Genomic DNA, 72089 nt, shown 5'->3' with positions numbered 1-72089 from the left:
TGTGGTCTCTTTAGAATGGCCGTACCCCTGCTTAAGAGAGGCTTTGCTATAGCCAGACCCCACTTGAAATCAGCGGCTAAAAACATTGTTAATGACATGTTCACCAATCTTATGAACCGGGCAACTAGCCATGAGCATCAGGAGGGTTCAGGTCTTATGGTAATGGCGAGGAGTGGGGGTAAAAGAAGAAACAGCAGGTGTCCACGACGAAGATTCATGGCTAATAAAAAACGAAGAATCGCTCATTCTCCAACATATCGTGGAAACATTCGGAGAAGTGCAGCACAAGAAAAAACCTGCAAAAAGAAAGTCTCAAAGAAAGGCAAATAGAGTCTCGGGATACATCTTTTAAACATGTCTTTTGTCCACAGTCTATCGCAAGAATGCGTCAAATCAGAACTGGATCTGTTTACAGTTCCATACACTCAAACGAGTATAGATAAGAGCATATATGTAGAGATTCCACCTCTTTCAGCAATTTCAGACACGGCCCCTCTGGAGTTTTTCATAGCAGGCAATGGCGAGGATTATATTGATTTGAATAACACATTTATTTTAATGAACTGTAAAGTGGCTGATGAGGATGGCGATGCAATCAAGAAGACGACCAACGTTGGGGTCATCAATTACCCGGTGGCCACCATGTTTTCACAGGTGGATGTGACCCTGGGAGATCGGCTCATTAGTCAAAGCAGCAAATACTTACCCCCTATAGAGCCATGATGGAGTGTATCCTTAATTATAGTGAGGAGACCCTAAGCAAACAGTTCAGCCCCGGACTTTTCTTCAAAGACATCCCGGGAGCTATGGACGACAAAGAACCAGAGGGACTCAATCAGGGTTTGCAAAAAAGAGCAGCCTTTTCAACAGAAGGGCGGACCTTTGAGCTAATGGGGCATATTCATGCAGACATATTTTTCCAAGAAAACCTCATGCTCAACGGGGTAGACATTAAAATTAAAATGATCTGTAGTAAAAATGCTTTTTGTCTGATGACCCCTGATACTGAAAAATATAAACTGACCATATTATCGGCCTCGCTGTTTGTGAAAAAAAGTGTCCGTCTCCCCGGTGGTTAAACTAGGACATGCGCAGGCGTTAATGATGGCAAAGGCCAAGTACCCGATCGAAAGAGTCTATATGAAAGTCCACAGTATCCCCACAGGGACGCGGGTGATGAACCAGGAAAATCTGTTTCTAGGACAGCTCCCAAAACAGGTTATTATTGGGCTCGTGGATAATGATGCATTTACCGGGGTTTACAACAAGAATCCCTTTAACTTTAAACATTATAACACGCAATTTATAGCGTTGTACGTCGATGGGGTGCAGGTTCCATCCAGACCTTTTCAACCTGACTTTGAAAACGGCAATTCTGTTCGTGAATATTACAGTCTAGTATTGACTACGAGTCGCCATCTCAAGGATCAACCTCTGCTGATCGACCGCCGGGAATACTGCAGCGGTTACACACTGTACGGCTTCAACCTGACCCCTGACGAAGAGTGTGGACAACATTTTTCGCTGGTGAAGAAGGGCAATATGCGTTTGGAGATGCGTTTCAAGCAGCCTCTACCACGCACTGTAAATATGGTCGTGTACGCTGTGTTTGACAACATTATTGAGGTGAACCAGAGGAGAAACATTCTGTATGATTATTATTAAAATGAACACCAGAGAGCTCAACCACATCATGAATGCTATGGCCTGCTCACGGAAAATGTTTCAAGGAGTCTACGCCTGCGACCAGCTGCCTAAATTTAAGATCAAGAATTTACCTGCAATGTACATAATCAACACACACCCTAAAAATATGCCCGGAGAACATTGGCTGGCTATTTATCTAAGGGAGGACCACCGTGGTGAATTTTTTGATTCCTATGGAAACCCCCCGGATTTCAGACCTTTCCCTCGGAAGATCAATAACTTTCTGCTCAACAACTGTCAAGAAACCATTTACAGCAGTCGTCAAGTACAAAGTCTACAGACCTTCACTTGTGGTCAACACTGTGTGTTTTTCTTATATCATAGATCTAAAGGAAGGTCATACCCCAATAGTATGGCCTTGTACAGTGAGGATTTAGGACAAAATGATAAAAAAGTGACAGAGTTTGTCAGGACACTGTGGACCCCCCCTTATAACACATTGACTTACGGCCCTAGCCAACCATGTATACAGATGGGGTGTTCTTGCGAGGATTTTAAAAGATGTCATGCGTGTTAAGGTGAAAAAAATATGAAAACAGCCTTTGAATCATTAGTTTTGTTTTTATTTAACACAATTCTTATACAAAGCATGAGTTATGTTATAAATAAATGTACAACATTTGAAAAAAGAAAAAAAAATTGTTTGTCGGGTCATTATTTACAGGGGGGGACAAATAAAAACATGAGATTAATTAAGCTTCCCAACGGTGGCTAGATCCTGAGGATAGTCGCTCAGCACGGTCAGAGTAATGAGATGTCGGAGTCACATCAGTGTCCCCCTCTTTACACAGACGGATTTTTTGTTGCATTTCCTGGTTAGGAACTGTTGATTGGGGCATGTTCAGACAGGCCATCGCATGTAGGAAAGCATTCCAGCCTACAGGTCGGCGACTAGCGGGTACCTTATTAGTGCTAGTGACGCTCTTCAACAAATCAAACGTGTGAACCTTTGATCAGTTGTCCTTTAAAAACAAATTCACCCTGTTCATTCCAAGCCGTTACCCACGGTTTCTGAACCATTTTGTGCAGGATATATTCTGCATGTCTTTTGCTTCTGGCAGGCATGTTTCTCAAAACATCAGTTACAACATCTCCCTCTGAACTCTCAACAGGGTCGGTCACCGCAACATCTTTATCAACCGTAGCCCCCGCATCAGCCCCAGAACCATTTTCTTGAGAGGCCATGGTTAAAGTTAAAGTGTTTTGATCTTTTTCACCCTGTCTAACCAGACGGAGGTAGCGCTGTAACGTGTTGCTATACAACTGTGCTTTGGAATACTGATTTAAATCGGCCCTGGCCAATATAGCTTTCATTTCAGAGTCCAGGTTGTTTTCGGCCGTTTGTCTAATGGGCTCTGGCCCGACAACATTTTTTCTCAGTTTCTCAAGCTGTTCCTGAGGGATCAAAAACATTTTCTGAGCATATTCCATTATTAACCCACTCTGGAAGCTAGAAGACTGGTTAGGAAAGGCACGGCTATGCTCAACAGTGGGCCAATAAAACCCCCGGTTTGATTAATCTTCTTTCTTTTTCATTTAATAGAATACTTCTTATTAGCGATGATCTTGATAACAACTTTTTTCAGATATAGCTGCCACAGCATTTATTTTAGCCTTTGACTGCTTGTTTTCTACCTCTGAAGCCCATTGCACACCCAAATTGAGAATATCTTGGTGTGTTTTACTAAAGTACGGTGGCCCTGAAGTGCAAAACACAAGAAAAATATTTTGAGAACACAAGGAATTATTTGAGAACAATACCACAACACACACAACAATTCTCACAAGGGAAATTACATCACTCATGAGAAGGCAGTCTGAAGCAGGAGGAAGCTGAAGAGAAACGGTTGGAAATCGGTAAGGAGTGTTTGTTTTTATTCTTTATTGTGTTTATTATTGTATTGTATATGTTAATTGACACATGCTGTACAGCAGGTAGCGACTTAGTGTTAGAAAAAATGCATTACAGCTTTAAGGAGTTGCTTTCGAACAGCAGTGTAACGATGCTTGATTAGTAGGACACGTGTATTAATTTACATTATGTGTATAAATAGTGTTTTAGTAATGCACCATCATCCTTTTATTTGGAAACAAGGACATAGAATAAATTAAGTCATGTTGTAATGACTGGGGGATGTCCCTTGACCATTTAATTGTCATAATTAATAGCACGTGAAAATGAGAATGATACTAATTAGATGATGTATAAATGTTGAGGCTCCAGTCTCTTAGGGGCGGCGTGAGAACAGACAGCGAGAATCTGAGGCGATCAAACAAGTCGGGAGTTCGCAAAACTAAGCAGAGATACAGGAAGCGCCAAATTATAAATAAATCTTCTGCCGTGACAGTAACTGTTGGAGACGCATAAGCATCCCCATCCTCCCCTTTAAAAGCAGTGCTCTCCACCTTTCTCAGCCGGCTAATTGGTTTTAGATTTCCGTTTATTATTTTGTGTTTTACTGATCGCAATAGGTATCAGTGTAATTGCACAAGCCTGTACAGGCGAATTTTAAACCGGGATACTTTTGTATTCATTAATTATATGTATGTGTGCACAGTTTTAGTTATTTATATTGCATAGATGGTGTTAAAATTTAAGTTTGAATTGTATTGGTTGTTTGTAATATTATGCCCCCAAGTGAAACATACCTGTGCAAGCACTGTGCATTTATATTGAACCTGCTGCTATTCTGTTTACGGAGTGTACACTTAACTTTTTATGATCTTATGTAAAGTATTCGTTTTATTGTATTGATCTTGGTCGACTCGTTATTTTGTACTTCCATGGTATTTAGTAACCAGACCATACTGGTGGTGGTGGCAGCAATACGCTATCTGGACCCAACGATTTAAAGAACCTTGTTTTGGTAGGGAAAAACGGGTTGACGTTATAACATTTCTCAACGCAGGTCATGTTTTGTCCAGGTCGGCTCAGCCTCCACTAAGGCATGAGAAATCGTTTTTGCCCCAACTGTGGCAAATCTCTTGTTCTTGTCAGACGAAAATCGCCATGAGTCTTCCATCAGTTCCTCGGTGAACGAGGGAGCAACTGCAGGTTAGGCTTTGAGCTCATATTTAGCATGTGACAAATACTTTTTGGATAACTTAGATAACAGCGTTTCTACCAATTGTGCTAATTACCTTGTGTTAATTTATTAATTTGTATGATATTAGGTATGAACGGAGACTCAATTGGATTTGATAAGGGAGTATTTCAGAAAAGGCTACTATGATGTAATGTTGGATTTTCTGAAAACACACCATGGAGTATGAAGAACCTTTCTCTAATGAATTGGAGAAGTAAAGCAAATATAATCTTTATTATAGGAGCAGTCCAAATGTCAGTCTCAAAAGCTTACAAGTCTGTCACAGGTTTTATACATTTCTCATGGGCTGGGCAACATGGCCGGTGAGCAACTCCTGTCACAGATGCATTTGTTATTTTCGGTACAGTTAGAAACGGAAAAACCATAAACAATCGCTAAAACTTGCATCTTGTTGACCTAGTTAAATTTGATGACCTAATCTAATTTGCCCGTATTTTAATACTAAGACCAGATCATTTAAGTTAATGTTGATCATTACACTTGCTTCTTTGGAGTATCTTTGAGTCTGAACATCTGAAGCAACGGTCTGTCTAAGCATTGCAATTACACCTGAAGTGTGCTCTGCAATCCGTTCAGAGCACCTGGTCAGCTGTTTGGCTACAGGATGGTGTTTCAGGTGTTAAAGCAGAAATACCAGTTGCGTGTTAGAAGACGTGATGTAATGAAGTTATCTGAAATGAGTACATGCTGAGCATTTGTCAGGCAGAGGAGACGATTCTGTAGAAGAAGCTATCATTCTAGGGGGCCAATGTGTTTGGCACATAGATGGAAACGACTAATGAAAACATTATGGGTAAGTGGATGCATGGATGGGTTTTCAAGAGATGTTATGATTGAACTGTGGTTCCACTAAAAATCAGTCGGCAAGTGTGAAGTGAAGTGAAGTGTGTGTGTGTATGTGTGTTGGACCTCTGCGTTGTACCTGTGCATTTGAGAACACACCTTGGCACAGAAAACGGAATAATGGCTCCAATCCAAAGCACACTGACCACTTTTCAAGTCACGTTTACATATATAATATAATCCTGGTGGGCACATTCTAGATAACAATGGTAAAGTTGTAGCCAATACATGTATCCTTTTTGTTGTATATTGAAATCATAAATATGATTACATTGTGCATTAGTTGTGCAGTTGTGCAGTTTGCATACTGTAATCGACATTTGCAATCGGTGTTTGCGATTTTGTTGAAGCTCCTTGTAAAATGTATTTGCCTATATATTTGTTTCAAATGCATTTAATTACTGTTCTAAACATTTGATAGGGCTGTGTTAAAATCTCATGGGACACTTTACAAAACAATATTATCACTTTTTGTTCATATGAGAGGAGAAATTAGATGGTTACAAAAACAAAAGACTAACATTCTATTTTGTAAAGTGTGATGGGCAGGTGCCATGAGATTTGATTAGGTCCCAGCCCATGTCTGTAACTTAATCAAGGTGAGACTTAATCAAACCTCTACCAATTGCCATTGATTTCAATCAAACTCACCTGTAAATGTGACAACTTTGCAGTACAACAATATTAATGAAATGTAACTAAATGTAAGAGTATGGCATGCACATAATTTCCATCTGATTAACTTTACCTGTCCAACTACCTCCTGTACATGTATTGTTCTTCTGTTTTGTATACTTTTTTATCGGTTTGCCTTGAATCCATCACCTTTTCCACCTCACTGCCAAAACCCAGCATAATAACAAAGAAGGAAAATTGAGATGCATAAATCTTTTTACATGGTATTGCCATTTGGTCTTTGATGTGAACATGTCTATTCCATTGACCAGTGAAAAATGTTAATGCTCACTTTTAGTGTAACTGGAATACAATGTCCAAATGTTACAAATCAAAATACTTTTACTCAGAACTTCCAATAATAAGGATGCCTTTATTGTACTTTGTACAGTAATTACTCATGTTTTTTTCCATTGCAGTATAACAAATAAACCTAGGATGTGATCCCTTTAGATTTTTTTTCCCTTCACAAGCTTCAGGAGAAATACAAAGAGGCAGGGTTTTTCCTCTCTCCTTTTTCAAAATGCCATCATACTCAGTCATGATCCCAACATTAACCTGAAAACATACAAAAGAAATCTTATATAACTGGCAATAAAATATATACCAACAACTTATCAAAACCATGTGTTTTACAAAATTAAACACTGACAACAAATATATTTAAATCCAATTCGCAATCTCTACAAATGTTTTACAATACAGCCATGAACAGTAAAAATAAAAAAATATTAAAAAAAGTATAGCATGTGTAGAGAAAAATACATGGCTATATTGAAAACTTTATGTAGATTTTAGAATAATCAGGTAAATTAACTGATTTCCTACTGCTCCTTACAGTGTCTACAGTCTACTGTTTTGGATTGAACAAAATATGGTAAATACTACATAAACGTTTCTATTTAGAATTCCAATATTTGTAATGCAAGTGGAACAAACAAATATTGCCTTCACTGATTCCTTAATGTCAATAATCCATGGAGATGTTTAGAAACAAACACCTTACTGATGAGCATGAATCCCCATTCTTTCCATTATTTATTTAAATAAAAGGTTTAACAGACATGCACCTCCCAAACAAAATAATATACACCGATCAGCCATAACATTATGACCACTGACAGGTGAAGTGAATAACACTGATAATCTCATTATCATGGCATCTGTAAGTGGGTGGGATATATATTTCTCCTCCAAGATTGCAGACATCCGCAGGCTCTTCAATACTCCACCCTCATCTCCCATCACACCGAAACCTCCCACCGACCAAGCTTCCTTTTCTTCATTCTCACCTCTCTCAGATGCTGAAGTTTCTGCTCTCCTCCTACATCACAAACCCACAACATGCGACCTGGACCCTCTCCCTTCTCATCTCTTCCAACCGCTCCTGATCTACCCCCCTTCATCTCCTCCCTCCTCAACTCCTCACTCCTCTCTGGCTGTTTCCCTTCTGCATTTAAACAAGCTGCTGTCATCCCACTGCTCAAGAAACCAATCCTTGATGCCACCTCTCCTCAGAACTACCGCCCTGTCTCCCTACTTCCCTTCCTCTCCAAGACTCTCGAGCGGGCGGTCCACCGTCAGCTCTCGGATTTTCTGTCCCAACACTCACTCCTTGATCCTCTGCAATCTGGCTTCAGCACAACTCACTCCACTGAGACGGCTCTCCTGGCTGTCACTGACTGCCTCAGCCGTGCTCGGGCGTCCTCCCTCTCCTCAGTCCTCATCCTCCTTGACCTCTCTGCAGCATTTGACACCGTTGATCACTCCATCCTCCTCCTGCCTCGCTGACCTTGGGATCTCTGGGACTGCTCTCACCTGGTTCTCCTCCTACCTCAGTGACCGGTCCTACCAAGTGACATGGCGAGGCTCCTCATCCACCCCCCAACCTCTCCTCACAGGCGTTCCCCAAGGCTCCATCCTGGGCCCGCTCCTGTTCTCTCTCTACACTCGCTCCCTGGGCCCCCTCATCGCTTCCCATGGTTTCTCCTACCACTTCTACGCTGATGATGCCCAGATCTTCCTGTCTTTTTCCTCTTCTGACCCTCTCATCCCCTCACGCATCTCTTCCTGCTTGTCTGCCATTTCCGCCTGGATGCACTCGCACCACCTCAAGCTCAACCTCTCCAAATCAGATCTCCTCTTTTTTCCCCCACTCTTCCTCACCCTCTGCTGACTTCCCCATCTCGATCCCCTTGGAATCCACCACACTCTCTCCTTCTACTTCCGCTAAAAATCTAGGAGTCACCGTTGATCCTGCGCTCTCCTACTCCCAGCACATCACCACGCTGACGCGCACCTGCAGATTCTTCCTGAGCAACATACGCCTGATCCGTGCCTTTCTCACCGACTACTCGACTCAGCTACTCGTCCAGTCACTGGTCCTCTCCCGCCTGGACTACTGCAACTCCCTCCTGGCCGGCCTGCCTGCATCCACTACCCGCCCACTCCAGCTCATCCAGAACTCTGTGGCTCGTCTGGTATTCTCTCTGCCACAATTCGCACATGCTACTCCACTGCTCCGCTCCCTCCACTGGCTCCCGATAGCGGCACGCATTCAGTTCAAGACTTTGACCCTAACCTACCGCTGTCTTGACCACACTGCACCAAGCTACCTTCAGTCACTCGTCTCTCCATACATCCCCTCCAGACAACCACTGCGCTCCTCCAGTGCCAGAAGGTTAACTCTGCCTCCTCTCCACTCTCCTTCCTCCAGAGCCCGCTCCTTCTCATCCCTGGCCCCTAAGTGGTGGAACGACCTGCCCACCGAAGTCAAAACAGCCCTTGTCCTTGACCTCATTCCAGCGCTTACTCAAGACGCATCTCTTCCGACAGCACTTGTAATATTAGTCCTCTATCCCTGCTAGATAGCACTTCAGCTTATTATGCTCCTCGCATTCTTGATTGTTTTCCTCCTTGCTCCCTTTCCCATAGCCCTCGTCTGTAACCCTACATCTTGACAGCACTTAGCTTTCACCGTACAGGATGTAGGAAGTCTCTTACTGTACTTGTGTAAATTGTAAATTGGAATTTGTAAAATGTATTATTTTGAATTGCTATGTTTTAGCTAAGTTGAATTTGTAATGATTGATGCCTTGTACTTCTCTGTATTTTTGCACTTTGTTTGCACTTATGTTGTAAGTCGCCCTGGATAAGGGCGTCTGCCAAGAAATAAAAATAATAATAATAATATATTAGGCAGCAAGTGAACATTGTGTCCTCAAAGTTGATGTGTTAGAAGCAGGATAAATGGGCAAGCTTAAGGATCTGAGTGACTTTGACAAGGGCCAAATTGTGATGGCTAGACGACTGGGTCAGAGCATCTCCAAAACTGCAGGTCTTGTGGGGTGTTCCCAGTCTGCAGTGGTCAGTACTTGAACCAGCGACAGGGTCATGAGCGGCCAAGGCTCATTGTTGCACGTGGGGAGTGAAGGCTGGCCCGTGTGGTCCGATCCAACAGACGAGCTACTGTAGCTCATCTTGCTGAAAAAGGTAATGCTGGTTCTGATAGAAAGGTGTCAGAACACACAGTGCATTGCAGTTTGTTATGTATTGGGCTGCATAGGCGCAGACCAGTCAGGGTGCCCATGCTGACCCCTGTCCAATGCCGAAAGTGCTTACAATGGGCATGTGAGCATCAGTACTGGACCACGGAGCAATGGAAGAAGGTGGCCTGGTCTGATGAATCACAAGTTCAAGGTGTTGACTTGGCCTCCAAATCCCCAGATCTCAATCCAATCGAGCATCTGTGGGATGTGCTGGACAAACAAGTCCGATCCATGGAGGCCCCACCTCGCAACTTACAGGACTTAAAGGATCTTCTGCTAACATCTTGGTGATAGATACCACAGCACACCTTCAGAGGTCTAGTGGAGTCCATGCCTCGACGGGTCAGGGCTGTTTTGGTGGCAAAAGGGGGACCAGGTGGTCATAATGTTATGGCTGATCGGTGTGTATATAATTAATACACATATCCTACTACTCAAGTATTGTTACACTGCTGTTCGAAAGCAACTCCTTAAAGCTAGAGCTGTAATAAATGCATTTTTTTTAACACTAGGTTGCTATTTGCTGTACAGCATGTATCAATTAACATGTTACAATAATAAGCACATTTAAGATTAAAAACAAACACTCATTACTGATTTCCAACTGTTTCTCTTCAGCTTCCTCCTGCTTCAGATTGCCTTCTCATGAGTGATGTAATTTCCGTTGTGACAATTGTTGTGTGTGTTGTGCAGTGATGTAGTTGTAAAGAAAAGTGGGTAAACTATGAATTTCTCTGGATAATTTTGATACGACAAATCATTCATCAATATAATTGAAAATGTATAAAAATTTTAAACAGTATCAATTAATTGCATTTGATGCAAGTCTACTAAAAAGGAAGGCCTAGTGTAGTAATTAATCAGGTTATTAATCTAAAAGAAAATCATCTGGAGTGAACATACATTCCACCAAACATCCATCCATCCATTTTCTACACCGCTTGTCCTGGTGAGGGTCGCGGTGGCAGCATACTAAGCAGGGCAGACCAGACCTCCCTTTCCCCAGCGACAGATTCCAGCTCCTCCTGGGGGATTCCCAGGCATTCCCAAGCCAGCCAGGAGATATAATCCCTCCAGCATGTCCTGGGTTGGCCCTGGGGTTTCCGCCCAGTGGGGCGTGCCTAGTAGACCTGCACAGGAAACCTCCCGGGGAGCATCCTTACCAGATGCCAGGACCACCTCAACTGGCTCCTCTCGAGCCGGAGAAGTAGCGACTCTACTCCGAGGCTCTCCTGGATTAATGAGTTCCTCACCCTATCCCTAAGGGTGAGCCCAGCAACCCTACGGATAAACCAAATGTCCACCGCATGCACCCGCGATCTCGTCCTTTCGGTCATTACCCAACGTTCATGACCATAGGTGAGGATGGGGAGGTATATTGACATGTTAAACGCGAGCCTTGTCTGAGGACTCAGCTCCCGCTTCACCACCATGGACCGATACAGCACCCGCAATACTGCAGACGCGGCAGCGATCCTCCTGTCAATCTCACGCTGCCCCTTTCCATCACTCGTGAACAAAACCCAGAGGTACTTAAACTCCTCCACTAAAGGCAGCTGCTCCCGTGTAGTTCTGGGCTGATTCCTTACCGTTCTCATGATCACTGAAACTCCATGAGATGAGATCTTGCATGGAGCCCCAGACCGAGGGAGACTGACAGTTATTTTGTGTTTCTTCCATTTGCGAATAATCGCACCAACTGTTGTCACCTGGGATTACATCCAAGATGGACGCCATGGCATGTGACATATGGCTGCCATATTCCATATGGTATAGCTCTGCATAAAGGCCGGTTCACACTCCGTCGCCCGACCGTCGCCCAACCACAAACTCAGCGACGGCGAGCTGTCCAGCGATTGTCGCCCGATCAAGTCACTCGTGTTGTCCATCGCTGAACTATAAACGCGCAGCAATGCCCCAGCTAACCTAAAGCCAAAACAGATTAGAGCACACATGGATGAAAAAGCAGTTCATGTTTGACGGTGGGGATGGTGTTCTTGGGGTCATAGGCAGCATTCCTCCTCCTCCAAACACGGCGAGTTGAGTTGATGCAAAGAGCTCGATTTTGGTCTCATCTGACCACAACTTTCACCCAGTTCTCCTCTGAATCATTCAGATGTTCATTGGCAAACTTCAGACGGGCCTGTACATGTGCTTTCTTGAGCAGGGGGACCTTGCGGGCGCTGCAGGATTTCAGTCCTTTACAGTGTAGTGTGTTACCAATTGTTTTCTGGGTGACTATGGACCCAGCTGCCTTGAGATCATTAACAAGATCCTCCCGTGTAGTTCTGGGCTGATTCCTCACCATTCTCATGATCATTGAAACTCCACGAGGTGAGATCTTGCATGGAGCCCCATACTGAGGGAGACAGTTATTTTGTGTTTCTTCCATTTGCGAATAATCGAACCAACTGTTGTCACCTTTTCACCAAGCTGCTTGGCGATGGTCTTGTAGCCCATTCCAGCCTTGTGTAGGTCTACAATCTTGTCCCTGACATCCTTGGACAGCTCTTTGGTCTTGGCCATGGTGGAGAGTTTGGAATCTGATTGATTGATTGCTTCTGTGGACAGGTGTCTTTTATACAGGTAACGAGCTGAGATTAGGAGCACTCCCTTTAAGAGAGTGCTCCTAATCTCAGCTCGTTACCTGTATAAAAGACACCTGGGAGCCAGAAATCTTGTTTGATTGATAGGGGATCAAATACTTATTTCCCTCATTAACATGCAAATCAATTTATAACTTTTTTGAAATGCGTTTTTCTGGATTTTTGTTGTTGTTATTCTGTCTCTCACTGTTAAAATACACCTACCATTAGGGGACTTCAATGCGCACGTAGGGAACGATGGAGATACTTCGAGGGGGTGATTGGTAGGAACGGCGTCCCCGATCTGAATCTGAGTGGTGAGTTGTTATTGGACTACTGTGCTAGTCATGGATTATCCATAATGAACACCATGTTCGAGCACAAGGATGCTCATAAGTGTACTTGGTACCAGAGTGAGGTCAAGGACATTGAGTCTGAATGGACCTTGTTCAAGACCTCAATTGTGGAGGCAGCCTCGACAAGCTGTGGCATGAAGGCGGTTGGTGCCTGTCAAGGTGGCAACCCCAGGACCCGCTGGTGGACACCGGCGGTGAGGGAAGCTGTCAAGTCGAAGAAGGAGGCCATCTGAGCGATGCTCGCGTATAGGTCTACAGAGTCGATTGCGAGGTACCAGCTGGCCAAGAGGGCTGCAGCGAAAGCTCGGGTATGGGAGGAGTTTCGAGAGACCATGGATAATGAATATCGGACGGCTTCAAAGTTGTTCTGGCATAACATTCGGTGCCTTAGGAGGGGACAGCGGGACAGCGCCCAAGCTGTTCTCAGCAAGGGTGGGGAAACACTGTCCACTACTGGGGAGATCGTGGAGAGGTGGAAGGAACACTTTGAGGAACTCCTCAACCTGGTGGACATGCCCTCCTTGCAGGAGGCAGTGCTGGATAGCTCCGTCGGGATTGGATCTATCGCTGTAGCTGAGGTTGCTGCGGTGGTCGATTGCCTCCACGGCAGTAAAGCTGCAGGGGTAGACAAGATTCGTCTGGAGATGTTGAAAGCCCAGGACAATGTTGGGGTGGCGTGGCTAACGCGCCTCTTCAATGTTGCATGGAAGTCGGGTATAGTTCCTTTGGATTGGCAAACTGGGGTGGTGGTCCCCATCATTATGAAAGGGCACCAGAGGCTGTGTTCCAATTACAGAGGGATCACACTCCTCAGCCTCCCTGGTAAAGCCTATGTGAGTGCTGGAGAGGAGACTTCGTCCGATAGTTGAACCTCGGATTCTGGGGGAACATGTAGATTACGTCCGGGCCGCGGAGCAATGGACCTGCTCTTTGTCCTTTCACAGATATTTGAGGGGGCATGGGAGTATGTTAATCCAGTCTACATGTGTTTTGTGGACTTGGAGAAGCATATGACCGTGTTCCCCAGGATCTCTTGTGGGAGGTGTTGAGGGAGTATGGGGTGCTGGGGCCGCTTATGCGTTCCATCTGGTCCTTTTATTCCCATAGCGAGAGCTGGCCGTATTCTCGGTGTTAAGTCGAAAACGTTCAAGATGGGTGTTGGACTCCGCCAAGGGTGCGTCTTGTTCCACCAAACATATGATTTGCAAATGTTGATATTAAAATATTTTTATTCACATTAATAATTATCTGATATGAGCTACACTTCAAATACAGTATGTATTTTGAAGTGCTAAAGAGCACTAGTGTGGATATTATGTGGTGATAAACAATGTATTAATGTACAATACATAACTGTTACACATGAAACCAGTGACAACTAATATTTGCAGTTTATCACATTTGCTTGCACAACTAATCGTCTGAACACTTGCCGGAAAACCAAATAAAACTAATCATTGAAGTCAGAATGTTGGCCACATTCAATATTCCTGTCTGCATGTGTGTGTGTTTTTAATCACAGATTTCAATGGCAATGACAAGAACAACTATTATCTGTGTGTTATCTAACTATCTTTGTCCACTTCCAGAGGTGTTGGCTTACATGTGCATTACCATGTAACAGAGATTCCCTGTGTTTTAACAACCAAGACCTGACATACTCTTATCAGAAACTACAGAATTGTATTTACCATTGATACTTCCTTATCCAAGATCCTGAGTTTTTTCGGGGGAGGTGAAAACAAGGAAGTCGCAGGAGTTAATGGACGTTTAAAAAAGTTTTGTATGTCTGTCATCTCTGTATGAGTGAGAGTGATTGTTGCTGCCTAAACTCGCTGGTTAAACCAAACTTGGGCAGTTCTACATCGGCAGTGTATAGCGGGATGTGGATGAGTGCAGTTTCCTGTTGGAGAGATGAATCGGTGCACGCATACGCAGCGCACATAACAAGGAAACTTCGCGTGCCTGAGCAATGCTGGGAACGTGGTAATAAGTAGGTAAACGATAATGAATTAAATGAAAATGTGATTAAACACTATTTCACAAATAAAAAGGTGCATAAACAGCGTTTACGTGCATTTACCCTCCGCTACAACCCTGGTGTTGTGTTTTTTTTGTGTTCTCAAAATATTTTTGGTCTTCTCAGATTATTTTTCTTGTGTTTTGCACTTCAGGGCCACTGTACTAAAGCCTTCTTTCAGTAATTTAAAAAAGATTGCATTATCACATTCGGCATCCGGCATTCCAGAGTGTTCTCCGAAGGTAGTGTATTTTCGTTCCCCATAATCATAACAGGTCTCTCCTGGCTTCTGTATGAGGCCACAGACTATACCCCAATTTCCCTGTTCTGGCCTGAGAGCTGTCTTTGATTATTATTATCGTTTCCAGCTATTGTCCAGATACCATCCCACTGGGCAGTGGTTAACCCGGCAAGTTACCGCATTGTGTAAACTGGTGTGGACTTTGTGCTCTGCACTGAGTATGTGGATCTTCTTTTATTATGAATAAACTAAAAAAGAAACACTTGCCCGAGCCTGCTGTGTGTCCTGGGGTGTTTTGGTAAAACCTGTGTGGGGGAAAATGCTGGGGTGATGTGAGGTTCTTCCTCCCTCACCATCATATAAATGGGGGAGTGGTGTAGTTGTCAATGGAAGGGAAAATAATCGAGTTTTGGGAGGAGTGCTTATAGCTATAATGGCTATAGTTAATATACCTTCACATATACAATGTGTTTATGTAATAAAATAAACATAAGTGGCTTTTTACAGTTTGAAACTTTTATTACATCTTGATTGGCTGCTATTAACTTGTTGATCCACAACATGACATGACAAACCACTGGAAAAAGCTTACCACTGACAATGACTGCAAATAATAGGCTTCTAAAAGTTGGGAAGCTCCAACAGCTCCTAATTTATTATGTTTTTATATGTTTATACATTGAAATAATAATATGTCTTATACACACCCAGTTGTAATAATAAAAAAAAAAAAAAATCAAACTCTTCATTAGAATTGAGTTACGACAAGTTTGGAATTTGAACTGCCACAAAAAATACAAAATAAAAATGAGCATCAGTCCCAAATGTACACGTCACTTTAGGTTTCCATGGAATAACATATCCCTTGAAATTTTGAAACATTAAAGTTGTTATTGGAAAAAATATGAACCCAGGCTTACACTGTAAGCCTTTCTCCTCTTTCAAGAATGCATACATGAAAACAATATATATATATATATATATATATATATATATATATATATATATACACTCACCTAAAGGATTATTAGGAACACCATACTAATACTGTGTTTGACCCCCTTTCGCCTTCAGAACTGCCTTAATTCTATGTGGCATTGATTCAACAAGGTGCTGAAAGCATTCTTTAGAAATGTTGGCCCATATTGATAGGATAGCATCTTGCAGTTGATGGAGATTTGTGGGATGCACATTCAGGGCACGAAGCTCCCGTTCCACCACATCCCAAAGATGCTCTATTGGGTTGAGATCTGGTGACTGTGGGGGCCAGTTTAGTACAGTGAACTCATTGTCATGTTCAAGAAACCAATTTGAAATGATTCGACCTTTGTGACATGGTGCATTATCCTGCTGGAAGTAGCCATCAGGTCATAAAGGGATGGACATGGTCAGAAACAATGCTCAGGTAGGCCGTGGCATTTAAACGATGCCCAATTGGCACTAAGGGGCCTAAAGTGTGCCAAGAAAACATCCCCCACACCATTACACAACCACCACCAGCCTGCACAGTGGTAACAAGGCATGATGGATCCATGTTCTCATTCTGTTTACGCCAAATTCTGACTCTACCATCTGAATGTCTCAACAGAAATCGAGACTCATCAGACCAGGCAACATTTTTCCAGTCTTCAACTGTCCAATTTTGGTGAGCTTTTGCAAATTGTAGCCTCTTTTTCCTATTTGTAGTGGAGATGAGTGGTACCCGGTGGGGTCGTCTGCTGTTGTAGCACATCCGCCTCAAGGTTATACGTGTTGTGGCTTCACAAATGCTTTGCTGCATACCTCGGTTGTAACGAGTGGTTATTTCAGTCAAAGTTGCTCTTCTATCAGCTTGAATCAGTCGGCCCATTCTCCTCTGACCTCTAGCATCAACAAGGCATTTTCACCCACAGGACTGCCGCATACTGGATGTTTTTCCCTTTTCACACCATTCTTTGTAAACCCTAGAAATGGTTGTGCGTGAAAATCCCAGTAACTGAGCAGATTGTGAAATACTCAGACCGGCCTGTCTGGCACCAACAACCATGCCACGCTCAAAATTGCTTAAATCACCTTTCTTTCCCATTCAGACATTCAGTTTGGAGTTCAGGAGATTGTCTTGACCAGGACCACACCCCTAAATGCATTGAAGCAACTGCCATGTGATTGGTTGATTAGATAATTGCATTAATGAGAAATTGAACAGGTATTCCTAATAATCCTTTAGGTGAGTGTATATATATATATATATATATATATATATATATATATATATATATATATATATATAAGCACAGTACTGTTGTACATGTGTGAGACTAATACAATTCATTAAGGAGTTGAGGAGGTGATATATCCAGTTCAGACTTCTTGCTTCAGATTAATCATGGGCTGAAAAATAAAAAGGACACATGTTTAACAGCTCAAGCATGCTGGGTACAATTTCATTCAGTAAATGAACACTCTCTGCTCTACTGTGTGTTAATTCTGATGTTGGTAAAGTTAAATTATTTTTTGTTTGGAGAACACATGGATAGCTACACTGCTCAAACAAATTAAGGGAACACATAAATCATAGATTGGATCTCGATGAAAGAAATATATTAAAGATCAAAATCTTTACTGTACATTGTGTAATTCGTTGAGAATAAAATGACATAACAATGGTCAATGGAAACCAAAATTACCAACCGATTGAGGACTGGATTCAAACTCACACCAAAAATCAAAGTAAACAATTGAAATCACAGGCTGTTCCAACTTGCGTGAATTTCATCACGGCAACTCATAATGTGACTCAGTAGTGTGTATGGCCCCCATGTGCCTGTTTGCACTCCTGACAATGGCTGGGCATGCTCCTGATGAGATGGCAGATGGTGTCCTGGGGGATCTCCTCCCAGACCTGAATCAGGGCATCAGTGAGCTCCTGGACAGTCTGGGCGCTACTTGGCGGCATCTGATGCACTGATACATAACGTCCCAAAGGTTCTCAATTTGATTCAGGTCTGGGGAACATGATGGCCAGTCAATGGCACCAATGCCTTCATCATCCAGGAACTGCCTACACACTCTGGCCACATGAGGCCGGGCATTGTCCTGCACCAGAAGGAACCCAGTGCACTAGTGTAAGGTCTGACGATGGCTCTGAGGATTTCATCCCGGTACCTAAAGTCAGGGTACCGTTGGCTAGCATGTGGAGGTCTGTGCGACCCTCCAAGGATATGCCTCCCCAGACATCACTGACCCACCGCCAAACCGGTCATGCTGGATGATGCTGCAGGCAGTTTAACATTCACTACGGCATCTCCAGACTCTTTCACGTCTGTCACATGTGCTCAGTTGTGAACCTGCTCTCATCTGTGAAGAGAACAGGGCGCCAATGGCGGACCTGCCAATTCTGGTGTTCTGGTGAATGCCAATTGAGCTGCACGGTGCTGGGCTGTGAGCACAGGTCCCACGAGAGGACGTCGGGTCCTCATGCCACCCTCATGGTATCTGTTTCTGACAGTTTGGTCAGAAACATGCACACCAGTAGCCCGCTGGAGGTCATTTTTTTGAGTAGTGTATATTACTAGAATTTAGAATTGCACTAAAAAGCAAACTTGGGGCTCCCAAATCAGAGTACATAATACATTGTTTTGTCTTGTTCTCCTAGAGCAGTGAGAAATAGGCCATAGTGGAGTGGGTAGAAGTGTACAGAATCAGTGGCCTACATAATTTAATTTGTAGTTGAAGCCTTGAGAATGGACAAACATCTTAATTTCTAATGTTCTGAATGTAAACTGTGTTGTATATACATTATGCAACCAGTAACTCTTAATGCAGTGGGATGGGAAAGTTGTTTTTAAAATGTAGCAATGTAATTTTGTTACATTCTTCAGGAAATGTTTTTTATTCTGTATCTTACCTGTCTCTGATGGCTTGTAGACAAACCTTTTCTTTCTTTTGATCCCCCCACAAAATTGTAGGTCAGTCTGTAATTTTCCTTCTAGGGATTTGATTTTCACTGAATATCTAATTTTAACTGATTTGACTTTAACATTGAGATGTTCATCTAGTTTCTTTCTTTTGTGAGCAGCACATTTACAAAAATAACAAATGTGTATGACTTCCCTGTATCGTGATAATTTATATTAATTTCCATTATTATTTCTCTACGGGAGAATGAAACTGCATTTGTGTTGCTTTCAGTGGTGCCCCCAGAAATTTTTCATAGGGGGGGCCACTGAAAATCTTGGGGCGGCACACCAAAACCAAAAGCCATTACTGAATTTCAGGAATTCTATTATGCTGTTGTAGTATATAGGTGAGTTGGAAACTGTCAATATGAGAGTTAAGGAATCACATACTGATATTTTTTGTTTTTTTATTTTACAGTTAATGTAACGAATTATCTGATGTGCAGACTAATACCGGTACAATTAACATTTTGAGTTCTACAACAATCCTGTGTATACATGTTAGCTTAATAATCTAGTTGTCCATTTCCATGAGGCAGACTGTCATCTGGCAGTGCACTGTGCAGCAGCAGGCTGGGGGAGGGGTGACAGGGGTCAGGGTGTGACGCAGTGACGGATGGTCAAAAGCAGCTGATTGGCTATGCATTTGTTATTTTCTTTCACATGAACTATTATGAAAAATATACATTATTGATTTAAATGAATAGTACCTAATGTAAAATATCAGATAGAAGCATATTATGCATATTCAGAAGCATGTTACGCATATGCGACTTGTGAGGGGGGCCAGTGGGGGGGCACCGATTGTATCAGGGTGGCCGTGGGCGCCACTGGTTGCTTTAATCTGTCCTGTGTAGCATATCAGCATAGCATATCCATGTGTGTTAGCATATCAGAATAAAATATAGAGTCGTAGAGAAATGTAGCTATCTGGTTGTAACTAACTTGGCAGAACGTATTCTTAAGAACAACCAATACATTTATAAAGAATTATGAATATGCCTACAACACTCTGGGATCCATAACTTACTCAAACAGTTTTTCACAAATTCAGTGTTAGCATGTTTTCTTGGATAACCTCCACATAAGCTTAATCAATTACAATAACTGTTAATAAATTAATTAATCAAACATCCATAACATTGTGTGCAGCATTGACTATTTTGTATGGGATTCATTAAAAAAAATAAAAATAAAAAAAAACTTGTCCTGTTACCATTGTCAATAGATCTATTGCACATTTTTCAAGATAGTGGTTTATTTCTGCAGTCCGTAAATTTAAGAAACATCTGCCTGTCATTTGTTTCACAAGCAGCTGGACTTGTCTGTGGACACACAATTCTGAAGCATGCACACTGTTTTGTAAATGTTGTCAGCAAATGTAGTAGCATTGTCCTACTACATATAGTTAACGGTATTTAGGGTTTACCAATTTGATTAAAATTGGGCAGCAGCGTGGAGTAGAGGTCTTCACGGGTCCACCCGAACCCAGAGGACCCGGGACCCGACCCGAGACCCGTATGGGTTCGGGTCCATATTTTAAACAGTCAGCCGGGTCGGGTCCCATTCTTGTACTTCGGGCCCTGAGTCTGTTTAACATTGTGTGTAATACCCGAATGATGCGATGACTTTACCAATAGACGATTGGCTCTTTTATTTAGAAGGCGGGACTTATTCCGCCATATCGGTGTTTGACGGATGACGTAAACCGAAGTGCATTATTGGTGTTGGCGCGATTTGTGAGATATTGTGGTTGGAGTTCGCTCGCTTTGTATATCTAAAATCTATGGCAGACACGTCTCAGAGAGCACAGATGACTGCAAATTAGTAATGCTAACGTCAGCGGCCGTGGCACTGAACGAGCAGTCGTTATTATAGTCCAAAAGGGCAAACAGTGGAAGTTATCGTATTAAGCGAGATACAAAAAAACTGAAAAGCTGCAAAGTCACGTTTGTCATCCGCCACCGTGACAGCAAGTGGACATTTGAAGCTGAAATAATGAGTGGATTATATATGCTCTTTCAATCCGCAAGAGAGGAACAACATGGATGTTATTTTACCAACTTTCTTGGCAAGGATGGATTGTATGCGTCACAGTCAGGTGCAGGAGAGAAGGTTACTAACGTTACATTAGGTAAGACACAAAGTTTTATTTTCACAACTTGTAAATTAACTTGTTAATAGCAATTAGCTGTGGGATCTGTGCCAATTAGGTTCAATCGGGTCTGTGTGTCCCGGCCGGGTCCGGGTCCAGATTTCAAATAATAGACGGGTCTGAGTCAGTTCCGGGGAGTACATTTACGGCATTTCTCGGTTCTGCACGGGTCCAGGTCCAAACATTCAAATAATAGACGGGTCTGGGTCAGTTCTGGATAGCACATTTCCGGGTCTCTTTGGGTTCGGGCACACATTTTCAGACCCGTGAAGACCTCTAGTGTAGAGTAGTTAGGGTTCTGGATTCTGGAGTGGAGGGTTGTGGGCTCAATCCCCAGGTGGGGGCACTGCTGTTGTACACTTGAGCAAGGTACTTTACCTAGATTGCTCCAGTAAATACCCAGCTATATAAATGGGTACAAATATAAAAATAATGTGATATGTTGCAGCAGTTGTCAGTCACCCTGGATAATGGTGTCAGCTAAGGAATTGGGTAATAAATATTCCCTTCTTAATGTTATCAAACACATAAGAAGATGCCTTGTGTATTTTAAAAGTTATAAGATTTTGAAGTGAGTCTAAATGAGGGAAAGCTAAATAACGGGACATTTAAACGATTTTGAGAGAATTTTCGGGACACCGGCCAGGAAGTATGGTCATACTATATGGGGGGCCAAACAGGCCATAATAAATTGGTTTTCATGCATACTATATTAGTCTGTGTGTGTACTATATTGGTTTGTGTGCGTACTATTGGTTTGCTTGTGTAATATATTGGATAATTTTGCTTGAATACTATATTGGTTTGTGTGTATACTATATTGGTTTGCGTGCATACTATATTGGTTTGTGTGTGTACAATATGATTAGGTTATTATCATAACCCTGGTTCCCTGAAAAAGAAAGACAGCCATTACCGAATGGGAAGAGCCTTCTGAACTGTCAATCATGAAAACATGTACCAAAGCTGCCCTGTAGGGTCCCTGCTGGTAGGAGGAAGTCCCACCCCCGGCATCTGCATAAAAAGTCTCCTCCTGCCAGTTCCAACCTGCCATTTCTTCGCTCAGAAGGTCATCTGACCGAATGACCCCAAAAGGGTAATGGCTGTCTTTCTTTTTCAGGGAACCAGGGTTATGATAATAACCTAACATTCCCTTTCTAGTTGAAAGACAGCCATTACCGAATGGGAAGACTATACCAGAGCTGTTGCAAAGTCACGATACCTGATTCAGCTGCCTATAGGACTTCAGTGACCAGCATGGGGTGCACCTGGTCTGCAACATTCAGGCAGTAGAACCTTGCGAATAGGTAGGAAGGCTGGGTTTGTCCTCAGTGTGACCCTGTCGTTGCTTCCTGAGAAGGCTTTATCTACAGACAAGACATGAATTTAATTGATTCTCTTTGCCGAAGTAATCACTAAAAGGAAGGAAACCTTAAGAAAGAGAAAGTAGAGCTCTGTTGTGGAAATGGGCTAAAAGGGAGCTCAACTAAGCCCTTGAAGCACTAGTTCCAAGTCCCAGGCTAGAATTGTGCCTTTCAATGGTAGTCTCAACGGTCTCACCCCTTTCAGGAATTGGGAAGCTAGGAAGAGGTCTCCTGGGGAGGCATTGTCGATCTTATCGTGGCAAGCTGATATAGCAGCCAGATAGACCTTCAGAGTGGATGCAGATTTCCCTTCCTCCAGCAGCTGTTGCAGGAAGCATAGGATTGTCATCATGGGGCAGGACACCGGATCCACATGTCTGGCCAGGCACCAGTTATATGCATATTGGGCTCTGGTAGAGGGGGCTCTAGCTGATTGTAGTGTCTTCACAATGCTCTCCATCAGTCCCAGTGACATCAAACAGAGCCTTTCAGGGGCCAAACCCACAGCTGCAGCTATGCTGGGTTGGGGTGCCACAGGAGTCCGCCCACTTGACTCAGCTGGTCCTTTTGTAACGAGAGCTACCAGGGTTCTGCGTTGAGCATCTGCACCAGTGTTGCAAACCACAGTTGTCTCAGCCGCCGGGGGGCGACCAGGAGGACTTGGGTTCCTTCCTGGCAAATGTTCTCCAGTGTCGGTGGAAGAAGTGGCAGTGGGGGGAAGGCATATAGTAGTTCTTGTGGTCATGGGTGAGCGAAGGTGTCTACACCCAGGGGGCCTCCTTCCATCTTCAGGGAGAACACTTTGGGCAGTGAGTCGTTTCCTGAGTAGCAAAGAGGACAACTCGAGCTCGTCCCAGCCTCTCCCAGATCTGCTCCACCATGAATGCAACCTCCACTCCAAGCTGTCCGGCCCTCTGTGAGAGAAGAGATCCACTACATTGTTGGACATACCTGATAGGTGTATTGCCCTTATTGATTGGAGATTGTCCTGTTAGCACCCCCCTGAAGGGGTGGGGGGCAGAGTGGAATTGGAGATCGTATCTGTGGCTCATTGTCATTTGCACCCAGGAGTCCTGCGACTGCTGGGGCCGTTTTGACCTCGCCCACTGCCTCCCCTGGAACTCACTGCCTCCCCTGGAACTGTGGGTAGAGATAGTGGCATTGCTGTGGCTTCTTGAGCTGCAGGTCAGCATACTTCGAGGCTGTCTGCTTAGCCTTCGCTGAAAGCTCGATGCTCAGGTCCACTGTCTCCCTGAACATCTGCTTCGGTCTGCCCAAGTGTTTCCCGTCAAGGAGGAAACACCATGGACATGGTGTAATCAATACATGAAAAGTAATCTGTAATGTCTTGCTCAGTTGGCATGGTTAAGTTATTCAGTAACATTCTGGTTGAGGACAAATCTCGCACTGCTGCTTCCGCTTAATTTCCCTTTGTGCAAAGTTGTGAACCAATATAGTATGCATGCAATCCGATATATTATGGCCTGTTTGTCAACCTAGTTCCAGCGGTACCATGTGAGAGTAGGGGAGGGGGGCGGGGGATAGTGAAAAAGGAATCATGTGATTTGAAATTTAGACAAAGGTTTTACATTTTTTTAAATACACTGACACTTTTTCCCCCCCAAAATTCAACTACTCTCACAAATAATCAAATACTAGCATCCTTTTTAATATTTGAATAGTCCTTTTCTCCTTGAAAAATCAGTTCCTTATATGTTTGAATAAATCATGTTTAAAATTGTTAAATAATAACTATTACCCTTTCCATCCATGCAATTAACACAAGCATTAAAAATATACACTACCAGGACATTGAAGTGCTGACGGCACACTGCCTTGCTTTCCCAGTGCAGTAATACCAAGCTAATAACCAGCTCCAGGATGAGGAGGACAGCAGTCACTGCTTCTATTCCTGTGATTGGCTTAAAGGAAACAATGTCAATTTTAAACATTGTAAAGATCATATCAGTTTTATACTGGAGCAAACTATCACCATATTATAATATAATTATAATTATTATAATTATTATGTTTAAATGTTTAGTTAAATAAAATAAAATGATTATCAGACATTGTCTTAAAGCATAACAGACCACTGGCAGCCCTGATAAGTAGGTTCCCTATGTGCCTATATATTAACACTAAACAGAAATGGATTAATGAAGAACTTCCTTTTTAAAAGAAGCACAGTGACTCAAAATCCCCTAGCCTGCCAGCTATTGGAAAGAATGAAACAAACTACATTATTTCCATAGTTACTTTTTCAAAAACAGTTCACTTAAAAATCACAATAATGGCTTCCATCACTTTAAGAGATTGAATATATCTGCTAAGTCTACCAAGACACCCTTACCTGATGTTCTAAAATGGCATTTCCAGTGATATACAGCATTTGATGAAATTGTAAGTGGGTTCAGACAACCAACAGAAAAGTTGTAAAAAGTCATTTTTTTACATTTACATCTTCCTGCTTGTATTGAATCAATACTTACTTTGTGTAGGTTTTCACAGTCAATTTCTAATGAATTTTGACAGTGAACGATATGTTGGATATTGGTAACTGTACTTATGAAGAATACAAAAGCTGCTGTTGCCCAAAATAAACTGAAAAGGTTCATGACAAATGATGCCTTTGCCTGGAAATGTGAGAGGAAAATAAATAAATAAAGACATTATAACAAAAGACAGAGGCAGACAGAGTGTTTCCTTGAGTTTCACATGGTACCTTTATAGTTTACAGTTTTATGAAAGATTACAATAAAGACAAATGTTTGGAAGCTAGGAGTAATACATGTAACATGGAAAATTTAACTTTCAAAAGACACCTAAGGATGGAGAATGTTTGGTAAAAAAAATTTTGCTCTGCATTGATCAAATCACTAGCACTACTACATTTTGTGGTACTGTACTGAACATAAAATTGTGATGCGAAAACAACTTCTTCAACAATGGAATTGTACTACTATGATGATTATGATTATTATTATAAACCAACTATTTTGGCTACTGAATAGGGACATTAATATATACTCACTAAACACATGTTCGGGGAGGTTCCTGCTGCATACGATAGAAGTCCAGCAACAATGAACTTGAAAGGAACATGGAAAAAGTTAGATACTCTGTTTAAACTAACAAATCGTTTACATGGTGTTAAAATGTCTTGGGTTAATTAATTGCTTGGATTAGCTTTAAAATTTGTATTGCACTTATTTTGTAAGTTGCCCTGGATAAGGGTGTCTGCCAAGAAATAAAAAAAAAATAATAATAATAAAAAAAGACATTGACCTGTGGTCTTGGGCCTTACAACTCACCCAGGGTAAGCAGTAAGTAAGAAATGTCTTACATGTAATGTAAAAAAATCTTACCAGAATACTAGGCAGAGTAAATACTGCAGTAGTATAAGAATGCTGAAACAATAACAGGCCAAGACTGATGTTCAGTAGTCCAATAACTATTTGAGCAGTCTGAAAATAAAAAGAAAAGTATCATTGATGTCTTCAAAAATACTTTAAAATAAAGAACTATCTAAATGGAATTCATTATGACAAGATTTTCATTAGATTTGTGTCTAAATCTGGAATGGGTAACAAATACTTCTAATCGAAACTAACTACAAATTTATTTTCCAATATTTAAACACTTTACACTCCATTTGCAACTACATTTCTAGACTTTTAAAGCTGACTGTGTTTCTCTTTTACTCTTTCGACCTCTTCTGACACAGTATAGATTCTTTCTATTACAAAATATCTTAACTTTAAGGCTTTAAGGTTGTTGCCCTGCATTTTTTTTTATAAAACCTGTTGTTTTATCAGGGGCGTGTCCTCCTTGAAATGAGGCTGGCCACCCCAGTGACCCCCCCAGAAATGATGACCAAAGGACAAGGAAATTTCATTCTGCATTTTGAATGCAGAAAACCTGAAACTTTCAAATATCCCTAAAACGCTCATACATGCCTGAAAACTAACGAAACTCACAGGTGTTGTAGAAACCACTATACCTACAAATGCAATGAAAACTGCACTTGGTGGTCACATGCTGTTGCCGCCATATTGCGTTTAGTGGCACAATTGTGAAATGCCACCAAAATATAATTCTCCAAAACCAACTGGCATATGCCACTTCATACTCATTCATACCTTTTGCCCAACTATTATGCTTGTTCCTCAGAAGTTGCTCAGACACACGCTTTGTCCGCCATGTTGCGTTCTCTGATTCAAACTATGGGTCCTTCTACTCCATGCCACTTATACTCACTGTGACACAAACTGGCATGCACGACACTTATACAGAGTCCTACCAAGGCTATTAAAGGCGAGTTTCCCCAGTGAATAACATGGGTGCCATGGGCCAATGAAAAAAAACGTATGTGCCATGTCAGATACATTACACATTTCCTGCACACTGGAATACAGTACACACATGAAACTCTGCAGATGTGCTTTATGCCTATCCCTAGAACATAAAACCAGAGAATTAAGTTTGTGGGGTACACGGTTAAGCCGCAATGTTGGATTTAACATGTGTCTGCATGCAAATATGAAAACAGCTACTGCTCCGGAACTCTAATGCCCAGTGCCCTGAAGCTTTGCCTATCTTGCATAGATATTGCTATCTATCAAATCTACAAGAGGCAAGTGACTGCATGCAAAAACATGGCAGACACAAGCAAATGGCTGTGCACCTATGCAAAATATGTGTATTTCTTAAAGCATGAAATTTGATTTTTAAGACTTGAATTAAGTCCCCAAGTAGTCTTCTCTGTTCAAGGGTGAAAAGGTTCAGTTCCCTCTCTCCAAGTATGACATTCCCTCGCGGCATTCCCTTTGCTAACTATCCCAGAGTTCAGATCATTAATATAGATTAGAAAAAGCACAGGTCCTAATACTGATCCATGTGGAACTCCACTAATAACCTCACTCCAGTTAGAAGCAACTCCTCTTATCGACACTCTCTGTTTCCTATACATCAACCAGTTCATAATCCATCTACTTACATTACCCTGAATACCTACAGCTTCCAATTTAAGGATCAGTCTTTGGTGCAGAATCTTGTAAAAAGCTTTCTAAGTACATCATATCATATGCTTTGACGTGATCTACAGCTGTAGTTGCATGTTCCAAAGACATAATCTGCATCATCTAAACCCATGTTGACTATCACCAAGAATATGGTTTTCATTAAGATGCCCCTCTATTTTCTGTCTAATATTTTTTTCTAATATTTGTCTAAGTAATACAGGTGACACTGATTGGTCTGTAATTTCCTGTCTCAGTTGTGTCCCCTTTCTAGTGAATAGGCATGACATTTGCAGTTTTCCAATCAATTGGCACATCCCCTGTTCTAAGTGCCAATAGGAATATTTAAGTTAGCAGCCTATAAATAAGTTCCCTAATTTCCCTCAATTACTGTTGGAAATATACCACCTGGCCCAGGTGATTTGTTTGTGTTAAATTCTGCTAGTCTCTTTTGTACCTCCTCCTCATTTATCCAGATATCTCTTAGAGTTTGAATGGACTTATTGTTAACCTGTGGCAGGGACCAGGGGGGCAGGGAGCTCTGACAATGGGAGATGTCCCACTAAGGAAAAAAACAAAGGGAGACTTATAGTAGGAAAGTCCTGAAATGTTTGTACCTCAATGCCAGGAGTATGTAGCGTTAAGGGGGGGGTGTCTTTTGATAGAGCATCCTTGGGAGGATGGCACCGAGAATGGGCCAAATGGCTTGGAATCCCTTCTGTGAAAATGTCTGGGGAATAGGGCCTGGAGGTAATAAAAACCCTTTGAAGCAGGCGAGAGCAGAAATCCCGAAACAGAGCTACGAACCCAGGCCAACCGGCATTTCCAAAAGATGGCATGGATTGACATCAGTCATAAATCGAGCGTCCTCCAATAGGACACTGGGGGCTGAAACCGAAATCCAATCTCACAAACTCAAGAACCAATCATCTATTGATCTGACAGGCGTATAAAGGGTAGTGCATGGCATCTCTCTTTCTCTCTCTCTCACCTGAACCAGTAACTCAATGCCACAGCTCAACCTGTAGCTCTGTAGCAAGAAACGGAACTGGAAACCAACTAAGTCTTTGCCGGCAACAGAATAGTTGAACTGGGAGAAGGAGATTGAGCCGTATGAAGAATTCTTTAAAGAACTTTATTAAGTAAAGAACTTTAGAAACTGCACATGCCTGCCTGTACCCATCTGATCAGTAGAGTTTTACAGCTGGACAAGTCGACTGCAATACGAAAGTGTTCAGTCATTTAAATAGCTATTGAGTCTTAAGAAACTTGACCCTTGGAAACTAACAGGGCCCTGCTTTCCTCAAAGACTTTGTCTTCAAGTAACTACGGTGGAAAACCCTGCTTGCCAAGAAGACATCCTGTGCACAACCTTGGAGCCTTCAAACCAGTGGAAAATCTGTTTGGAAAAGACTCTACTTTTGTGAAACCCTAACTTCCAGGTGCATTGACTGAAGTGGAAGTTATTGGACAAAGCCGAACCAGACTGCCTTTGTTCCAAACCACACGGACCTTGTGCCGTGTGTTTTTATTTGAGCCCAAAGACAGAGAGGCCTCTCTGCGACGAAGTTCAGATAAGTTTAACAATTCAGAGTTTATTATTCATGACATTTGAGAAATCAATTAGAAATGTTATTCTGTGAGTCATACATTTTAGAATGTGTAATATCATTTAGTATTTTCTTAAATATAAATGAGTGCTGCATTAAACTGTTTTGTTTGACAATTTTAGAAATAAAATCTGTCAATGCCGAGAAATATCTTCTCATTCCTGTTTAACTGTTTAGTCAGAAATTGACACACGTTAATAGACACTAGATTATAGGTGGCCCTGCTTATCCTTAATCATTGAACATTAATCAATTAGGGAGAATTGTGGTAACAAGAAATGTTTTTCTTTCTCGGCACCCAAACGTAAATGAGACTGATATATACAGTGAGGGAAAAAAGTATTTGATCCCCTGCTGATTTTGTAAGTTTGTCCACTGACAAAGAAATGATCAGTCTATAATTTTAATGGTGTATTTTAACTGGGAGAGACAGAATAACAACAAAAAAATCCAGAAAAATGCATTTCAAAAAAGTTATAAATTGATTTGCATGTTAATGAGGGAAATAAGTATTTGACCCCTTCGACTTAGTACTTGGTGGCAAAGCCCTTGTTGGCAATCACAGAGGTCAGACATTTCTTGTAGTTGGCCACCAGGTTTGCACACATCTCAGGAGGGATTTTGTCCCACTCCTCTTTGCAGATCCTCTCCAAGTCATTAAGGTTTCGAGGCTGACGTTTGGCAACTCGAACCTTCAGCTCCCTCCACAGATTTTCTATGGGATTAAGGTCTGGAGACTGGCTAGGCCACTCCAGGACCTTAATGTGCTTCTTCTTGAGCCACTCCTTTGTTGCCTTGGCTGTGTGTTTTGGGTCATTGTCATGCTGGAATACCCATCCACGACCCATTTTCAATGCCCTGGCTGAGGGAAGGAGGTTCTCACCAAAGATTTGACGGTACATGGCCCCATCCATCATCCCTTTGATGCGGTGCAGTTGTCCTGTCCCCTTAGCCAAGTACCAAGTTTGGCTTATGAGATTTTTCTGGGGTCAAATTTCATGCTTTTATAAATACATGTATTTTGCATATGTGCACAGTAATTTGCTTGTTACTGCCATGTTTTTGCACACAGTCATTTGCCTCTTGCAGATTTGATAGATAGCAGTATCTATGTAAGATATACAAAGTTTCAGGGCACTGGGCTTTAGAGTTCCGGAGCAGTAGCCGTTTTCATATTCATGGACACGTGTTAAATAAAAAAAAATTGCGGCTTAACCGTGTAACCCACAAACTTAATTATCTGGTTTTATGTTCAAGGCATAGGCATAAACATATGTGCAGAGTTTCATGTGTGTACTATATTCCAGTGTGCAGGAAATGTGGAATGTCTGACGTGGCACATACATTTTTTTTCATTGGTCCAAACACTGGCAAGTATGAGTGTTTTAGGGGCATTTGAGGGGCACTTCGTACATGGAAGCCTAAAAACCCAACAATTACAGTAGTAATTATACTATAATAATAAATATAGCTGCAAGCAGCAATGCAGGGGGCCAAGTACACATCTACACAGTACCATCGAGTCTAACACATTGTAATATAGTTCAGAACTAAAGTTTATGACATCTTATGCAATTAAACCATTGCTGAAAATTGATTGGCTCATAGCGGCCATCTTGTTTCATCAATCATATTGCCATTAACAAATCTGATGAAGGACCTAGCCAAGGGCATGTGTACAAAACTTCACATCAATCAGACTTGCGGTTTCAGAGAAGAAGATGTTTGAACATTATTCAAACTTGGGATTACATCCAAGATGGACGCCATGGCATGTGACATATGGCTGCCATATTCCATATGGTATAGCTCTGCATAAAGGCCGGTTCACACTCCGTCGCCCGACCGTCGCCCAACCACAAACTCAGCGACGGCGAGCTGTCCAGCGATTGTCGCCCGATCAAGTCACTCGTGTTGTCCATCGCTGAACTATAAACGCGCAGCAATGCCCCAGCTAACCTAAAGCCAAAACAGATTAGAGCACACATGGATGAAAAAGCAGTTCATGTTTGACGGTGGGGATGGTGTTCTTGGGGTCATAGGCAGCATTCCTCCTCCTCCAAACACGGCGAGTTGAGTTGATGCAAAGAGCTCGATTTTGGTCTCATCTGACCACAACACTTTCACCCAGTTCTCCTCTGAATCATTCAGATGTTCATTGGCAAACTTCAGACGGGCCTGTACATGTGCTTTCTTGAGCAGGGGGACCTTGCGGGCGCTGCAGGATTTCAGTCCTTCACAGTGTAGTGTGTTACCAATTGTTTTCTGGGTGACTATGGACCCAGCTGCCTTGAGATCATTAACAAGATCCTCCCGTGTAGTTCTGGGCTGATTCCTCACCATTCTCATGATCATTGAAACTCCACGAGGTGAGATCTTGCATGGAGCCCCATACTGAGGGAGACAGTTATTTTGTGTTTCTTCCATTTGCGAATAATCGCACCAACTGTTGTCACCTTTTCACCAAGCTGTTTGGCGATGGTCTTGTAGCCCATTCCAGCCTTGTGTAGGTCTACAATCTTGTCCCTGACATCCTTGGACAGCTCTTTGGTCTTGGCCATGGTGGAGAGTTTGGAATCTGATTGATTGATTGCTTCTGTGGACAGGTGTCTTTTATACAGGTAACGAGCTGAGATTAGGAGCACTCCCTTTAAGAGAGTGCTCCTAATCTCAGCTCGTTACCTGTATAAAAGACACCTGGGAGCCAGAAATCTTGTTGATTGATAGGGGATCAAATACTTATTTCCCTCATTAACATGCAAATCAATTTATAACTTTTTTGAAATGCGTTTTTCTGGATTTTTGTGTTGTTATTCTGTCTCTCACTGTTAAAATACACCTACTATTAAAATTATAGACTGATCATTTCTTTGTCAGTGGGCAAACATACAAAATCAGCAGGGGATCAAATACTTTTTTCCCTCACTGTATGTATATATATATATATATATATATAATGATAAGTTATTTGACTTAAATACTAACCTGCATTAGTTATTTAATGTCCGACTAACAATACTAATGAGAGACTCACCTTCGTCTTACTAACTGGTAGTGTAGTCAATGTGTTTGTAATTTTGTGTAAGGTTTTGTTTGTTATCACATGTTTTCCATGGTCTTTGATTTGGTCACGGAAGTGATTTGTCTTTGATATGTTGATCTTGAGTGAATTTTAATTAGTTTTTCCCTTTTTGTATAACTAGTGTGGTGCTACATTTTATCTTTGTTTTTAATAAATTTGAGAATTTATATCTTTGGAATTGGTGTCTGCATCCAATTATTGCAGAAATTGAATTCTACAAGATTCTAGGATTCTTGATAAGGTGATACTTAAATTCACTTCTTTAACTGAAATTTGTAAGTGTACCTTACGCTACAAGTATAAGGAACAAGATGTTAGATCTAGAAGCCACAGTGCTGGTGTGTGACTATGATGTTGTAGGAGTGACAGAAACATGGCTTACAGAAAATTATGGGGATAAATACAAGTTGAAAGGATACACACAGTTTAATCAAAGAGGTGGTGGGGTAGCATTATATGTCAGAACTGACATTGAGGCAGAAGAACTCAAATGATCCTGCAAATGAAACGGAATCTCTGTGGGTTAAACTTTTGAATAAAAGAGTATCAGTTAGCTAGTGGTAGGAGTGTGTTACAGACCACCCAACTCAGTGAGTCAGAGACATGTTGAATTGTACAGTGTAATCAGGACTGCATGTCGCATGGTTAGCTTTGAGGTACACTACCTGTCAAAAGTTTTAGAACACCCCAATTTTTCCAGTTTTATTGAAATTTAAGCAGTTCAAGTCCATAACCTGAAATGGTACAAAGGTAAGCGGTAAACTGCCAGAGGTTAAAAAAAAAAGTTTGTTACCAAAAACTGAAATATAATGTACATTTCATACATATATTTCGTACATATATTGTATTACTGCACCCTCTTAAGCATTATTTGGCAGTGTTACGCACAGCTTCTGTGCATAGAAGTTACACTGTATTCCTACAATGCACACATTGTTTGAAAGCTTAGTCTCTTGGCTACCAGCACGTTTCATTCTCAAACATATCCGATTTACAGTTTCCCCTGTCATTCAGAGCCCAGGGGGTAAATGCGCAGTCTGCTCCGGGGGGTCTCATTCAGACAGTCACAGATCACTCAGTTTCAATTGGATTTCTTTGTAAATAGACCTGTTTAGTTTAGAACAACATAACAATTAATCCAGTATATATTATTCTATCAAAGAGAAGTTCAGATCCAATTATGTAAAATCGTTGTGTATTAGTACACTGTAAACAGAGTTTTCCATCTTGACATTTTGAGCTCTCTACGGGTGTGTGTTGCTTCTACCAAAACGTGGATGGTTTGTTTTGATCAGTAGACTGGGTTCAGAATGTCATAATTGTCAATATTTTCTGAGATTTTGTATTCCTACTCAGACCGAGTATCCCACCACCTCCCCCATTTCAGAATGCAGAGGGGGGGCGTAAATGCAGGGGGGGTATAAAAATCTAGTTTCTCACATCAGATAATGCTTCTCAGCTTTCATGGGCTACCAAACACTTGGCAAACAACACAACAGTGAAGAGTACACATGGGATTAAAGAGAAGCACATGGATTTGGTGCCCTTTTAAGGGTACCAGAGGGGTTTGTCAGCTTAAGGGGTAAAATTGTGTTAAACAAAACGATTCCAATTGTTTATTTGTTCTATGTTTTAATTTCAGAGTACATTGAGACATAAAACTGCGTACATTTCAATAAAAACTTGAAAAATTGAGGTGTTCTAAAACTTCTAAAAAGTGTATACTTTCAAAAAACAAGGACCAAGTCTAAAACAATGGTCTACAATTTTAGAAAAGCAAACCTTGAAGGTATGAGGCAGAACTTAGAAGCGTTAGACTGGAGTACAATGGATACAGATTCAGTTGAAAATGGATGGTTATATTTAAACTACTTGTTTACTGTATGTCTCGTATAGACTTGTGTAAATTTGAATTTATAAAATGTATTTTGCCTTGAAATGCACTGTATTGCACTTTGTATTGCTCTTATATTTAATAAGTTGCCCTGGACAATGGCATCTGCTATAATAATATAATAATAATAATAATAATAATAATAATAATAATAATAATAATAATAATAATAATAACAATAATAATAGGAGAAATTTGTACCAACAATTAAGGACCAAACAACATTGGCCAAAATCATTTAATAGAAGTATGCAAAACAATATCAACAGAAGTAAAATGTTGTATAGGGCATACAAAAAGATAGAGATGAAACAAAATACTTAAAATATATAGAACTCTAAAGAGATGTTAAGAGAGGGATCAGGAAAGCAAAGACAGTAATAGAAAGAAACCTAGATCTTGGAGCTCAAACTAATGCAAAGAGCTTTTTTCAATACTACAACAGCAAGAGGTCAATAAAGGAGGAAGTGAAATGGGTAAAGGCTAAAAATGGAAGTAGCTTAGAAAACGAACAAGATGTGGCAAATGTTCTAAATTAGTATTTTGCAGAGTATTTTGTTTACTGATTTAACAATCAGTCTAGTCAAACCCTAAGAGTGATCAGGATAAACGAGGAGGAAGTACTAAATGGACTAGCAGAATTAAAAACATACAAATCACCTGGGCCAGATGATATATTTCCAACAGTACTTAAAGAAATTAGGGAAATTATTTATAGACTGATTAACTAAAATATTCCAAATGACACTTAGAACTGGGGATGTGCCAACTGACTGGAAGACAGCAAATGTCATACTTATCCTCAAGATAGAGGATAAAACGGAGCCAGGAAATTACAGACCAATCAGTCTCACCTGTATCACTTGTAAAATTTTGGAAAAAATGATTAGACAGAAAATAGAGGTGCATCTTAATGGGAACCATATTCTTGGTGATAGTCAACATGGGTTTAGACGAGGCAGATCATGTCTTACTAATCTATTAAAAAAAATTGAACATGCAACTGCAGCTGTAGATCATGTGAAAGCATATGATATGATATACTTAGATTTTCAGAAAGCTTTTGTTAAGGTTCTACACCAAAATTGGAAGTGCGGTCCAGGGGGAGGATTGCTCCCGGAATGTGGTCCGGGGGGATGGGGGTGACTGCTGGGAAGGTAGGGTCTGGAAGGAGGATTGCTGCTAAAGTGCGGTACAAGTTCAAAGTTGCGGCATGGATAGGGGGAGGAGCGATCGTGATGCGCAGGGCCTCCCAGTCTCAGGGCCCCCCTTAATCATCATCACCTTTCCCCCTTTACTGTGCTGCTAGCTGTAGGTATTCAGGGTAATATATGTAGATGGATTATGAACTGGTTGATGTATAGGAAACAGAAGGTGTCAATAAGAGGAGTTGCATTTACCTGGAGTGAGGTTGTTAGTGGAGTTCCACACGGATCAGTATTAGGGCCTATGTTTTTTCTAATCTATATTAATGATCTTGACACTGGAATAGTTAGCAAACTTCTCAAATTTGCAGGTGATACTAAATTAGGTGGCTCGGAAGATACAATCTTGGCTGCACAGGTTATTCAAAGGGACTTGGATAATATTCAGGTGTGGGCCAACACCTGGCAGATGAAATTCAATGTGGACAAGTGCAAGGTATTACATGCAGGTAATAAAAATGTCCACTATAATTACACAATGGGAGGAATAGAATTAGAAGAAGTAAAGCTTGGGAAAGACCTAGGAGTCTATGTGGACTGCTCACTTTATCCAAACAATGTGGGAAAGCAATAAAAAAGGCAAACAAAATGCTAGGGTATATTGTCATAAGTGTAAAATTTAAAACAAGGGAAGTAATATTAAGACTGTACAATGCACTAGTAAGACCTCATCTGGAATACTGTGTACAGTTCTGGGCTCCACACTTGAAAGATATCGTTACTCTAGAGGCAGTTCAGAGGAGAGCAACCAGAGTTATTCCAGGTTTGAAAGGAATGTCCTAGTGAGAGAACTGAACCTTTTCATTCTGAAACAGAGATGACTACGTGGGGACTTGATTCAAGTCTTCAAAATCTTGAAAGGCATTGACCGCATCAAACCAGAGGAGCTTTCCAAGATCAGCAGGAACACAAATGGAAACTGGACTTCAAGGCATTCAAGACAGAACACAGGAGACACTTTTTCACACAGAAAGTTGTTACAATCTGGAACAAACTCCCCAGCAATGTGGTTGAAGCTGAAAATTTGGTAACATTAAAAAAATAGACTGGATAAGATCCTTGGCTCACTTAGTTATTAATGGGCACCAAACGAGCATTATGGGTCAAATGGCCTCCTCTTGTTTATAAACTTTCTTATGTTGTTATCTGTTTTTCCTTTTGCAAAAACCTCTGTGAAATACTAATATAGAACATTTGCAACATCTTGTTCGTTTTCTAAGATACTTCTATTTTTAGCCTTTAGCTGTTTCACTTACTCCTTTATTGACCTCTTGCTGTTATAGTATTGAAAAAAGCTCTTTACATTAGTTTTAGCTCCAAGAGCTGTGTTTATTTTTATTTCCCTCTTTGCTTTTCATTGCTTTCAATATCTCCACACAGCAACATCTTATCATGCTTGGTTTCATTTGAAAGCCCCAAGTCTCTAGTTTCCAGGGATGTAAATGTATCTGCTATAATAATGCCAGAGTTATTAATATACTGTGTATCTCAACTCGCTGGCGAAGTGTAATGGATATATTTTCTATTAGAATGTCCCCCCATAATGCAATCTTGTCATCAGCCTACTGTGTTTTTAATATTTGATTGGCTGGTGAAAGAGCTGGTTTGTTGTGGACTTTATTTTGACATGAGGATAATGTAAACTGCACCTTAAAAATGTAATACATTTTTCAGAAATACATCAAATCCTTTATTTGTAACTTTAATGGGTTTTCTCACTGTGTATTCATTAATATAATAATCTGATAATAGCTACTATGACACGACAGAACATAGACTTACCCCTAAAGCCTTTGGTTGCCCTTTTAGAAAAACCTTGTAGGCATCTTTAAACACACAATGAAATTTCTCTGGCATCATTTCTCCTTCCTGTGCATTGTTTAGCAAAGGGATTGTGATTACCATGGTGTCATCTGATATGAAGGTTAGAGCCATTTTCTGCAAGGGGTAAAAAATAAGCAATGAGTTAGATTCCTTTAATCTATAGTGTGCCACATAACTTAACTCTTAGTCTAACCTGTAATGTTTACCAAAGTATTTTAGTTGTTTTCCCATGGTATTTCCATAGTTTACTATGTAGCCTATGTACTTTGCAGTAATTTTGCGATTGCTTGTATCATGGTTTTCTATACCTTTGCCAAGATTTCAAATCTTGAAGCTTTCAAATAGGACTTTATATTTAGCATCAACACAATCTACCCCAAAGTGATAAAGCTAAAATAAATATTAATATTATTTTAATAAGTTCGATTTTCAAAGATAAACAGATGATTCTCAATTGTATAAGTATTCAACATCTTGGTAACACTTTATATTAGGTACCGGTATAACTCATTAATTAATATATGAATGCTATAGGATTTAAACATCAATACATCATGAACATCATCTGAGTTCTGATGTTGAGCACATTAACCCACACTTACCCTAACCCTAACCCTAAAACCTAACCCTAACCCTGTTATACATGTGATTAACATGATGAAGTGCATGAAATATTCATGTGTTTATCCTACGGTATTCATACAGTTAGGGAAAAAAGTATTTGATCCCCTGCTGATTTTGTACGTTTGCCCACTGACAAAGAAATGATCAGTCTATAATTTTAATAGTAGGTGTATTTTAACAGTGAGAGACAGAATAACAAAAAAAAAATCCAGAGTTATAAATTGATTTGCATGTTAATGAGGGAAATAAGTATTTGATCCCCTATCAATCAACAAGATTTCTGGCTCCCAGGTGTCTTTTATACAGGTAACAAGCTGAGATTAGGAGCAGCTCTCATCTCAGCTCGTTACCTGTATAAAAGACACCTGTCCACAGAAGCAATCAATCAATCAGATTCCAAACTCTCCACCATGGCCAAGACCAAAGAGCTGTCCAAGGATGTCAGGGACAAGATTGTAGACTTATACAAGGCTGGAATGGGCTACAACACCATCGCCAAACAGCTTGGTGAAAAGGAAGAAAATGGAAGAAACACAAAATAACTGTCTCCCTCAGTATGGGGCTCCATGCAAGATCTCACCTCGTGGAGTTTCAATGATCATGAGAATGGTGAGGAATCAGCCCAGAACTACACGGGAGGATCTTGTTAATGATCTCAAGGCAGCTGGGTCCATAGTCACCCAGAAAACAATTGGTAACACACTACACTGTGAAGGACTGAAATCCTGCAGCGCCCGCAAGGTCCCCCTGCTCAAGAAAGCACATGTACAGGCCCGTCTGAAGTTTGCCAATGAACATCTGAATGATTCAGAGGAGAACTGGGTGAAAGTGTTGTGGTCAGATGAGACCAAAATCGAGCTCTTTGCATCAACTCAACTCGCCGTGTTTGGAGGAGGAGGAATGCTGCCTATGACCCCAAGAACACCATCCCCACCGTCAAACATGAACTGCTTTTTCATCCATGTGTGCTCTAATCTGTTTTGGCTTTAGGTTAGCTGGGGCATTGCTGCGCGTTTATAGTTCAGCGATGGACAACACGAGTGACTTGATCGGGCGACAATCGCTGGACAGCTCGCCGTCGCTGAGTTTGTGGTTGGGCGACGGTCGGGCGACGGAGTGTGAACCGGCCTTTATGCAGAGCTATACCATATGGAATATGGCAGCCATATGTCACATGCCATGGCGTCCATCTTGGATGTAATCCCAAGTTTGAATAATGTTCAAACATCTTCTCTGAAACTGCAAGTCTGATTGATGTGAAGTTTTGTACACATGCCCTTGGCTAGGTCCTTCATCAGATTTGTTAATGGCAATATGATTGATGAAACAAGATGGCCGCTATGAGCCAATCAATTTTCAGCAATGGTTTAATTGCATAAGATGTCATAAACTTTAGTTCTGAACTATATTACAATGTGTTAGACTCGATGGTACTGTGTAGATGTGTACTTGGCCCCCTGCATTGCTGCTTGCAGCTATATTTATTATTATATTATAAATACTACTGTAATTGTTGGGTTTTTAGGCTTCCATGTACGAAGTGCCCCTCAAATGCCCCTAAAACGCTCATACTCGCCAGTGTTGTGGGCCAATGAAAAAAAATGTATGTGCCACGTCAGACATTCCACATTTCCTGCACACTGGAATATAGTACACACATGAAACTCTGCACATATGTTTATGCCTATGCCTTGAACATAAAACCAGAGAATTAAGTTTGTGGGTTACACGGTTAAGCCGCAATTTTTTTTTATTTAACACGTGTCCGTGAATATGAAAACGGCTACTGCTCCAGAACTCTAAAGCCCAGTGCCCTGAAACTTTGTGTATCTTACATAGATACTGCTATCTATCAAATCTGCAAGAAGCAAATGACTGTGTGCAAATACAAAATACATGTATTTATAAAAGCATGAAATTTGACCCCAGAAAAATCTCATAAGCCAAACTTGGTACAATAATAAATGACAATGTTATGCTTGATTGTGGTTAGTTGTGTCAACAGTGACACAGCACAGTGGCCACAATGGCCATGTCGCATCCAGCAGTGACTATCTATAGAACAGTCAAGCCTAAGGCGCTTAAATTTTCAGTGATTAACACTAGCACAAACATCTGTCAAAGTTGATGAAGCCAAGTTGATAGGACACAAAACATCAACTTGTACTAGTGTTACTCACTGAAAATTGAAGGACATTAGACCATTTGGTTCTGTAGATATTTGCTGCTGGAAGTGACTTCGTATAATGCAATTATCTGCCATGTCTCATTACCAATGCTGATTAAATTTACCACAATCAAGCATAACAGTGCCATTTATTATTGTACCAAGTTTTTGAATTTTGCTTATGTTTTTTTTTCTGGGGTCAAATTTCAGGCATTTGAAAATACACATATTTAACATACGTTCACAGTCATTGGCTTGTGGCAGCCATGTTTTAGCATGTAGCCACTTACCTTTTACAAATTTGACAGATAGCAGTATCTATGTAACAATGGCAAAGTTTCTGCACACTGGGCTCTACAGTTCCAGAGAAGTAGACTTTTTATTATGCTCATGTGTAGATAAGTAGATGCCATGTTCCAATATGGCAGCCAAACCATGTATCCTATGAACTTAATTTTCTGGTTGTATATTCAAGGCATGGGAATTCATGTATATGTGAAGTTTCATGTGTGTACTGTATTGCAGTGTGATGAAAATGTGTAACACAACTAAACACAATATGGTGGCTGCACCATGTGACCAGAATGTGTAGTTTTCTCTAGGATTTATGGTCTTATTGGTTTCTACACTGGCAAGTTTCATGAGTTTTCATGCATGTATGAGCGTTTTATGGGCATTTGAAATTTTGGTGGTGGAAGAAAAAAAAAAAATCCTATCAAAAACAATAGGCTTTCAGCTAGGGATGAGTTAGTGTAGTCAATTACTCAACAACACAAAAACAAGTGAACTATTCGAATGCAAAAATAAAAATAAAACATTGGTGTAGATCTTATAAACTTCAGATATAATATATAACTTGCGATTGATGTTTATTAACGGTATCGGTAAAAATTGAGGAGAGAGCTGTTAGTCCTGAGCTAAAAAAACAAAAAAAAACAGGTACAGCTGTTGGCTAAAATAAAAACGTGTGCAAAGGGAATCAGATGTTTCAATTCAAAAGTGTACCTCGTTAATACCACAATGCTGTCCAAGTACAAATGCACAAAAATAAACCACTACTTCTTCAAAGAGTGCGATGGTGACGTTTCTTGGGGAGGATTATTACCTGCAAGAAGAAACCTTGGTGAAAGATTAAATTAGTCTGCATTTTGACAGTGAGTCTTGCATTTCACTGGATTAGGGTGCACTTTTATGGTGGTGGATAAACACATTTCGATTCATAAGGCTTGGAGAATTAGAGAAGATATATTTGTGCATTCCTACAACTATTTTTCCCAGCAGAGAGAATCTTTCCAATTGCCAGACAGGCTACTGTGGAGGAAAATATAAATGTTTTGCTTCTGTGCTTTGTGTACTGTGACCCTGGAGATTTCTGGCAACTAACTAAGAATTTGCCTGCATTCTTTCCAATGAATTATGAGAATCTGTTATTTTCTAACTTCTCAGTTACTCCTTTTTAGTTTATCAGCAACTTACATTCTCTACTTGTTTCTTATTAAAGTTTGTGTTCAAACCTATCTTTGCTATCGGCAAATGACCTTCTAAATGTAGCTTGCAATTTAGAGGATAATAATTATTACTCATGAGTAATAACTGTAATAATATTGATGAGATGGATAGGCTTATTTTAGAATGCCAATGAAATTACTATAATAGTTATTTAGAAGACCAATCAGACACTGTTTGTCAACATACATACAAACAAAATGTTGCCTATTGTCCGTGCACAGATAGAAAATATGTTGATATTGAATGTCATTTTAAATCATGTTTTGTTCAGCAATGTGTCAGGGTTAATTTTGGTTAAAAATGTGTTCATGACTTATTTGTATAATTCACTTGTTTGTATATTTATTCCGCTCTTGCATTTGTTAGTTGATTTGTTAGTTGCCTACTATGAGTGAATATTAAACCCAGGGCCGGTCCGACGTATAGGCGGAATAGGTGGTCGCCTATGGTCTCAGAATATCAAAGGATCCCTAAAATATGACAAATATATATATATAAAAAAAAAAGTGCCAACTGAGTGCTTTTGCACTGCGCACAATATGCCAACTCTGAGCGGACTGACAGATGATGTAGCGCGAGCGTGCCTTAAAACTTGAACTAGTGGAGGAGGGGCCAGGTGAGGGGTTACAGTGGTGAGATGGAGAGAGAGATGGCATCTTTTAAAAGAGCATACCCATATGGTGGAGAAAAGAGGATAAGGACAAGAAGGCGCAAGGTAGAGGTATGCTACAGACGTTATTCATTATTTATTTCACTTCTGTCAAGTTACTTGTGTGTGACCTCAATCCATGCAATAAACTAGCTATTAAGTATTGAACACATTTTCAATCGGAATCAGCTGTTAACTTTTAAATCAACATAACATATCATAATAATAACATATCATACCGTATTCCCAACACAGGGAAAAGTAGTCAAATAATATAATTGATTTTGAGTTTTCAGATACTAAAACAACTTTTAAAACTGAAATTGAAAGAAGATATCAAATATAGGGGCGGTTTCCAGGAAAAAGTTTAAATTAAATCAGGACTAGGCTAATTCTACTTAAATTAATCCAGACTTAAAAAATTGCTTTTTGTTGCTTAATTTGAGATGAATTAGTCCTAGACTAGGGAGTCACAGACTAAGTTATATAAGGACTAACCAGCTACTTTTTGTGAAGCCTGATTAGATTAATGATCTGCACTTGGTGCTGACCTGAGGATGCTTCAAAAACCAGGGATGGAACCCTAAGAAACACTGTTAAGAACTGGAATAAATCACCAAACCAAACAAAGGACAAAGGTAAAAGAAAACATTCTTCTTTGAATGTTTTCTTTTACCTTTGTCCTTTGTTTGGTTTGGTGATTTACTCCAGTTCTTAACAGTGTTAAGTGTCAGGGACTTGAAAAAAACCTCTTGAAGCAAATTGTGTCAAACCACCCAATTATTGAGAACAAACAGCATGATTCATCAACAGAAAACAAGAAAAAGAATGCCTGGACTACCATTTGTAATGAAAAAATAAGCAAAAGGACACTCCAACAACTTCAGGTAAGATACCACTTTTACAAATCACTCACTTTTAAATGTTTGTTTTCTTGTGTAAAACAACACAGTGGGACATAAATATATTCATGATTTAGATTTAGATATTTGTAACAAACAATATCATACAGAATTACTAATATAATTTAAAAATTTTCTTGTATTTCTAAGATCCTGTGGAAAACAAAAAATATACTTAAAGAAGACAAATGCTTTTGCTTGTAGGGAACGTTTCAAGACTGGTGGTGGACTCCCAGTAAGACCAGAGACAGATGACCTTGGGAGCTTGTTGACTGCAATCATTGATAGCCAGCTACCCCTGGAAGATATCCGCAATGATGATAATTTGGACAGTTCAGATGGGACACCGTTCCAATCCTCATTTGGTAGGACACATTAATTCAACATGTGCCATCCTCAAGTAATGTTGTCAGTCATCTATTTTACACTCCCATAACAAAAAATATTTAATGAACTCAACTCATGAAGAAATATTGTTCTCTAATGCAGCAATATAATATTTTTCAGATGATCACCAGAGCTTGGAGGGACTGAGACAGGATGAAGGTTAGCCCACTACATCTGCAACAGCCAGTAGGGAAGATGGTGTCACTAATCCGGGCTGAAGGACAAGGACAAATACACTGACCATACATGAGAAACTGGTCATGGAATTTCATGAGCACAAATTAAAGTATTTAAAAGAAGAACATGAAATGAAGATAAAAATCCTTCATGTTGAGTTAGATATTAAGGAGGAGAGAAACATGAAGCAGCAGCAGTGCCAATGTTCTATTGAAACAAGCACCAGTTGAGGGTCCCGATATCTCAATTTCTGAAAAAACAAGAACTTTCTGTTACCAATCCATGGCAATTGTTGTCTTCAATCATTTGAGATATCTTTGTTGTGAGAAGTGCTGCAAAGCAAAAGCATCTCTGCAGGCTACTCCATATCTGTCAGTATCTTATCTGCCTCAACCATGGGAAGATCTGGGTCATCCTCATCTTCCATTTGAACATCTGGGCAGCCATGCTGTTTGAGGTAATTGTGAAGCACTGCTGTTGCAATGATGACAATACAGCATCTACTTGGTTCAAAGCGCAATGTGTTTCTGAGACACTGAGACACTCGTCCATACACCAAACATGCTCTCCACTACACCTCTGGTGCAGATATGAGCTTGGTTGTACCACTGTTGCTCAGGTCTGATTGCATGAAGATAGGTGGTGAACAAGAAGTTATTCTGTGCATACCCACTGTCACCAAACTATGATTCCACTATGTTGTCCTCCTTCAAACTGAACATACAAAGAGGAGTTTTGGAAAATGAGTTGCACCTTTCCAACATGCAACAATGTTGGAGAACTGCAGAGTGAGAGTGCATATGATTCCTGTACTCCTCAGCATCAGCTGTAGAGGAACACTTTATGGCAATATGACATCCACTAATACAGCCAATGACTCCAAGGGAAGTTCCCATATTCATAGAACTCCACCTTGTAGTTGGCTTGGGCAGCCAGCATCAGAGAACTTGATGTAATTGTCTTTCAGTTCACATATAGCATTGCAGACTTTGTGGACTTTCTTGCATACAAGTTGGTTCACTTACACCACACAAATCTCCTGTTTCACGATGAAAGGTTCCACATGCCGAAAAACTCAAGGTGATCAGTACTTGTAGGGAAGGAGGGATGGGTCTTCCCCTAAAAGAGTCAGATGAAAGTCTCAACTCAAACAAACAAATTATGTCAGCTGCGTTTTCTTTGTACATACGGAAACGGTCACTGAAGTTGATTTCATCAAAATTATTCAGTGGGTTGCTCCTGTCTATAACCGACCTTCCGTCTGGTCTTGGTGGTGCTCTTTCATCATCATTGAAATAGTCCAGGTAATACATTTTCCTCTATTGCCAAGGTCAGCCTGGAGGCCAACATCAATTAATCTGATCTAGACTAGCTCTAATCTTCCTTCTGGAAATCAGACTTTTAAAATCAAGACTAGGGCAAGTCTGAGACTATTTTAAACCATGTCTGAGAAATGCTATTTCAGTTAGTCCAGTTTAAATGTGCAATTTAATCTAAGATTAGTCTTAATTGGTGTCCGGGAAATCACCCCATAATGAGTAAGTACTTTAAACTGGACATTTCTTGTACTTAAATTCTCTCATAAAAAGACGTAAAGTTCAGTCACTTAAACGTAATAGTTGTGTGTCATGCCATTGCTGAAAGCTGTGATGTTTAGTATCAAAACAAAGCTCAGACTTTCCTCTTGTCAAACATGGTGTCAATTCAACACATCTGCTCAAGCAGAGCAACTAAGGTGTTTAAATCGAGGTATACAGCCACAGAGAAGGACAGGCTTAATCCCATATACTGGTACCGAGTGCAATAAACCGAGACCATGAAAACCTGATAGGGGAAGGGTCATTTAATCTGTGGCTCGAGCACAGTGTCTCAAGTGAGGTCAAAACACACAGATATGTATGGTAAATGTAATGTACAAATGATAGATATAGGTGTATTTTGCTAAGGAGTTTGCTAAGTGAATGTCAGCGGAACTTTTGTTTTGTAAAAGTTGTGTAATGTGTCATAACTTTGCAATTAACATATTTTCACAAATTATATATAATGCAATAATCCAGCTCAATCAGATTAAGTAATCTAATTTTTGAAAATGTTGATGTGACTGGTTTGGTGGTGGAGGATCACATCACTTTGATAGCTAGCCTACTGTCAGCTGATGATAATGATTAGCTAGTAGTTAACTACTACAGTAGTTTACTAGTTGTCAGCTAATGATTTTTGATATTGTATTTAATTTTGTTTTTTAATGTGCACTGTGCAATATAGTGCAAGTGCAATATAGTATTTTTCTGTATATAGTAAAATATAGTAACTGTTTCTTAGTTATTGCTATTATTTCAATTATTTAAATAATGTGTATTTATTGCTAATCTACTTATTCGACATCTACAGTGGATGTTAAAGTGCAATAAATGTTCTGTGATGTGCACCAGGGGCAGATTGGCAATCGGGAAGTGTGGGAGAATCCCCGGTGGGCTGGTCTGTTTGGACCTCCGTGGGCCGCTGGTCTATATTTGATTTACATGCTGAGAATTACACACTGTTATTAACTGGGCATTCTCCCACTCTTGCGCACACAATTATCGCTTGGATAAATCCAATATTGTAATATCTAAGGGGGAAGAATGGCCAAAACCCTGATTTGCCAGGATTTTCTTACAATGGGATTGGTGAACCGATTTCGTCTTTCGTTTGCATCTATTGTATTTATAGTGGATGAGTGTCATGTCAGTCAAAGATCTTCTATAGTTACAAGATACTCCACTCCGCCACAATTCCTCACACTCTCTGTGCACGAATCCCATACAGAGAGAGAGTGAGGCTGCATCCCAAATTGCACACTTGTTCCTTCGTTCCCTTCCCTGGTGGGGCGGAAGTACTATGGTGGCCATTTTAAGGGGTGTCCCAATATCTTAGTAAACAAGTGATGGTACACTGAAGTAAATTGGGGAAATATGTCAGCAGAAGGTGTATATAAATGTAATGTAATGCTAGCTGGACAGTTAGATATTGTTTAATTATGTAGCAAGTAAATTATAATATATAGATAATATAACATTATTCTATAATCATGATTTAAATATATGATTAGAAAGTTAAGACAAAAAACTTTTTGGCACCTATCAATTAATTAATTACTGAAGTAGTAGCCTAGGAGGTGATATTAGCGAACAATGTATTTCCAAATTATAATTATTATTATATATTTTAATTAAATACAGAAACAGATGACTTGAAAAGATTGTGTAGGTACTTTCTCAGTCAAAGGCAAAGGTGCTGAATGCTGATGCTGAACTGTGTCCCTGTGACAGGACGCTGTCTGTCACGGCATGGCTGCTGCTGACGCTCGCTAATTAGATGCTCATGTGTCGCAACCGTGTTGTCCGCTCCCTCGCAAACGGGCTGCGGACTCACGGCTGCGGGCAAAGAGCACTGTGGCGACTGTGATGTCAGCGGCAGCTGTGCTTCCTCTATTTAATCTCTCTCCTTCGTCGGGTGGGCTAGCAAACCACAGAGAGAACGACCTGACAAACTCACCCTTTTTACTGCCCGGAGCAACCCATTTGCGTGGACATTGTCACGTTAATGAGTTTGATGAGAGACAATAAATTATGCTGTTTTATTTTAACAAAACTCCCAAGTGCACAATACGATTACTTCTCTTTCCATCAGGTGTACTTATATGCTCTTCCTGTAACCTTTGACCTCGTACTAGCCACCTAATTTCCTGGTTACATACTATTAAAGGCACAGTAAACAATTACAATTACATGACATCTTCCTTTTTTTTTTTTTTTTACAAATTTAAACAAACCACTGGTTTAACTACAACGGCCCGACTGTAACTGTAAGTTCATCTCGGGATGTAGGAGTCATGGTAACCAGGTTTGGGGTAATAATCCCAGGTGGAACAGGATCTGTTGTACCAGTGTCTGGATGCACAGCCGGGTCATCATCATACAGAACGGGAAGGTGAGGCAAGCAGTCTGCTGGAGACCTTGCAGGTGGGCTCCTTGTACTGTTTTGACCATGTAGGATCGTGGAGTAGAGCTGCAACCAGTGACAACAGCAGGAGTTGTCCAGGTCTTCTGTCCGTCCAACTTCATGCAAACAGCATCCCCAGACTTCAGTGGAGGTAGGTGTCTTGCTGCATGGCGACGGTTAAAGAAGAATGCTTGGTTTTGTTTGGCTTTTGCATCTCTATGTTGGACTTCCTTCAAATTTGTCCATCTGCGTTGAAGGTTTGTCTCTAGGGTTGGCAGCGTTGTCCTAATTTTCCGTCCCATCAGAAGCTCAGCAGGGCTAACCCCTGTCACAGTGGAGGGTGTAGACCTGTAGCTCATCAACGCAAGCAGTGGATCTTTTTGTTGTAGGATTCCTTTCACTGTTTGCACGGCTCTCTCAGCTTGACCGTTACTCTGTGGATAATGTGGGCTGGACGTAATGTGTTTGAAGTCAAACTGCGCCCCAAACTCTCTAAATTCAGAACCATTCAGACCATTGTCTGTCACAACTTCTTCTGGGATGCCAAAACGTGCAAAGACAGCCTTTAATTTTACCACAACTTGCCCACTGGTGGTGGTTGGTAAGTACAGTATTTCAATTAATCTTGAGAAATAGTCAGTGACTACTAAGTAGACTTGTCTGTTGTTTTCACAGAGGTCCAGTGCAATCCTCTTCCAGGGTCTCTCTGGCAGCTGATGGCTCTTTCTGCTGTGTTCTCTTTGTCTCACAACAGAATTGACGTTTGCACTTTGTTCCTTATTTCTGTTGTAATGTTTGGCCACCAAACTGACGTGTTAGCTCTCTCCCTACATTTAGTCAAGCCCTGATATCCATAATGTATTCTTTCTAAAATTTCTTTCCTCAGGTCCGATGGAATGACAATGTGGTTTCCTTTTGTGATGAGGCCATTGATCTCAGACAGTACACTCATGCATCAATTGGAACTTTCTATATGTACTTGTATGTATGTGCTTTCCCTTCTTTATGAACTGTAGCACTGTCTGTAACTGGCCATCTGCTGCTATAGTTGCTCGTATGCACTCAAGCTTCTGTGGTGAAGCAGGCAAGCTGCTTACTACTGACGCAATATGTGCTTCAACATCTTCATGGGTTTCCACATGTTCACCAGGCTTCTGGATAAGGAATCTGCAATAGCCAGTGTCTTACCAGGTGCATACTCTGCTATAGGCTTGAAACACGTTAAGTGCATGAGCAGTCTCTGACATCTTATCGAAACATTGTCCAGATCTTTACTATTTATTAAAGGCACAAGCAGCTTGTGATCAGTTACTAACTTGAAGTCTTCCAAACCGTAGAGGTATTTACCAAATCTCTCACATGCCCACACACTCGCAAGGCATTCTTTCTCAATTTGAGCATATCTGGACTCAGCTCTGTAAGACGTCTGGAACAATATGCTACTGGTTTCCAGTCCTTGCCATGCTGCTGAATAAGTACTCCACCAATCCCGTAACTGCTGGCATCTGCAGACACAGCTGTGGACTTTGTCACATTATAAAATGTTAGCACTGGTGAAGTGATTAGCAGCTGTTTTAGACGATGGAAGGCCTGTTCTTGTGGATGATCCCAGGTCCATGTTGTGTCTGATTTCAGGAGTTCATAGAGTGGCTGACCAACAGCCAAGTAGTTAATCATGCCGAGAACTCGTTTCAGCTCCTGAACACTTTCTGGTGGAGGCAACTCTGCTATTGCCTTGACCTTCTCTGGATCAGGTCTGACTCCCTTCTCATCAATCAGGTGTCCCAGAAAGCAAAGTTCTCTTTGTCTCAGCACACACTTCTCCCGATTCAGTTTCAGTCCAGCTGACTCAATGACTTGTAATGCTCTGTCCAGTTTTTCGTCGTTCTTCTATGGAGCTTCCGTAAATGAGAATGTCATCCATGTAGGGCTGGGCGATATGACTTAAAAACAAAATCTCAATATTTTTAGAAGTTTGGGGCGATACACGATATATATCTCTATTTCTTGTTTTTATCCAATCAAGCTACAAAATAAGACCAAAGACATTCAAACTACAAGTATTTCATTAATCCGTCAATATGCCAAAGGGCAAGCGGCGGAAGCAGTATCTCCCAAAGGGAGTTATAAATGTAGTCAGTCTACTACTATCACAGTGCAGGGGAACTTGCCAATATCCAATAGCAGCGTCTAGTGAAGAGAAGAATGCCGCTCCTGACAGCTTGGAAATGATTTCTTCTAAGGTAGGTAATATGAACCTCTCCCGCTTAACTGCTTCATTTAACTTTTTGAGATCTACACAAATACGGACCTTTCTGTTTTTTTTTCATGACTGGCACCATGGGGGCACACCACTCTGTTGGTTCAACTATTTTCTCAATTATGCCATTTTCTTCCATTCATTGTAGCTCTTCCTTAACTTTAGCCAACAAAGGTATAGGCACTCTGCGGTCTGTGTAGATTGCATAGGGTTGTGCACCTTCTTTCAAAGAGATTTTGACTGGTTCGGTTGAAAGCATGCCGTTCTCCCCAAACACACCACAATCTTCTTCTACATGTCTCATTTCCTATTTCCGCTGCTGTGGAATGACTTAACAGGTTGTTGATGCTCTGTCCCCTAATGACAAACACTTGGAAGCAATAGGGTTGGTTTTTATATATGGTGCTCACTTGAAACTGCCCTAAACAATTTAATTGACCTCCTGGGCAATTTTTTACTTGGGGAGAGTTTGGTGAAAATCTCTTCACTTATCACAGTAGCATCTGCTCCTCTATCTATTTTAAATTTTACTGGGGTGTTTCCTATTTGTATTTTCACTGTCCAGTAGTCTTCACCATTAGTAGCACTGTGGACTGAACCCAGGAAGTATGGGCTGCCTTCTTCTTCATATTCTGTAATTTCTCTCACTACTCTGCTATGGCAAACATGCTCCCAGTGTCTCATTTTCTGGCATTTCTTACACACTGTTTTCTGGGCAGACTTCCTGTTTTTTATGCTCATTTTTGCCACATCTGCTGCATTTTCTCTCAGTGTACTCTGGTTTAAGAGCCTTAGCATGTTGCCATTTGTCTCGTCCTCTTGTGAATGTTTTATGTGCTACTTCTTGCACTAGGGGTGCAGCGCCCTCTTGCTGACTAACTTGCATGGTAACCTCTTCTGACTGCCATACCATCTGTACCGTCTGTTCTAACGTCATTCTATCATTAACTGCAGCTTTCTGGAGAGTTCTTTGTCTATTATCCCCACAACAATTCTGTCCCGTATGTGTTTGTTTTTACTGTCGCCGAACTCGCAATGTTGTGTAAGCTCATACAAGGCTCTGATAAATGGCTTTTTCTCCGGGCTTCTGTATTCTCTGGTAGAAACAAACTCGCTCATGAATGACATCCGTTTTGGAACAAACTACTCGTCAAACTTTTTCAGGACTATCGCATAATCATCATTATCGCCTTCCCCCGTGAAAATGAAAGATCTGTAGATATTCTCAGCTTCACTACCGATAGCATAGATAAATGACCTGTACGTCCCCAGTTTCTTTGTCGAGTTTTGTTTCCGTGTGAAGTGCTGCTTCCACTCTGGCCATTCTGTGGATTTATCGAAACGAAAACTCTTCGGGGGGTTAAACTTCGGCAAGTTCTCTTGTCGTCTTTTTCTTTAAGTTATTTATTAGTTTGGCACTTCTGACACCATGTCATGTTAATCAGTTTGACGCAATACAATAAATTAAGCTAACTGTTTTATTTTAACAAAACTCCCAAGTGCACAATACAATTACTTCTCTTTCCATCAGGTGTTCTTATGTGCTCTTCCTGTAACCTCTGACCTCTTACTGGTTACATACTATTAAAGGCACAGTAAACAATTACAACAATTACATGACAGACATTTTGCGCTTTGGGTTCATCTTGTTTTCTCCTTTTTTTTGGTGTTTATTTTTCCAACTGTTGTAAACCCCAATAAAGACCGGACTGCCGGAACTCTCACTGCTGTTTGTGTCCGGCTTTTACAGTCCCATTGAGCACTTTTAGTTTCACCCTACACCCTACACCCCCCTCACTCAAGTGCACACTGTGATGTCAGTGTATGGAACAAGTGTACGATTTGGGACGCAGCCTGAAATTTGCATACAGTAACAGAATGACATAATGCGGAAGTTAGCACACTCCAATAAACTTTGTGTAATGTTTAAACATGTATATGTAACGGGAGTCATTCGATAAAATGAATGAATGTGTTACAAGTGGTGTAACCCCTCTAAATCAGTACAGTGTTAATCATCCAGCATTAGAAGATCTAGTATTGTAGCGTAGAGGACTTATCACTGAACTGCATTGTGGATCTTGGAGGAGCCTGTGGTGCACAGTGCAAATCCCATTTGAGGAGCTCCAATGTGCATCAGCTACATTAACAATGTAAATCTGTATTTTTTTTACCAATACTTCATCATGACGGCGCCCTTCATGTGCTGATTTCATTATTATTTCGGTATGATGAATTTGGCATTAATGTGGGCTAGCCAACTTGAACTTCCCGGGCCAATTTGTGGTCCCAGTCTGCCCCTGATGTGCACTATTTAAATATTTGTGTGTCATTTGGTTTTACCTAAACATTTTTGTCACCACCATAAAGATGGGCACCATTGAAATGTTTTGCAGCGAGGTGGGGGGCCAAACAATCAAATATTGCATATGGCCCCCAAAAGGCTAGGGGCTGCCCTGATTAAACCTCACTCGTTACAACGTCAAAATGGGAACATCAGCCTATATTCTATAAGGGGGATGTTTCCATGCATGATGCATTTTGGCATAAGTTTAAAGTTTTACACATAGACAGAAAAGGCGGGCTGTGTTCCTTTCAATTTAAAAATGAGAAAATGCACTCACCAGTGAACAAACAGCTTATACCAGATGGGATATATCCAACAGAAAGACAAATGTAATGCTGGCCAGTATCCGTTTATATTAGGTAAGCTTAAATATTGTAGTTAAAATATATCAGCATAACAACAGTTCTCGAGTTGAACATTCACTGTTGTCACATCAAGATACCACCTAGAAATCCATGTAAGTGTACTTTCTTACAGTGTATCTGTACTGTAGAGCCATGTTCAGTAACACACTCACCACGAATTTAATGTGTATTGTAATGTACCACGGTAAAGTTAGCTTGACGTTTGATACAAGTTTGATTTTTGATGCTACCATACATTCATGAAAAGAGCTGTATCTCCCCAACCACAACAGGTAGTGTTTTCAAATCAACTTTCACATGAAGAAGAGCGATTGTGAATTTTTTCACAGCCTTTGTTTTACTTGTGACTCAGAAGAATAATTTGTGAAAATCTATAACATACTGCATATGTGCACATAGCCATGCGTAAAATGGTTGTATCTCTCCGACCACAACAGCTAGCATTTTCAAATCAACTTTCACACGAAGACCAATAGTGAATTATTTCACAACCTTTGTTGTTGTTAATCAAAGGAATAACTTGTGAAAATCAATAACATACCACATATGTTGTCACAGCCTATCTAGTCTAAGATATTATTTGTTAGAATGTATTTTTCTGCCACTGTACTGTCCCGTGTCCCAACTGACAGTAAGGTGTTCACGGTGCTGGACATTTCCAATGGTTTCTGGAGCGTTCCACTTGCTCAAAATTGCCAATACAAATTTGCCTTCACTTTTGACAATCAGCAATACACATGGACTCGCTTACCGCAAGGTTTGCATAATTCTCCAACCATTTTTCACAAGCGGATGGCTGAGGCTATAAAAGGTTTTTCCAGACCTGAGTACATCAATGATCTACTGCTTGCTACAACTACAGAGGATGAACATCTTCTCTTTTGAGCTCTTTGATGAACTCTTAAGTCTCCTTTTCTAAGCAGGTTTGAAAAGATTTCTACAGTAATGAAACTTGGACAGAGAACCGCACTAAAGCCGTTGAACAGTTAAAACAAACATTAGTGCACTCTACTGTGATGCTAATGCCAAAACCTTCACTACCTTTTCACCTAGAGGTGGGTTCCTCAAAAGAAGCACTGACTGCCGTACTTTGTCAAGAATGCCAAGGTGTGCTAAAACCAGTAGCCTTCGCTTCCCTTTGTCTTCAGGGTGTTGAAAGACGATACATGCACTAGACACTTGTTAGCAACTTTTTGGGCAGTGAAACATTTCACTTATATTACAGGACTGAACAAAGTGGTGCTGCACACACCGTATACACCACTGAACTTGCTATTGAAGCCCACAGATACTTTAGTGTCATCACAGAGACTTTCGCATTGGACTTTGTTAATGTTACAACATGACTTAGACCTTGATTGTAAATTAACCACATTGATTCCACAAATGTTGCTTATGCAGGGTAAACCACATGAGTGTCCATTGCCTGACACTGATATCTTGCCTAATCCTTTTGTTTTTGAGCCATATCCACAGATTCCAAATGTGTATATTGATGGATCAGCATACATTTGTAAGAACTCCGGTAGATTGCTAGCAGGTTTTGCAATTTTGCTCCCTTAGTACACTTAAATTTTCTTGTCCAGGGCAATCATCACAATATTCTGAATTGGCAGCTTTGTCCTTAGGATAACTGATGATTCTGCAGATATTTATACAGATAGTGCTTATGTTGTTACTGCATGTACCTTGCTACCTCTCTATGTCAAAAACAATTTCCGATCATCAGATGATCGTCCCTTGAAACATGCTACCTTACTGCAACACATCTGGTCTTCTATTCAGTCTAGGCCAGGCAAAATTGCTGTTTTGAAAGTTAAGGCCCATGTGAGAAAGGATCGTAGAGGTGAACATCATATCAGAAATGATGAAGCTGATCAGAGTGCTAAATTTGCTGCCACACACTGTGGTCCGTAGCATTTACCAGACCCAGACAGTCTCTGCCTTGGTGAACTCGCAGTCTGCTTCCACAACCTACATTTTGGTCTCACAAAACTACTCTGGTGGGTGATTCTGACAAGGTCCTCATGGTAAACATTCCACAATCTGAATACCCTGTAGTCTGTGTTCCCTCACAACTAGCCCCTGATATCTTTGATCTATTTCACAATTAACCAGTCATTGTTCTATAGAGAAGATTACACAGTACTACTGGTGGCTGAGTATGAAAGCTGACATGACCACTGCATGTAACCAATGTCTTGTCTGCTTACAAGTGAATCGTGCACCTTTCACACAAAAATCCAAACTCAGACTATCAACTTTGCCGGAAGGTCCCTGGACTCATATTCATTTGATTTCAATTGATTTCAATGGTCCTTTTGTCAAGGATAACCAAAATATACTGGTGACCCTGTGATGTTCTGGCTAATTTACAAAGTGGATTGAGTCTTTTCCTTGCAGGCATGCTACGGCTGCCACAGTAGTGAAAACTCTCATACATAATGTGTTCACTAGGTGGGGACTACCAAAGGTGATTGATAGTGATCAAGGAACACATTTCACAGTAGTATAGTGAAAGTTATGTGTCAAGCATTAGGCATCACTCAGAAATTACATATTCCATTCCACCCTCAATTGTCAGGAGTAGTCAAGCATGGAAACCGCACTCTAAAAACACTTTTAAAAAAATGTGTCAAGACAATCCATAAAGGTGGGCTGAGGCTTTACCTCAATGCGGTCAACACCACACTCCACTACCAGAATTACACCACATCAGGCAATGACTGGACATCTTATGCATGTCCCAGGACATTGTCTGCTTCCTTTGGAAGAACAACCTGTTATTTTGCAAGCTGCTAATGTGACTTGGTTATGAAATTGCTTAGCATCTGTAGATAAAATGCAATGCTTTGTAGCTAAACAATTAGGTCACAAACAGAGACAAATTAAGAGATATTTTGACACCAAAGTTCATGAGGAAGAATTACAGATTGGTGACATATGTATGATTCGAAATTACAAACACAGATGCCATACCTTAGAAGCCGACTGGTATGGACCATTCCTCATTGTGGACAAATTAAGTCCAGCAGTGTACAAAGTCAAAATTCAGGAAAAAGGCAAATATATTCTTAAATGGTTTCACATCAATCAGATAAAGACTGTTAAGTGATCACTGCTACCCTTGATCTTTCAGGTGTTCCTGAGAGAAAATGGAGGCCATGATGTTGTCCCTCGTTGGTTTCCTGGGGGTTGCCATTGATGCTGCAATAGTTTACAACAACCATGAGACTCCATAAGCATTATGGGGAATTGCAAGCCTAAATCTGCTCTGAATGTTGATAATCTTGATTTAGATGTGGAAACTGCTGTACAGATGCTCACTTGTACTTATTATAATAGTAGCCATTTATGTTACTCTCATTTAACCTCTATAATATGTGTTACTGGATCTGTAGTTAGTAGACATTTAGTTTGTGATATACACTCACCTAAAGGATTATTAGGAACACCATACTAATACTGTGTTTGACCCCCTTTCGCCTTCAGAACTGCCTTAATTCTATGAGTGGTACCCGGTGGGGTCTTCTGCTGTTGTAGCCCATCCGCCTCAAGGTTGTACATGTTGTGGCTTCACAAATGCTTTGCTGCATACCTCGGTTGTAACGAGTGGTTATTTCAGTCAAAGTTGCTCTTCTATCAGCTTGAATCAGTCGGCCCATTCTCCTCTGACCTCTAGCATCAACAAGGCATTTTTGTCCACAGGACTGCCGCATACTGGATGTTTTTCCCTTTTCACACCATTCGTGAAAATCCCAGTAACTGAGCAGATTGTGAAATACTCAGACCGGCCCGTCTGGCACCAACAACCATGCCGCGCTCAAAATTGCTTAAATCACCTTTCTTTCCCATTCAGACATTCAGTTTGGAGTTCAGGAGATTGTCTTGACCAGGACCACACCCCTAAATGCATTGAAGCAACTGCCATGTGATTGGTTGGTTAGATAATTGCATTAATGAGAAATTGAACAGGTGTTCCTCATAATCCTTTAGGTGAGTGTATATGATGCACAAACTTGTCGTTCTCTCCCACTTGAATTTCCAGAACTGTTGAAAACTGTTAGAATGTTACCGATTGAAACTCCACATATAAACACTAATACTCTAGGATTTGTTTTGATTCTGGCATTGTATACATCTGAAAATGTAATGAGGTCCCTGCATAATGTGTATGATTTTGATGTTGTTGCACATGGAAAAGTGATAACTCTCCCTCTTTTTGCCTAGTTCCTTAGATTCTCAGGGGCCCTGTTAGCAGTTAAACTAGAGATAAGAGTACAAGGACAAACACCTCAAAGAGGCCAAGCAGTTAGGTTTCTCATTGGTGTAGCGTTATGTTGGGTGTATTTTGATAAGAGCATTTTAGCTCTGAGCTGAAGCACTGATCTAAAGAAGACCTCTCCCCCCCAAAGTTATCAGATTTCCTTAACTCATCAGCTTGGAACTGGTTTACATCAAAGTGACAGTTTTGGGGAGGATGGCACCGAGAATAGGCCAAATAGTTTGGAATCCTGCTATGAGATGTCTGGAGAAAGGGACCTGTAGGTAATAAAAAACTCTTTGAATTGGACAAGAGCTGAAATCCCGACATAGAGCTACGAACCCGGGCCAACCGGCATTTCCAAAAGATGGCATGGATTGACATCAGTCATAAATCAAGCCCCCCTCCAATAGGACACTGGGGGCTGAAACCGAAATCCAATCTCAAAAACTCAAGAACCAATCACCTATTGATCGGACAGACGTATAAAGAACAGCGCACGACCTCTTTTTCTCTCTCTCTCACCTGAACCAGAAACTCGCTGCCACAGCTCAACCTGTAGCTCTGTTGCCCGAACCGGAACCAGAAACCAACCAAGTCTTTGCCGGCAACAGAAGAGTTAAACTGGGAGAAGGAGATTGAGCCTTACGAAGAATTCTTTTAAAGGACTTTATTACATAAAGAACTTTACAGACTGCGCATGCCCGCCTGTGCCCACCTGATCAGTGGAGTTTTACAGCTGGACAATTGACTAAGTCGACTGTATACGAAAGTGTTCAGTTATTTAAATAGCTATTTGAGTCTTAAGAAACTTGACCCTTGGAACAAACAGGGCCCTGCTTTCCTCAAAGACTTTGTCTTCAAGTAACTACGGTGGAACCCTGCTTACAAAGAAGATTTTGTGCACAACCTTGGAGCCTTCAAACCAGTGGAAAATCTGTTTGGAAAAGACTCTACATTCGCGAAACCCCAACTTCCAGGTGCATCGACTGAGTGGAAGTTATTGGACAAAGCCGAACCGGACTGCCTTTGTTCCCACCACACGGACCTTGTGCCGTGTGCTGTTATCTGAGCCCGAAGCCAGAGAGGCCTCTCTGCGATGAAGTTCAGATAAGTTTAACAGTTTGGAGTTCATGATTCATGACATTTAGAAATGTTAATCTGTGATTCATAACTTTAGAATGTGTAATATAATTTAGTTTTCTTAAAAATAAATGTGTGTTGCATTAAACTGTTTTGTTGATAATTTTATAAATAAAATCTGTCAACGCCGAGAAATATCTTCTCATTCCTGTTTAACTGTTTAGTATGAAATTGACACAAGTTAATAGACATTAGATTATTGGTGGCCCTGCCTATCCTTAATCATTGAATAATAATCAGTTAAGGGACATTGTGGTAACAAGTAATGATAGGATCTTTCTCGGCACCTAAATGTAAATGAGACTGATATATATATAACGAGAAGTTACCTGACATAAATACTAACCTGCGTAGTTATTTAATGTCTGACTAACAATACTAATGAGAGACTCACCTTCGTCTTACTAACCGGTATTGTAGTCAATGTGTTTATAACCTTTTTTGTTTAATGATTTGTGTGTTATCTTATGCGATCCCATGGTCTTTGATTTGGTCACGGAAGTGATTTGTCTTTGATTTGTTGATCTAGAGTTGAATTTTTAATTCGTTTTTCCGTTTTGTATAATTAGTGTAGTGCTACATTTAGTCTTTGTTTTTGAATAAATTTGACAATTTATATCTTTGGAATTGGTGTCTGCGTCCAATTATTACAGAAATTGAGTTCTACAAGATTCCAGGATTCATGATAAGGTGATACTATAAATTCACTTCTTTAATTGAAATTTATAAGTGTACCTTACGCTACATTGGTATATCAAAATATTTGTATCACACACCCAAACCATGGTTTGATGTTGGCAAAATTTGATTTGGTTAAAGTGAAACCTTATAAAAGAAGGAACGGACTGCCCTGTGAGGAAAATAGGAGAATAGGGGTAATATCCTATCCTTTCTGTAATCCAACAGAAGGTTTATATTACTTATGTTCAGTAATATAATTGAATGATATTAGTTTTCTATTTTTGTCACAAATAATTATTGCACATCTTGACTGCATCTTCCCTCTAAAAAGAATCTTAAAAGAGAAACCAATTGACCTATGAGTTTTCAGTTCAATTATTTATTTAGATTGACTGAAAAACGAAGCATATGAAATTCTCTTACACTAACATTGTAGTACATTGGCTGTATCTCCTCATAATAGCTAGCGTATAAAAGACCAGTCTCTTTCACTGTGAATACTAAGAATTATTTGTGAAAACCAATAACATACTGTCACAATGCTCTTATGTTCAGAAAGTCGCCCTGGATAAGAGCATCTGCTAATACACAATAATAATAATAATAATAATAATAATCCATTGTCAGCACTGCTGGCGTGTGATCGCTCGCAAAGCGCATCACTGTAACAGATCTTACTGTGTATTTGATCTTCTCTTACTGTACAATATGTATGGTTTTTGTAATTCGCCCTGTGCTAAGAAAATGAATTAATTAATAAATTATGAATCATGTGCAAACCAACCCGGGACACATGATACGTAGGGGTGCTGGATTCAGTGTAACACCGGACCAGTTCATTAACAAACAACATTTCTGTTCAATCTATATCGTCGCATTAACTCTCATCATCATAATATCACTGTAACACGTCTTTCCTTTCATGGAAGCTGGGCTCAGTCATCTCTCATTGCTGCCATTTGCCAACTCCTAACTTGTTAGTGGACCTGGTGAGACCATATTGTTACTGTAGTGTCTCTCCTCGACAGAACGCTGTTTGCTACTGATTTTGTTCATTTTTTAATCAAAACTCTCCTCACTGCTCATGTCTCTGCTGGCATTTTAAACATGGCGGCTGCACTCCAGCACCCCGCCCCCGGCCCCTGACGTCACTGGTTCTTAGGTTCCAGACCAGCAAGATTTTGGTGCCAGAAAAAGTGGCTCCGTGCCGGTGTTCAGTCGAAACATCCTACCCGTCAAGTTTTCCTACTTAATGCTAATGCGCATGCGTACATGGCATTTGTGTAATTGTTGTTAGGATTTTGGAGAACGCCCATCAATCCGTGCTACCTGGACTGCATTGGTTTGCTGCATTTGTTTTTGTTAAATGGTTGATATATTTAAACTTAATTTTTAAAGCATATATTTATAATTGCAAAAGCATGATATTTAACTTATGTCATTGTTATTTAGTTGTTTTGGTTCGGGTTGTCCAAGTAGCCAAACCTTGGTTATACCAGTACAAGTTTAGGTTTTAGTTATACCGTTATTGCTAGGTGCTAGCAATAGGTCTATATAAACACTGATAACCTGCTGCAGTAATGTCTATATATAATTGAATTGATTTGTCCTAATTTTTGACGTTGTTAAACAAGGCAGATTTACAAACTATTTTCACTGAGGGGTGACATTTCTATCATTACTAGTCGAATGTGTAACATTGGCTTCATTCGTCTATACACGTGTTGTGCCCACTGGTAAACTATTTATTAAGACTTTACTGATGGCTACACCACACATTGTCCTTACTTTTTATGTTAGGTTTGTACAATAGGATGTTTGACAAGGTGTTTTGGCCTATCAAATTGTGCTACCCAATACTATACTGCAGGTAGGATGTTTTGACAAGGTTTAATTTAACCATAAAATGATAATACAATGCGTTATTATACCATTAACTGCCACTAAATGACACCATAATGACTACTGATTTCTCTCAATGAAAAAACGGTAAAGGCTCCGTGCTGTAGTATTTTTCGACAAGGTAACACAGATCGATAGAGAGAACTGTCGGTTTACGCTACGGTAGGATAATCTGACGAAGTAGGACAGCTCGACAGAACACCGGCACTGAGTCAGTTCTTTTGCGGTGGAAAAGCAAAAAATGGTTCCAAATTAGGCACCGGCTCCGAACTAGCACCGGCTCCTTGTCGGTGGAAAAGCGCTACCAGTTTACCTTAGAGATTGCCGCCTGTAGTTCGTGCGAGATACTCTTTTTCCTGCCAGAAGGGCCATGTCCGTGTTGCGTTTGACTGGGCTGGTTTATGCAAATGTATTACATATCGTAGTGGATTATTGGTATGGTCATCGTTCGAATTAAGCAGGCACTTGCTTAAGTTGCGTTTTTTTTATTCCCTATTCACTGATACAATTATGTTAATACAGGCTCTTAGGAGTGTAAAATGCAGTGTAAACTAACAATTTGAAGTTTTCTCAGTATTTTTTTTTTAATGTTTATAAATGTGTAATGTGTTCTTTATCCTGTCCTTTCCTGTCTTTTGAAGTGATTTTTATAATGAACCTATTGGGTTTAATGCAATTAATAAAAGTACCGCATTGGTCTTTTTTAAAGCATATTGTGTGTGTGTGTATATATATATATATATATATATATATATATATATATATATATATAACTAACTAATATTGCTGTTGTTGTTAAAGGAAATAATTATTTATGTATTTATTACTTACATATTATGACTTCTTTCACACATTGGACAGCAGATGAAGTGTGCCAGTGGCTGGAGAATAAGGGACTTGGAGAGTTCAGAGATATATTTCTTGGTGAGGCACTATGAATGGCATCACCTTTTTATCAATGTCCATATTGTCCAGTGAAACTATTTTCCTATGTCAAATATCTCACTCATTTACAAGTGTACCATAAAAATGAACCCAATTTCAATGCAGCTTGTGGACATATGGATATCCTTTAAGCCAGGAGATGAAGCAGACTATGACTCACTGGACTTCTACCATGATGCAGACTAGAATCTTGAAAAGGTAAGTACCCCCCTTTAGTTCTTTAATACAATTTTGAGTATGAATTATGTTTGTATATTTTCATAATCACTAACCATCAGTGTGTGAAATGACCATTGCCTAGAATACAATTATCTGGATTGGTGACACTTGCCTTTAGCACAGTTAAAATAATCGATACATCCAAATTAATGTTTGTATGCAACATTCAGTAACAACCCAATAGCAAAGTACTAGATTAATCACCTAATGACTCTAATGCCAACGCTTAGAATATCAACAATTTATCACAAGTAAACTAAAACAGACAAAAACCTTTTGTGACTTCGGAAACCATACAGCATACCACGTGTACAGTTCTAGAAACAGTGTATTGCACCTATAAAAAGTTTCTTTGTTTTCAAATCTTTGGAATCTGGATTTCTGGACAAAAATATCCAATAATTCTTGCAGAAATTAGTTATTTTCAGTCTAAGACTCCTCACACGAGGCACCAATTATGTAGCGTAAGGTACACACAAATTTCAGTTAAAGAAGTGAATTTAAGTATCACTTTATCACGAATCCTAGTATCTTGTAGAACTCAATTTCAGTAATAATTGGACGCAGACACCAATTCCAAAGATAAAATGTAGCACCACACTAGTTATACAAAAAACTAATTAAAATTCACTCAAGATCAACAAATCAAAGACAAATCACTTCCGTGACCAAATCAAAGACCATGGAATCGCATATGATAACACACAAAACGTTACACAAAATTACAAACACATTGACTACAATACCGATTAGTAAGACGAAGGTGAGTCTCTCATTAGTATTGTTAGTCGGACATTAAATAACTAATGCAGGTTAGTATTTAAGTCAAATAACTTCTCGTCATATATATCAGTCTCATTTACGTTTGGGTGCCGAGAAAGATCCTATAATTTCTTGTTACAACAATTCTCCCAAATTGATTACTGTTCAATGATTAAGGATAGGCAGGGCCACCTATAATCTAGTGTCTATAAACATGTATCAATTTCAGACTAAACAGTTAAACAGGAATGAGAAGATATTTCTCGGCGTTGACAGATTTTATTTCTAAAATTGTTAAACAAAACAGTTTAATGCAGCACTCGTTTATATTTAAGAAAATACTAAATTATATTCCACATTCTCAAGTTTATGACTCACAGAATAACATTTTCTAATTGATTTCTCAAATGTCTTTAATAAAAAAAACTCCAAACTTCATCACAGAGAGGCCTCTCTGTCTTCAGGCTCAAATAAAAACACATGGCACAAGGTCTATGTGGTTTGGAATAAAGGCAGTCCGGTTCGGCTTTGTCCAATAACTTCCACTTCAGTCAATGCTCCTGGATGTTAGGGTTTCGTGAAAATAGATTCTTTTCAAAACAGATTTTCCACTGGTTTGAAGGCTCCAAGGTCATGCACAGGATGTCTTCTTGGCAAGCAGGGTTTTCCACCGTAGTTACTTGAAGACAAAGTCTTTGAGGAAAGCAGGGCCCTGTTCGTTTCCAAGGGTCAAGTTTCTTAAGACTCAATAGAAATTTAAATGACTTAGTCAATTGTCCAGCTGCATACACTCCACTGATCAGGTGGGTACAGGCGGGCAGGCGCAGGTTCTAAAGTACTTTACTTAATAAAGTTCTTTAAAGAATTCTTCGTACAGCTCAATCTCATTCTCCCAGTTCAACTCTTCTGTTGCCGGCAAAGACTTAGTTGGTTTCCGTTTCCGTTTCTGGCGACAGAGCTACAGGTTGAGCTGTGGCAGCGAGTTACTGGTTCAGGTGAGAGAGAGAGAGAGAGAAAGTCATTGTGCGTTGCCTTTTAATGCCTGATAGATCATAGGTGATTTGTTCTTGAGTGTGCGAGGTTGGATTTGTGCCAACCCCCCAGTCTCCTATTGGAGGAGGCTCGATTCATGCCTGATACCAATCCATGCCATCTTTTGGAAATGCCGGTTGGCCTGGGTTCGTAGCTCTGTTTCAGGATTTCGGCTCTCGCCCGCTTCAAAGACTTTTATTACCTCCAGGCCCTATTCCCCAGACATTTTCACAGCAGGGATTCCAAGCCATTTGGCCCATTCTAGGTGAGCTGACTCCCAAAACTGTCACTTTGACGTAGAACAGTTCATGGGCCAATGAGCTCAGGAATTCTGGTAACTTTGGGGGAGAAATCTTCTTCAGATCAGAGCTTCAAAATACACCCCCTTAACGCTACAATACTAAAATAGGTGGCTCGGCAGGTACAATCTCGGCAGCACAGGCCGAGGGACTTTGGGACTTTGAATATTCAGTTGTGGGCCAACACCTCGCAGATGAAATTCAATGTGGACAAGTGCAAGGTATTACATGCAGGTAACAAAAATGTCCACTATAATTACACTATGGGAGGAATAGAACTAGATGAAGTAACACATGAGAAAGACCTAGGAGTCTACATGGACTCCTCACTTTCTCTATCCAAACAATTTGGGGAAGCAATAGAAAAGGCAAACAGAATGTTAGGGTATATTGTCAAAAGTGTAGAATTTAATACTAGGGAAGTAATGTTAAGACTGTACAATGCACTAGTTATACCTCATCTGGAATATTGTGTACAGTTCTGGGCTCCACACTCCAAGAAAGATATCACTGCTCTAGAGGCAGTTCAGAGGAGAGCAACCAGACTTATTCCAGGTCTGAAGGGAATGTCCTACTCGGAGAGACTGAGGGAACTGAACCATTTCAGTATAGTAGGTGTAATTTAAATGGTAGCCCATATTTTGGACCGTTTCACCTCAGAAAGTTATTTTAAAAATAACATTAAATGTCTATATATTTCTATATACATCTATTTCACCTCATCCAATTATATTATTTATGTATTGATTTAATTGTATTGATTTAGGCTAGCAACATTCGCAATAGCAACACTGGAATAGCTACACATGTCTGAAGCAGCGCAGAAGATATTAATACCCACTGCCAATTCGTTTGCCCCCCTCTGCACCCTGCATTGCATCCACACCCCCGTACTATAGTCTGCTACCTATAACATGGGTTATTGTACCTTTCTCTTTGAAAATGCAGTGTGATCACATTCGTGAAATACAAAAGATGGACCTCTCTACTTTTCATGTACGGGTGTTCAATGATTTATTTTATTTTTAAAGTACATTTGATCTTTTGCTTTACGCATCATGAATAAGTAAATGAGTAATTCCATAAAAATACTCTCTCAGTGTAACAACTGAAATCCCCTGGATTACACCATAACCCCCTTTATTCATAATGGTATAGGATCAAAAGAGCATGGTTACGTGCTGAAAACAGGCCAGTTGCAGAAGCACATGCACAGGTACAGGGAGAGGGCTGCCTCGCCGTCATCACCATTCAATGCATTTGTGATCACCTAACAGACCCCATGTCTGGCTCGTGGGGGACCATACAGACCACTCGAATGGGTCTGATGTGCATTGATTATGTCAATTCTATGGAGTGATGACAGTCGAATCGGATGGTTCTGTAGCCAGTGTGTCACTGTTTATATTTAATCTGCACCAGTACACATAAATGGATGCTGAATTAAAGTTTTAAATGTATCTATTATTTACATATATGAGTGAAAACATCACCATTGATCCACCCGCTAATAGATGATGCCTAGATAAGTGTGTCTGCCAATAATAATAATAATAATAATAATAATAATAATAATAATAATAATAATAATAATAATAATTTCACAGCTGTCATCAATGGTGGCTTCGGTTTTTATTGTATTATTGTTTGTTCTACTTATATTTGTAACTTCTGCAAAGTATATGTTTGTGGTTTTGTATCAGAACAGAGATTAATGCATCCAGTGAGCAATTTTGATTTTGGGCTGGATTAAATCAAAACTTTGACCCATCCGCTAATAGAAAAATACAAACCTGTACACCATAACGGTTACATTTATGATTAGAAGAAAGTGCCATCTTACTAAAAATGAAGCCACAACTGAATACTGTAACATACCATGGGGCACAGGAACAGGGGAACCCAGTTGCAGTGCGTGGTAAAAGTTGTCAGACAGGTGTGGGTCGTATACTGGCAGAACAGGGCAAGGCAAAGACGGGGTTGTGGTCACAGGCAAGGGTCGGGTGATCAGGCAAACAGAGTAAAGAGGAAAGTCCAAAGTCGTGGTCAGGAGGTCAGGCAAGGAATCCAGGGAACAAGGCAATAATCAAGGGGAGTAACGCTCTGAGATGTAGTGGTAAAATTGACAAAACTTCACAGTGACTGGGAGTGAGTGAAGGGTTTATAAGTGGAGCAGAGAAAGAAGATGAGAGGTGCAGGGTGAATGGGAGCAAAGGGTGATTGAACAAGTGCACAAGGGTTCCAGGAATGTTAACTGAATGATTGAAGGGAGCTGGGAGAAATGACTGATAAGGAAGGGTGATGGCGACATCTAGTGGGGGAAAGTGGAAGTGCTAGATGGTAGCCGTGACAAATACATCATTGCGCAACTCAATGATTGTGCATATGAATACTATCATTCTGAACAGTAAAGCAATTCAGTTTCAGAATCTATGACAACAGCTTCATCAGTGAATGCATCCTACAGTCCATTTAAACATACTGTATGCAGTTATTACAACAATAGGCTACTATACTTGTGAATATTATAATCAGTATTGTGCTGCCGAATTCTATCCATCCATTTTTGTAACCGCTTATCCATGTGGGTCGCGGGGGACACCAGAGCCGATTCCGGCAAGCATAGGGCACAAGGCAGGAATACACCCAGGATGGGACGCCAGTCCATCACTGGGCACACACACACAGTACAATTTAGTGTGGCCAATTAACCTAACCAGCATGTCTTTGGATGGTGGGAGGAAACCGGAGTACCCAGAGGAAACCCACGCAGACACGGGGAGAACATGCAAACTCCACACAGACAGACACCCTGAACCAAGACACGAACCCAGGACCTCTGGAGCTATGAGGCAGCAGCGCTAACCACCGCCACCATGCTTTGCTGCCGAATTGTTTTGCCTATATCGAAATATACAACAGTAGTGCAACGTCCCATAATTATCCATATAAGACTATTTTACAGCTTACTGCCATAAATTATAGTTCTGCTTTACATAATACATTAAACATAATGGGGTGTATTCATCACATTTAGTTTTTTGTTTTACAGCACTTGAATGAAAAATAATGAATGAAAAATAATTCGCTCCCACGCAGCATCTTTAGATAAAATCGATTTGTGTAATTGTGTATTGTATTCCATTTAGAAGAAAATGGACTTCCAATTTACACAGGTTAAGTACAGTAAGTGAGGTCATGCATCCTGGAAAGTAAAAGCTAAGTGCTGTCAAGATGTTAGGTCAGTCAAGGGCTATGGAAAAGGGAGCAAGGGGGTAAAATCAATCAATAATACAAGTAATAGCAATGCAGGAAGCATGAAAATGCTGTGAAGTGCTATCTTACGGAGATTAAAAGGACTAATATTACAAGTACTGTCTAAAAAGATGTGTCTTGAGTAAGCACCGGAAAGAGGTCAAGGACTCTGCTGTTTTGACTTTACAGGGAAGGTCGTTCCATCATTTAGGGGCCAGGGATGAGAAGGAGCAGGCTCTGGAGGAAGGGAAGTGGAGAGGAGGCAGAGTTAGTCTTCTGGCACCGGAAGATCACAGTGATCTGGAGGGGATGTATGGGGAGACGAGGGACTGAAGGTAGCTTGGTGCAGTGTGGTCAAGACAGTGGTAGGTGAGGGTCAATGTCTTGAACTGAATGCGTGCTGGTATCGGAAGCCAGAGGAGGGAGCGGAGCAGTGGAGTAGCATGTGTGAATCAGGGCAGAGAGAATACCAGATGAGCCGCAGCGTTCTGGATGAGCTGGAGCGGACGGGTAGTAGTTGCAGGCAGGCCGACCAGGAGGGAGTTGCAGTTGTCCAGGCGGGAGAGGACCATTGAGTGGATGAGCAGCTGAGTCAAGTTGTCGGTGAGGAAGGGATGGATTTGGCATATGTTGCTCAGGATGAATCTACAGATGTGTGTCAGCGTGGTGATGTGCTGGGTGTAGGAGTGTGCAGGATCGAGGGTGACTCCTAGATTTTTAGCGGAAGAAGGAGGAGAGAGTGTGGTGGATTCCAAGGGGAACGAGAAGGAGAGATCAGCAGAAGGTGAGTAATATTGGTTAAAACCAGGAGATCCGATTTGGAGAGGTTGAGCTTGAGGTGGTGTGAGTGCATCCAGGTGGAGATAACAGACAAACAGGAAGAGATGCGAGAGGGGATGAGAGGGTCAGAAGAGGGAAAAGACAGGAAGATCTTGGCATCATCAGTGTAGAAGTGGTAGGAGAAACCATGGGATGTGATGAGGGGGCCCAGGGAGTGAGTGTAGAGAGAGAACAGGAGGGGGCCCAGGACGGAGCCTTGGGGTACGCCTGTGAGGAGAGGTTGGGCGGTGGATGAGGAACCTCGCTATGTCACTTGGTAGGTCTGGTCGCTGAGGTAGGAGGAAAACCAGGTGAGAGCAGTCCCAGAGATTCCAAGGTCAGCGAGGCAGGAGAGGAGGATGGAGTGATCGTCAGTGTCAAATGCTGCAGAGAGGTCAAGGAGGATGAGGACTGAGGAGAGGGAGGCCACTCGAGCACAGCTGAGGGAGTCAGTGACTGCCAGAAGAGCAGTCTCAGTGGAGTGAGCTGTGCAGAAGCTGGATTGCAGAGGATCAAGGAGTGAGTGTTGGGACAGAAAGGCAGAGACCTGATGGTGGACCGCCCGCTCGAGGGGAAGGGGAGTAGGGAGACAGGGCGCTAGTTCTGAGGAGAGGTGGCGTCAAGTGTTGGTTTCTTGAGGACTGGGGTGACAGCAGCTTGTTTAAATGCAGAGGGGAAACAGCCAGAGAGGAGTGAGGAGTTGAGGAAGGAGGAGATAAAGGAGAGTAGATCAGGAGCGGTCGCTTGGAGGAGGCGAGAAGGGAGAGGGTCCAGGGCGCACGTTGTAGGTTTGTGACGTAGGAGGAGAGAGGAAACTTCATAGTCCGAGACAGGTGACAATGAAGAAAAGGAAGCTTGGTCGGTGGGAGTTTTGGGTGTGATGGGAGAGGAGCGGGTACTGTTCAAAGAGTGATTGGAAGTAAGATTTCTTGGCTGAGGTGAGTGAGGAGGAGAATGTAGACAGTAGAGAGTGGTAGAGTTTGAGGGCAGTTGGGAGTTTGGTCCTTTTCCACTTCTGTTCGGTGGCACGCAGACTAGTTTGGGTTGAGCGGAGAACAGCAGAGATCTAAGACTGAGGAGGGGAGGGAAGGACAGGATGAGACTTGAGAGGACAGAGAGAGTCAAGGGAGGAGGTGAGGGAGGAGAACAAAGAGGAGGTAGAACAGTTGACAGATAGATGGGAAAAACAGTCAATGGAAGGTAAGAGAGTAAGGGCAGTGGAAGCAAGGGTGGAGGGGGAGACAGCGGAGATTACGGAGGAAGGTGACGGAGTGGGTGGGGTGGGGAGGGAAGGGAGGGAAAGGGAGAAGGAGATGAAGTGGTGGTCTGAGATGTCCATGGGTATCACAGAGAGTGTTGAAGGGGAGCAGCCTCTAGAGAAGATGAGGTCTAGCTGGTGGCCTGCCATATGATTGGGGGGAGACAGGGAGAGAGAGAACTTAAAGGAGTGAAGGAGAGGAAGAAATCCGACACAGTGGGAGGGGTTGGAGAGGTGGATGTTGAAGTCTCCCAGGAGGATGGTAGGTGAGGACAGTGAGGAGAGGGAGGAAAGAAGAAAGTTGAGTTCATCCAGGAAGGAGGTGAGTGGACCAGGGGGACGGTAGAGAACTAGAAGGAAGAGGTGAGAGGGAGAGGTGAGTTCCACTGTGCGGAATTCAAAGCTGTTGGTTGATAGAGGAGAGAAAGGGGGGACAGAGCAGAGGAGAGAAGGGGAGAGTAGAAGCCCTGTTCCTCCTCCCCGCCCGGTAAGACAGGGGTAGTGGGACAGGACAAATAGAGAGGACAAGGCAGCAGGGGTGGCTGAGTTGTCCGGTGAGATCCATGTCTCTTTGAGAGTGAGGAAATTCAGGGAGTGGTGGGAGGTGAAGGCGAAGATGAAGTCAGCCTTGTTGGAAGCTGAGTGGCAGTTCCACAGGCCTCCACAGAGTGGAGTAGAGGGGAGGGAGGAGGAGGGGAGAGGCAGAGAGATGAGGTTAGAGGGATTAGGGAAGCAATGGCGTGCAGGTGCACACCGAGAAGATGGAGAGAGCAGGATGGGAAACCTTGTAAATGTACAGTCTGAAACTTCCCACACGAGGGTATAGGCTAAATATGTATGTTACGTGATATACGCTAAATAATAAACCAAACATCTTTGTTTAATGTACTGAGAAAGGAATACAATTAAATTGCAATGTCTCAGCTGCTATACAGTGTACTTTGAAGATGTGCATTTTAACCTATTGTTCATTCATTTGACTGTATGGTAGAAGTTTTTAAGCCTTCACTTTTTTAACAAAATAATGTGTTTTTCCCACACTTGAACAAATGAAGAGATACATATAAATGTGCATGTTATCTTAACTCGCTGATACGGTTAAGTCAAAACTACACGTTATAGGGTGAAATGCAGAGTTCGTTTCCTGATTGCAGAAGAACCGAGACATCCCTGTGTTCACATTCAAGTTGTTCAAGCGAACCGATATCAAATATTTTGCCAAACGGACCGAAACCACCTGCCAATCGAAATGTGTTGTTCACACTCTTCCCTAAACGAACCAAACCGCCCCAAAAACTAAACAAAATTATAGCGTGAACGAGGCCTTAATGTCTAATGATGTACAATAAAATAGCAAATCTGAAACCTTGTAAATGTACAGTCTTCCCACATGAGGGTATAGGCTAAATATGTGTGTTACGTATTACAGGTTAATTAATAGACCAAACATCTTGGTTTAATGTACTGAGAAAGGAATACAATTAAATTAAATTTCAATGTCTCCGTTGCTATACGGTGTATTTTGAAGATATGCATTTAACCTATTGTTAATTCATTTGACCGTATGGTAGAAGTTTGTAAGCCTTCACTTAATGCTTTGGATTTTTAACACAATAATGTGTTTTTCCCACACTTGTGTTAAAAAGACACATTATTGTGTTGTGCTTTGGTGAATTTTAACACAAAGATTTATTGTCCTGGAACAAACACCCCATACGGAAAGGAAATATATTGCAATATATTATAAATATATGTGGACATATCATACAATATATTGTAAAATATAATTTAGGAAAATGTATTTTGAACTAAATATATCTAAAATGCATTTACAAATATATTTACATTAATATATTTCACCAAATGTATTTGTAATTTTTACAACATATATTTCACAAAATATATTATTTCCAATTTTAATAAAACATATTTAACATTACATTTAACATTATTAACATATTCTAGTGAAATGCCCAGTTATTGGAGGTATGTATTGTCTACTAGCCATTGTCTCATTTGACTGGACAAAGTTGGGTCCCAAGTGGGTAGTAGCTGGTTAGGCTGGGCTCAGGTGGGCTTTAGGTGGGCTTTAGTCTGCCGATGGAGACTTCAGACAGGTATGAGAAATTAAATCCAGTGTTTTCTTTCTGTGTGTAACTCTGGACTGGTTTTGTTTTGCACTTAAAGTTATTCTAATAATAATAATAATAATAATAATAATAATAATAATAATAATAATAATAATAATAATAATAATAATTTCTCTTTGTTTTCATCCCTAGTGATTTTTCTGTGAACCAAATCCAGGTAAAATGCATAGTTTTGACTTGTCTAGTGTTAATTCTTGATTTGTGTAAACATCACATCATACGTTGTATTCACCCTGCCATTGATAATAATAATGTTAAGAGTTTAATTCTCTTCTTACTAATTTATTTATTTTCACAGATGCAACCAAAGAAATGTCTGGGCACTAAACAAGCGGACATCAGGAAGACTCAACGGAATATTCAAGGAGCTTCGTCACCTGCTGATGGAGAAGGAGGACACCAGACCTTCATCTGGACACTGTGTGATTTCATTGTTAATTGCCTTGGGGCGGACGGAGATCATGTGCCGTTTTTATACAATCACATGGTGTTTAGAGATTCCATTGTACCTGTTCATGTCTAGATGTATTCTGTCTATTGCAGCAATTCATTCACATTTTACATGTATATACATAGTTTTATATTATTATTGCTTGTTTTATTGTTAGTTGTACTTGTTAAGTTGTAGTTTTTAGCAAAAGCTATACAGTGCTGTGATGAGATATGTTCAGAAAACAGTGCTGAATACAAGGCAGTGAAGCAGCGTTTGCAGCAGGCAGATCCATCACAATGCTGCGCCTTGTAGTGCAGTCTTCCAAGTTTATTGAAATAATAAATAATATTAAAAAAATGGCACAGAGCAAGCCTGTGATGG

The 72089-nt window shown here is 40.7% G+C and overlaps 1 protein-coding gene across 1 annotated transcript; it reads right to left on the bottom strand.

The window, feature by feature from the left end:
• Positions 1 to 17183: 17183 nt before the first annotated feature.
• On the bottom strand, positions 17184 to 37286 carry LOC136759642 (membrane-spanning 4-domains subfamily A member 4D). Its single transcript, XM_066714615.1, has 6 exons — positions 37134 to 37286; positions 25908 to 26006; positions 25574 to 25630; positions 25032 to 25175; positions 24345 to 24461; positions 17184 to 17452 (listed from the first exon to the last, which is right to left on the bottom strand). The coding sequence occupies exons 1-6, from the start codon at positions 37284 to 37286 to the stop codon at positions 17423 to 17425; spliced, it is 600 nt and encodes a 199-aa protein (XP_066570712.1). The 3' UTR covers positions 17184 to 17422.
• Positions 37287 to 72089: the final 34803 nt, after the last annotated feature.

The sequence above is a fragment of the Amia ocellicauda genome, chromosome 10, assembly GCF_036373705.1.
Source record: "Amia ocellicauda isolate fAmiCal2 chromosome 10, fAmiCal2.hap1, whole genome shotgun sequence".
In the NCBI taxonomy this organism is placed as follows: Eukaryota; Metazoa; Chordata; class Actinopteri; order Amiiformes; family Amiidae; genus Amia; species Amia ocellicauda.
Note: the sequence above shows the minus strand (reverse complement) of the source record. Positions and strands in the feature narration are given on the sequence as shown.

Coding starts and splice junctions, on each gene's coding strand:
- LOC136759642 (XM_066714615.1), bottom strand. CDS start 37,286: ATGGCTCTAACCTTCATATCAGATGACACCATGGTAATCACAATCCCT. Junction 25,631..25,907: donor TTACTCTGCCTAGTATTCTG/GTAAGATTTTTT, acceptor GTTCCTTTCAAG/TTCATTGTTGCTGGACTTCT. Junction 17,453..24,344: donor GTCAGCACTTCAATGTCCTG/GTAGTGTATATT, acceptor TTTATTTTTCAG/CCCATGATTAATCTGAAGCA.